This window comes from Ostrea edulis, chromosome 4 (genome assembly GCF_947568905.1).
Source record: "Ostrea edulis chromosome 4, xbOstEdul1.1, whole genome shotgun sequence".
In the NCBI taxonomy this organism is placed as follows: domain Eukaryota; kingdom Metazoa; phylum Mollusca; class Bivalvia; order Ostreida; family Ostreidae; genus Ostrea; species Ostrea edulis.
The window spans coordinates 66980838-67052926 of NC_079167.1; the positions used below are offsets into that span (position 1 = coordinate 66980838).

Here is a 72089-nt window from a genome sequence, read left to right on the forward strand (position 1 = left end):
GTTTATGGAACAACCTAAAAGAAGAAAGAAAGCTGCGCTCAATTTCGTTGTAGACGATGGCATTCTTCTCATCTATTAATATCATCTCTCTGGTATATATATTAAGATTTTAGATCTGTACTGTAAGAAATCTCAAGTCCTGTTTAGTGATTCGTGTGTTTTGATATGCATGTATTTACTTAAACTGATTTAAAAGTAATTGATATTGACTCCAAGCATTGTAATCTCTTTCATGGGGTATTATGACAAATTATTTTATTCTCTATGAAGTGTTTATCTTTCATTTATATATATATATATGTACGATAAATTGTATATACATGTATAACATTTTAATTAAATGTGCATTTGAAATGTTCTGGTGTATTACTTTTAGGTTGACTAAGTTTAGTTTTATTGCAATTGGTCAGCGTCCGTTATCGTCCGTCTTACGTTAACAACTGAACATTTTTAACTTGATAGCTATCATTCCAATTATTTTCAAATTTGGCATGAAGCATCTTTGGAAGAAGGGACATGAATTGTTCCAGGACTTCTGCACTCCTGTGGCCTTGGGGGCGGTGCGAAAACTGCCAAAAATTTACCAATTTGAAAAAAAACTTTCAACCCCATATCTGAAAGAAAAACTAAATGCATATAGATGTAGAGCAAGGTCTCTACCAAAATTATGAATTCCATGATCCCTAAGGTAGTCTTAGGTGGAGGTTCTGATTCCAGGGCAGGGCCAAACTTGGTGTGTGTGTGTAAACAACAATGAAGTCGATAACTTTATACTCATAAAATTGCAAAGTAAATACGAATGACTGAAGAACATTTGCCTTCAAATCAATCGTCTGCAATCTGAGATCGTTACAGATGAAAACGAACACAAGTTAACCTCTTCCAAAAGTCCAATGTGTAGTTTTCTTGGACTGTTAATTCAAAGCAGTTGATATAATACGTCAACATCAAACTAAATACTTGAAATAGTTTTCAAAATAGATCTGGCATACCCTACCATTTCACCTTTTTCGTGAGCAAAAATATGTAGTTCTGAAACTGCCATTGACGTCACGATGACATAAATCGTAGCTGTATAGGTAAGTATTCGGTTGTATATATTTGTAAATAAGCCTTAGTAGAATAGAAAAAAAAAGTTCGTGGATGATGTAGGATAACTTCCTGTTTCGGAAAAGTCGATGTTTTTACATTAACATTTCGAAACCAAGGAGGTTATCCTGCAACATACCGGTGCACGAAAACGCGATCTTTATTCCTTTAAAGATATATATTTTATAAGTAGTTGGTGGCCCATTACCAAAATTGTAGATTTCGTGATCCCGGGGAGTAAGGGTTGATTCTTGGGTGGGGGCAAAATTATTCCAGTGATTAAAGGACATGTCCCACGTTCGTAAATTATTTTGAAACTGAAATAGGTTTTTATCACAATACCTGTAAAAATAATCTCTCAGTTTTTAAAGTAAAATTAGTCTCGTCCGTTGAATGGTGAGATAGACCTTTAGTCAGCAGTTAAATGGTTCTTTAAGGTCGCTCACTATACTAAAGCTTATACTCTGTATGACAACACGTCACAAGATGGCGATTTAAATGTTTTGTGAAATTATTTGTATCGATCGACTTGTTAAAACATTGGGCTGGGGAACCGCAGATCTCAAGTTCAAATCCCTCAGTCTTCTGTTCATATGTGTTGAAATGATTTTATTTTTTTTTTTGAAAATCATGTTTTTATCCAAATATGTACATGTATATTTTTTGGCATATATGCTTAAAAATTGTATATAATGATATCTTTTATAATTAAATCAATTCGTACTGATTTGAGAAACTATTTCTGGGTGTAGTGAGCCACCTTAAAGCATGTTTTATGGAGTCAAAAGAGTGATACAAGACCTCAATTATTTGATTTACAAGTGTGTGCGTGTTTTTCCAGAATAATTTTAAAAAGTTGTTTTGTAAGAGATTTGAAAACCATACTTCGTGCTGTGGTTTGATGCATGATATAAATATCTAATGCAACCTGCCAGGACTACATGCAAACGTATCTGCAAGAAACGTTATTTTGAAAAGAGATATATCAGTCAAAAGTTTAAATAGAATGACTAATTTTTTTTCAGAATTCAGAAATGCTACTGGGTTTTTTGTTTTTGGTTTTTTGTTTTTTTTTTGTTTGTTTGTTTGTTTGGTTTGGTTTTTTTTAATTGTAGATTTTATCACCTTCCCTATTACTCGAAAAAAGCACAAAAATATAAGAAAAGACCGAGTTTGTATCACTCTTTCGATGACAGATGCATTGTAAATATGGAATAAAAAAAACAATTTGTATTACTGATGGTACATGAGGGTATGAACTGCACACTGAAGCGCTAGTTACGCAAATCATGAATAGAAGTAAGCTGGCGTGAAGCGGTACAGTTCATGCCGTCATGTATTTTCAAAACGAATTTTTTTTTTATCTTTTTAAAGATACACATTCTTCATTGCAATGCGTAATCAATACCCCACATCCAGGAGACGTGAACATACGAACTAAATAGTCCAGAACTTCCATTGAGCATTTCTCTTCCTTAGAAATTAGATAAAAATGCACACATTAAAAAAGGTTTTAAAAATGAAAAAAAAAGTTTATTGCGCCTGTTTACTGAATTGTGACGGCAGTTCATTGCGTCTTTTTACTGAATTGTGAAGGTAGTTCATTGCGCCTGTTTGCTGCATTGTGAAGGTAGTTCATTCCGCCCATTCACTGAATTGTGAAGGCTTTTCATTGCGCCTATTTACTGAATTCTGAAGGTAGTTTATTGCGCCTATTTACTGCATTGTGAAGACAGTTGACTGAATTTTGAAGGCAGTTCATTGAGCCTGTTTCCTGATTGTGAAGACAGTTATTGCGCCTGTTTACTGAATTGTGAAGGCAGTTCATTGCGCCTGTTTACTGAATTGTGAAGGCAGTTCATTCACCCAAAGTCAATAAAAGCGTGCAATTGAGGGTTTCAAAATCATAGTTTATCGACCATTCAAAATATATATGGTAACATGCGTTTATTAATGGTAAATATCTGTTGAACACTCACCTCAAATTGTTTCAAGTTAAGTATGACATATTTTTTTTTACAGAAGGTCAAAGTATGGTATATTTTTCGAGATTTTTCTCACATGTAACCTTCGTTACTGAGTCCTTGACATGATAATATTTAAGATAAACATTAATTTTCCATGTATTATTCCATAATTTGTATTGGAATTGACTGAGCATATATTTTTCTAATTTGCGAAAGACAATAAATACAGGTTTTCAAAGAAAATATTTAATCAACACAACAAGAAATTATATGCTGTAAAAGTCAGCAATAAGATTTTAAGAGCGCAAAATAAACGACTAGATATCACTTTCAATATCTTTGAAATGGCAAAAAATAAAATTGATTAACAAATATTCTCGAACAGTTCAATATGTATGAAACATGAAAACAAAAGACTAGCAATAGATATAGAACGATAGCTTTTTTGTATGTAAATGAAGTAGCGCTATAATTATGTAACGTATGTTTCAACACTTACACAACAGTACATCCATGAAAATATTGTGCCAAAACGATGCCACCATCAGTTATTCTTTACGATTGATGTTGCAAAATCATAACGACATCACTTAATTCAATGGAAATACCAATTTTAATAGAAATATAACGTAGACAAGCAAAATTTTTTACCAAATGTGTCTTTTCTTCTGAATTTGTTAATTTGCAATAAATGTGCGATTAAAACAAAAGTGATAGATTGATGTTTCGCTATTTAAATGCTCATGATTCTTATAGAAATAACAGACACATGTTTTGAAACCTGGATTGCTCTTTGTTATAATAAACAATGAAAGTAACGTATGTTTCTTATTTTTCCTTTCATTACTATAAACACATCATTTCTATTCAAAAAATGGAAAGAATCATATGTACCCATTTCTAACAATCTGTTTACAATAATAATATAAAGAAAATGTTTAATTTCCCAACATTTTAATTAAATGTATACCGAATCTTATGTTTTTGTTGCTTATTTTGGAATACCTTTCCATAGAAACTGTCAGTATAATCCACCACGCGGTGTTATGAATGAATATTTAACGATGTCCCCTATTAATTTTGAGGTCAAAAGGACAACGGTTAAACTACTCTGGACATACGCTATTGTCCGTTGAGAAATCTTTCCTTGATAGACATCAAACTTGAAACACTGGTGCCCCTTATGAATAGATGACCCCCATTGGATTCCAAGTCACAAGGTCAAAGGTCATACAAAATTACTCAAATGACCAGTTGCTTATAAGTATTTTGAGAGACAAAACTTACATGTATCATTATGGTAGCCTTTGGCCGGTAGTTAAACCTTTATTTTCACTGTCTATACAGACATTCTACCTTTTCAGTATTGCCACAAGGGGAGCATATAATATTATTTCTAAAACATTTTTTCATGGTTGTTCTTATGTTTTAATACATTTTTTTTCATGGTAGTTATTCTGTACTTCTACTCTCACAAGCGCCATTTCTGACAAAAATAAATAAAAAATTAAAAACAAGTAGAATAATATTACGTAACGGAATTTGTGGTAACATATGTTACACTCAGATAAAATATTTTTTAATGATTTCTCTATAAGATTGCATAGAACAATAATCAGAGATTAGTCCCTTCATTTCTAAGATATATTATGAAAAGATGCTGAATTCTAGCAAATTGATAAATGTAGAGTTGCATAGTTACATGTATCATAAATAGGACAGGAGCAGAGGAAAACATGGCCTGTATTTCTTGCAGAGGATATCTGTATATATGCTAGTGAATACGGGAACAATAACACATTTGTTTCTTCATAACATAGTTGATATTCAACAAACATATCATTAATGATGATATTTTGTCAATATGTAGTTCAATATTTGATGTCGAATCAAGCATTTCATTAAGTAGCATACGTTACTTTGAGTAACGTATGTTACCAGCATTCTACTCAATGTAATTCTTACACCAGAAGAATTTCGAGATATTTGGAATACGATATACATTCTTTGATATCAGAAGAACAAATTCAGACCAAAACATTTCATCTGCTTAATCAATATTGTATATCAAACATTGCAGTTGTAACAGTACTTACCGTAAGAGAAAATTAATCCTAATCCTCAAAGTTTAACACGTATTGACTTTCAAACTCAAATGTTCATAGTAGACGTTCATGTCGTATACCACATCATGCAGAGAGAGAGCAAAAATACGCTGGAAATTGTTCTTTCATTCCCTTTAATTAATTTCTCGGTAACGAATGTTACATCACGAATGTTACATCTTGACACGTTTGTCAAATTTCAGACCAACCAATGACTTCTGCAAAAGAAATGTTTATATTTTCATTCTCTGTACACTACGAGATTTTCATAAAAGGGGTAACATTTGCTCTGCAAATACGTTTTCATAAAAAAAATTAGTGTATCGTATGTTACATTTCTAAAATCAGAATTCAAAATTTTGAGAATATGATGACTTCTTCTCAATGTCACATCCAAATATCGCTTGATGAATATTTTCACACAGTTTTTGAATATTTTAGCGCCAAAATAGATCAAAAACATAAAGATAATACGAAATCTTTGTCCATACATTGGGTGTTTAATTGACCCTATGATCACATAATATAATCTGGCGACATGGAGTAATATATACACCACTACTTAAAATCATACGCAAAAGTTGTTAAACTTTTATTGAATGAAAATTTAGGAAATACAAATGATATTAACGCAAAGAAAATTTAAAAACACGCTCTCAGATTTTTATATTTGCTTGTTCAATTTTAAAAATTGAGTCGGCGACAGTCACGTACGTTACAAAATTAGGGTATCTACGCTTCCTACCAAGTTTATAAGTAAAGGGGAAATAAAAAGTATACCATGCCTAGGGAGGCTATGGGTCCATGAATGTATAGCACACAAAATATATGATTTGGTATAGCTTATTTTCTAATAAAGTGCCGGCGACATCGATTGCACGCTTTTATTGACTTTGAGTGATTGCGCCTGTTTACTGAATTGTGAAGACAGTTATTTCGCCTGTTTACCGAATTGTGAAGGGAGTTCATTGCGCCTGTTTCCTGAATTGTGAAGACTTTTCTTTGTGTGTGTTTACTGAATTGTGAAGACAGTTCATTGAGCCTGTTTCCTGATTGTGAAGACAGTTATTGTGCCTGTTTACTCAATTGTGAAGGCAGTTTATTGCGCCTGTTTCCTGAATTGTGAAGGCTTTTCATTGCGCCTGTTTACTGAATTATGAAGGCAGTTCATTGCGCCTATTTATGGAATACAGGTCTAGGGTATGGGATTATAATGAATGCGAGTAATGTAAACGTACTTGTTGCAGGCACGTGGAATCAAGGCTAGGGGTAGGGGTGGATTCCACAACCACATTATCTGTTAGATCCCCACTCACGGGACTATTTCTTAATAGTAATTGTGAATGAGAAGAATGTCAGCATGAAAATTATCAATTGAACCCAGTGACGAAGAATGACCCCCCCCCCCCTTTCCCCCAACGTTTAGGATTTTAAGATTTTAAAAAATTCAGGCAATTGTCAAGAATTTTAGACAAGTCAAATTCCAAATTTTCCTCCAGCTGCTACCCCACCCCCTCCGTTTAAAAAAAAAAACGATGCTACGTAACTGTGTTGTATATATACATGTACATTCATGTGTATCACAGGCACTTGTTTTTGTAAATAAGTTTTGACGTCTGTATACTAATGATAACGTTATCATTACTACACAGACGTCAACACTTATGTACAGAAATAAGTGTCTGTAACGTCTACTTTTAATTCGTAATTACAATGCCCATGCATATCTTTTCCAACACGGCGATATGTGGGTACCATACCTTGCTGTTCAAAGAGATTTTTCAATTGTTGCATTCGAACTTCGGTTGATAGCTAAAGTCCATTTTGTTAGTGCAATTATGGTCGTCAGCCTGTTGTCATTGATAATATTGGAAACATTATATATGTGATTATGAAATGTGAATGGGGCGTTCGCTTCGCATCCAGGGGCCGACTCGACCCAAGGCGTATTAAAATACGGTAGGTTATAGTTGTTACTTCGCAGACGATGGAAACGGTTTGAACTGAAAATTTTCAAATTTTATTTATTTTTAATGTTTACAATGCTTAACCATGGTGTTTCTAATTGTCAGCAAATATTTCAATCTGACTAAAGCCAACGAAGTGAATTAGTAGGGGCTGACTTAAATAGTCAGACTGCAAAAAAAAAAATTAATGTCAGTCTAGTTACAAATGAGATACAGCACTTGCAATTCTTTGTTATGTAAAGTGAAAGGCTTTCGTGATGTTTAAATTGTTTGCATGTAGATTGCTTAATAGAAAATTTCATGTTCGAAGCAAAATCAAATGTGACAAACACGAGAAACTGTGTTCAGAAGTAACTTTCAATTTAAAAAAAAATATCTGCTTTAATCGAAACTTAACTAACTTATGTAAACAAAAACAAGGCACTAGCCCTGTATCTCTCTTGTAACTCGACAACTAGCACTCATTTGTTTGCTGCATGACTATTAGAAATACCGAAATTCAGCCTCATAAACATTGAAAATAGAAAAATAAAATTTAAAATGTTTCTATACCCTGAGTGTCATACATACATGTAGGTCAAAATTCTGTGGCAAATCACTCACAACAAGTAACATATCCCTGCACTGTACAAAAGAGGCCTGTAAACCATAAGGTTTCAGATCATTGGGTATACACGTGTCACCACGTTAGTCACCAACTTAGTGAAACCGAAAAGGCATGCGTGATGGACGGAGCAAAAAGTGAGCACAGGAATGACGGTGAGGGAATGCAAAATGAGCTCTATAGATATTTCATGGAGTCTACACGCTGTCACAAGAAAGATCTCTTCGTGGAGTCTACACGCTGTCACAAGAAATATCTCTTCCTGTCTTTGGGTGGCATTTTTTCTTTAAAAACAAATGTGAATCCGTGTGATTTTTGGTTCCGTCTGTAGATCGGTAAAGTTGGCTACTAGTAACCAGCTACTAGTAACTGGCTACTTAAAAAGAGAAAAGTTGGCTACTAGTAGCCAGCTACTTTTAACCAGGAAAAGTTAGCTACTAGTAGCCAGCTACTAAAAGTAAGAAAAGTTAGCTACTGGTAGCCAGCTACTACAAAATATAAAAGTTATAATTACTGATAGCTCGCTACTGATAAAGGTTAATGAGTTTGAAAATTATTATCTATCAGATTTATTTCTAAAGAGGACGAGGAGTCGTATGATATTTCATGCTCAATTATCCCCAGTTTACATAACGTTGCAATGAAAAATACGAATAAACTTTTTCAGCTGAGTGTTTACTTTAAAAGTGATACGGATTGAATTCAGATCTTCAATCATTTGATATACCATCCATTTCGAGATATCTGCTACTTTTACAATTTGATTCGAGTTACTCTGAAATTTCAACATAAGTGTGAATACCGTAAGAAACTTTATGTTTGACTTTATGTTTGTATTAGATATCTGACGAATTTACGACTATACATATGGCAAGAAGTGATAGATGGTGTTTTGGTACGCCACGAATATTCAGATATCGCTCTTTAGGAAATCAGTTACTTATACATTTTGATTATCGGTACAATGAAATTTCAAGATCTGTATGAATACCACAAGGAACTCCGTGTTTATATCATATATTTAACTAACTTACAACGATACGTATGGCGAGTAGTGATATTGGGTATCGTGATATGTCATCAATTTTCAGATATCACGCTTAAGGAAGTCAGCTACATATACCTTTAGATGGCAGGTAAACTCAAATTTCAAGTTTTTCGCAAATATTTTAAGGAACTCTGAGTTTGTATTGGATATCTGACTAATTTACAATTATCAAAGTGAAGAAGAGTGATATTAGGTATCTTGACATGCCATAAATTTCCAGATATCACGCTTAAGGAAGTCAGCTACTTATACCTTTTGATTCCAGGTAACCTGAAATTTCAAGTTTTCTATCAATATTTTAAGGAACTGCTTGTTTGTATCAGATATCTGACTAATTTACAATTATCAAAGTGAAGAAGGGTGATATTAAGTATCTTGATATGCCATTTTAAGGAACTCTGAGTTTGTATTAGATATCTGACTAATTTACAACTATCAAAGTGAAGAAGTATGATATTAGGTATCTTGATATGCTAACAATTTTCGGATATCATAGTTAACGAAGTCAGCTACTTATACCTTTTGATTCCAGGTAATCTGAAATTTCAAGTTTTTCATCAATATCTTAAAGAACTCCTTGTTTGTATTAGATATCTGACTAATATTAAGTTTTCCGTACACATTTTAAGGAACTCTGCGTTTGTATTACATATATCATTAATTTACCATCTCACATATGAGAAGGAGTGATTATACGTATCTTATTATGCCATCAATTTTCAGATATCACGTTTAAGGAAGTCAGCTACTTATACCATTTGATTCCAGGTAACCTGAAATTTCAAGTTTTTCGTTAATATCTTAAGGATATACCATCGATTTCGGATATCACCCCTAAGGAAGTCACCTACTTATACCTTTTGATTCCAGGTAACCTGAAATTTCTAATTTTTCATAAATATCTTAAAGAACTCCTTGTTTGTCTTAGATATCTGACTAATTTACAACTATCCATGTGAAGTGGAGTGGTATTAGGTATCTTGATATACCATCAATTTTCAGATAGATATGTTAGATATCTGACTAATTTATATTTCCCGATATTACAGGGCTTTATATGAAGTGTCTTGATATGCAATCAATTTTCAGATATCACGTTCCACGAAGTCAGCTACTTATACATTTTGATTCCAGACATCCTGAAATTTAAAGTGTTTTGTATATAGCTTAAGGAACTCTGTGTTTCTGTTAGATATCTGACTAGTAAACTACTATCCACGTGAAGAGATATGATAATAGGTATCAAGATACCTAATATCACTCCTCTTCACGTGGATGGTTGTAAGTTAGTCATATATCAAATACAAATGCAGAGTTCCTCAAGATATTTACGGAAAACTTCAGGTTACTTAGAATCAAAAAGTATAAGTAGCTGACTTCCTTAAGGGTGATATCTGAAAATTAATTGTATATCAAGATACCTAATATCACCCCTCTTCATGTGGATAGTTGTAAGTTAGTCAGATATATAATACAAAAGCAGAATTACTTAAGATATTTATGAAAACGTTGAAATTTCAGGTGTCGAGGAATTAAAAGATATAAGTAGCTGACTTCCTAAAGGGTGATATCTGAAAATTGATGGCATATTAAGATCCTTAATATCACCCCTCTTCACGTGGATAGTTTGAACTTAGTCAGATATCGAATACAAACGCAGAGTTCCTTAAGATATTAACGAAAAACTTGAAATTTCAGATTACCTGGAATCAAAAGGTATAAGTAGCTGACTTCGTTAACTATGATATCCGAAAATTGTTAGCATATCAAGATACCTAATATCATACTTCTTCACTTTGATAGTTGTAAATTAGTCAGATATCTAATACAAACTCAGAGTTCCTTAAAATATTTGATAAAACTTGAAATTTCAGTTTACCGGCAATCAAAAGGTATAAGTAGCTGACTTCCTTAAGGGTGATATCCGAAAATCGATGGCATATCAAGATACCTAATACCACTCCACTTCACATGGATAGTTGTAAACTAGTCAGATATATAATACAAACTAGGAGTTCTTTAAGATATTTATGAAAAACTTGAAATTTCAGTTTACCGGCAATCAAAAGGTATAAGTAGCATCCGAAAATTGATGGTATATCAAGACACCTAATATCAGTCTTCTTCACGTGGATAATTGTAAATTAGTCAGATATTTAGTACAAACACAGAGTTCCTTGAGATATTTATGAAAAACTTGAAATTTCAGCTTACCAAGAATCAAAGGGTATAAGTAGCGGACTTCCTTAAGCGTGAATCTGGAAACTTATGGCATATCAAGATACCTAATATCACCCTTCTTCACTTTGATAATTATAAATTAGTCAGATATCTAATACAAACAAGCAGTTCCTTAAAATATTAGTAGAAAACTTGAAATTTCAGGTTACCTGGAATCAAAAGGTATAAGTAGCTGACTTCCTTAAGCGTGATATCTGGAAATTTATGGCATGTCAAGATACCTAATATCACTCTTCTTCACTTTGATAATTGTAAATTAGTCAGATATCCAATACAAACTCAGAGTTCCTTAAAATATTTGCGAAAAACTTGAAATTTGAGTTTACCTGCCATCTAAAGGTATATGTAGCTGACTTCCTTAAGCGTGATATCTGAAAATTGATGACATATCACGATACCCAATATCACTACTCGCCATACGTATCGTAGTAAGTTAGTTAAATATATGATATAAACACGGAGTTCCTTATGGTATTCACACGGATCTTGAAATTTCATTGTACCGATAATCAAAATGTATAAGTAACTGATTTCCTAAAGAGCGATATCTGAATATTCGTGGCGTACCAAAACACCATCTATCACTTCTTGCCATATGTATAATCGTAAATTCGTCAGATATCTAATACAAACAAAGTTTCTTACGGTATTCACACTTACGTTGAAATTTCAGGGTAACTCGAATCAAATTGTAAAAGTAGCAGACATCTCGAAATGGATGGTATATCAAATGATTGAAGGTCTGAATTCAATCCGTATCACTTTTAAAGTAAACACTCAGTTGAAAAAGTTTATTCGTATTTTGCATTGCAACGTTATGTAACTGGGGATAATTGAGCATGAAATATCATACGACTCCTCGTCCTCTTTAGAAATAAATCTGATAGATAATAATTTTCAAACTCATTAACCTTTATCTGGTAGCGAGCTATCAGTAATTATAACTTTTATATTTTGTAGTAGCTGGCTACGAGTAGCTAACTCTTCTTACTTTTAGTAGCTGGCTACTAGTAACTGGCTACTAGTAGCTAACTTTTCCTGGTTCAAGTAGCTGGCTACTAGTAGCCAACTTTTCTCTTTTTAAGTAGCCAGTTACTAGTAGCTGGTTACTAGTAGCCAACTTTACCGATCTTCCGTCTGTACCTTTTTCATGAATTCACAATATGTTTTTAGAATTTAGAAACCATGCAAAGCATAGGTATTGACGCTTGATTGTAGGTGTCATAAAACACACGGTAATAAGTGGAAGAAATGATATATACATTGTATACCCGTTTATATTAAAAGACAAGTGCTACTTCCTACGTGCACCTGTCTCTCCTTTATATAGTCATCAACGACCAGGGTTGGGGTCAATTACATTGAAATGTAAAGAAACATTAAGAGAGAGAGAGAGAGAGAGAGAGAGAGAGAGAGAGAGTTCTTTGCAAACCACAATGTAAAGACAAACTGCCGAGAGAGAGAGAGAGAGAGAGAGAGAGAGAGAGAGTATACACATAATAAAAATATTTACTCAAGTATCAAATAGACTTAAGAAGTATTGCAATAATATCATGCTAAAACAAATCTCATGGTCCTGGATTGTAATTGAAAGTAATTGTGATTGAAAGTAATTAAAAAAGTAATTGAATTACAGGGTGTTTTCCTCGGGTAATTAATTAAATTACAATTATTTGTAACTAAAAAATCTTCAATTACAAATTACATCCAATTGCTTAAAAAAAATGTAATTAATTGCAATTAATTACAATTACTTTTTCAATTACCCCAACCCGTCAACGACATCCTGTTATGTGAAAATATTCTGTAATGGACAAGGCCGTATGGAATTCAAAACTTAAGTGTATATAGGCCCACAAAACTTACGTGTATATAGGCCCACAAAACTTACGTGCATATAGGCCTACAAAACTTACGTGTATATAGGCCCACAAAACTTACGTGTATATAGGCCTACAAAACTTACGTGGATATAGGCCCACAAAACTTACGTGTATATAGGCCCACAAAACTTACGTGCATATAGGCCTACAAAACTTACGTGGATATAGGCCCACAAAACTTACGTGTATATAGGCCCACAAAACTTAAGGCCATTGGAATTGGAATTCATAAAACTTGCATGTATCTGATATTTAGAAAGTTTAAGTTGAACTTAGAACAAACGCAATTCATCATATTCAGTTCTACAAAGTTTAATCATCAATCAACAGGAACAAAGTAAACATCAATAACAATGTTAGTACACATACACGAATGTGTTAATTTCTTTAACTTAAAAGAAAAAACCAAACAGCAATGCTATTGAACAGATACAGAACAACACCGAACGAACAAAATTCAACAAACCGCCCTTCGCCACACCCCTTCCCAGAACCCGTATAGAAATATGAAAAGAAAATATATTATTAGACATATCACTGAAACAGATAATACGATTGTTATATGATTGTACAAGTAACAACACAACCAATCATTTCGCATCGAGGTAATTCAAAGAATATAATTACTTGATTTTGATTTACTAATCATCTCAAGCTTTAAAAGAAAAGAAAAGTGAAAACTATAGTGTTCAACCTTAAATTCCATTGTGTTCTATCCTAAAATTCATACCCATGGCACAAAATAGTTCGTTTGTTTGTCGTAATCAATTAGGACAATATAAGTAAAACAAAAAAACTACACAATGGTTTTTTTTTTTAAATGCGATATGCATATCACAGCGACGTTGTTTTACATTCTGTTGAACTTTCCGATGGTGTGTCGACAGTTAGGACAGCTGTGGACGACGTCCTTGCACCCATCCACACAGAACGGGATCAAACAACATCCCAGCCACAGCCTGCAGGTAGAAAGAGATCTTACTATCAATCCGCACTCATAACGGAGACAATTTCATTCATTTAAAGATTGGATTATCTTCCCAAGTCCAAGATTTGTGGTCCGCCACATTTTTAATTTAAGTGAAGAAATGCAGTGGATCACAAACCCTATCCTGTGGAGCGCCAAATAACATAAACTCAAAGAATTGAAGACATCTTTGATATATGAAGATAGCACCAATTTAATTATTGCGCGCAGGTAAATGAATTCATGCGGGTATCAAATCAATCCTAGCTCCCAACAATTAAATTGATGTGCGCATCAATGTTGTGGAAATGTTGCTCAAGAAAATTAATTTTGATAAAATTAGGTACAAATGTATAAAAGATTTGATGGTCTCTTTAATTTAATTGAAGATATCTTTAATTATATATTTACAACGAAAGTGTATAAGGAATTCAAGTTCAATACAATATTATATTGCGGTGTACATTTACTGGAGAACACACACACACACACACACATATATATATATATATATATATATATATATATATATATATATATATATATATATACGTACGTAATTACAAATATCAAAAACATGGGTTACAACTTTCTCTTAGAATTAAACTATTATATATATTTTTTTTCCAAGGTTATAAAGATATCTCTGAAATTTTCCATGTTAAGCAGTTGTATTAATTTAAACATCGAAGGTTTTTTATTGTAATATTTCTTAATATAAAAATAATAGAATCAAAATTTGTGCGCATCAATTCTTTTAAGGAAAGCAACAATCCAAGTAACGAGGTCATTAATTCAATTTTGAATATGTTGATTGAATTCATTTCAAGAGAGAAATTATTCGATTATCGCGTACACCACGGCGCGCATTGATTGAATTCTTACTGTTTTCAATATAACTGTAGCGCGCATAAATTCACTTGTTGATATTATTAATTCATTTTATGAGAACCAAAATTTTCAGTCATTGCGCGCATCAATTCAACAGAATAACCAATGCTATCAATAACTCATTTAATGCACGCAATAATTCACAAATGAACAATTCAACTAACTATTTGAAGAGATCTTTAAATGAATTGTTGCACGCATCAAATGCATTTATGATATCTTCAAATAATTAAAGATATCTTCAATCATTTGAGTTTAAGTTAATTTGGCGCCCCGTACTTGACTTCAGATGATTTTATGAGATATAACCGGAGAATTAATTATGCACTACGATGAGCGTTTTCAAAAAGGTCCCACGATGATTTTTTTTATTTAACTTTTTAATTGCTTACCCAAACAGGCACAATACAAGGGCAATCACCCAAGCAAAAGTTCCAGTTTCGAAGCTGGTAGAAGTGAGGACTTCAGCATGACAGGCTGGACATTTGGTGCGGACCGGAACTTCTCGGTATTGCTGAGAGACCATGATCCCTGGCTGAGTAAGGACAGTCACGCTCGATTGCCCGGCAACCATTGGTTGCTGTTGGTAGGCAGGCTGGTATCCCGCTTCAATAAATGATTTAATATAATCCTTATGAACTACATGAACTAGCAAATCTTCAGTTTCTCTCACTTGATTGCTTTGTAAAATAAAATGGAATCTAATATATACAACCATATTATACGTATTTAATGTAATCTACTTAATACTGTCGTATGATTGATGATGGATCTAAGAAATATGATTTGCCAAGTACAGTACATGTAATAGAAAGTACCACAAAACCAGTGTATTATGATATCTGAATAAAGCATACTTTTTAAATTATATATAAATTTGCATTTTCTTTGATTTTTTCCTAGTGGTACTAAATATATAGTGTACACAAAGCCCCTGATCAGGGACAATAGTATTTACCTTTACAGAAAAGGTTGCCTAAGTTACTCTCTCTCTCTCTCTCTCTCTCTCTATATATATATATATATATATATATATATATATATATATATATAACCGGATACTGAGGCAATTTTTTCATATTTGGATATATATACATAATGTATATATATACATGTATACTCTCTCTCTCTCTCTCTCTCTCTCTCTCTCTCTCTCTCTCTCTATATATATATATATATATATATATATATATATATATATATAATCGACTTGTTTAAATATTTACGACAATGAGGTTAACAGTCTACAGTTGTAGATAAAATGAATAATTGAAAGCGTCAATTCACGTAATCACTACACATATTACAGAAATGAATAAATGTAATTTATCAAGAAAAGTAAAAGAATACAATATACTGTGTGTAACAGACAAAAAAATAAAGTGCTTCAAAATATCCTACTAATTACTATAAAGTACACAAATGACAGAGGACAAGTGATGCTATGACAGGCAAGGACTGCGTACTGTACAATAACATTCTAATATAGGTATGGGGAAAAAAATCAACATGAGAACTAGGTTGTGTTTGTATATTTATGGGGGAAAACTCTCTTTCATGTTGCAAATTTTGTATTGCTAGCGCTGTCAACCATTTACAGCATGACGGTAGGTTAAGGCGCAGTGCGCATGCGATACAAGCTTGGGTTTCATCACGAAAGCATGAGAACACACGGAGAGACTAAGGGTCAAGTGTGTTGTGCTAAACACAAAAAGTGCTAGTATTGTTTTAATGAAGACAAATTAAAAATGGTCTTAAATATATTTAGAATTTAAATATCGCCGTCATTTTTTATGTAAATCAATATCGAGTATAAACTTAGACGTTTGCAAATGTCAACTTAGTATTACCACACAAGAGGAATAAAAATCGATTGCCCTTTCCACAATATCGCTGGATAATTTATTGTGGAGATAACGATTTTTTCCAGTGACGTATTGCATATTCTTCTAGTCTTACCGTCTATAAATAAAACAAAAAACAACAGTTTGACATCTAACGCCATGGTGTATTGAATCTGAAATATTCATGAGAGGAAATGCAGTGTATAGGTTTATTAATAAAGGCAATTCTATCATGCAAAACGTGTAAACTAAAGAAGTGCTATTATAGTATTATACATATGTTCTTTCAAGTGCTGTAAGTGTTTCATAAATAAACAAGTGGTCCACAGATACTCAAAGTTTGCGTGAAATAGCACGTGCACAGGGTCGTATACACAAACTACATTATATTCACACTGTGTACGTTATCTGAGATGTTTACCGAGAAATAAGCAAAATAATACAATAACTTTCGCTTCCCATTTCGTTCATTGACATGCAAGATGTACTTCAAGTTCTCAAGAAACTTTATCATGTTTAATTTTACAAGATTGTATCTTCTTTAACGTCTCTCTCGAATTTTTCATTCATATGGAGACGTCACCAAGGCAGGGCTTCAAATTTAGGCCTATGCTCGGCGCTTACGGCCATTGAACAATGAGAGTTCTTTAGCATGCTACACCTACTGTGACACGGGATATTCGTTTTTAAGGTCATCTCTGAGGACCCGTGATATTCACATATGATGCCGAGCGTATGGCGATTGAACTGCCACTTCCTGTTTTAACGACTTAAGTCTGTCGCGGCCGGGATTCAAACCGCGGCCTTCCGCATGGTTAATTTTTCAAGACAAATATCTATCCCTCTAAACAGTTGTGTAGCATCAATACAGAACTAGGCGTTCGTTAGTAAGTTCGTTGGTCAACTTGGTCGTAAGTAAGTTAGATGTGTTCGTTTATAAGTGTATTTGTTTGTTAGCAAGTTTCATTGGTTCGTAAGTAAGTTCGTTAGCAAATGATTTGTTCGTAAACAAGTTCGTTTTGTTCGTTATCAAGTTCGTTTTGTCCGTTAGAAAGTTTGAGATGTCTGTAACTGTTCGTTAGCAAGTTCGATGGTAAGTTCCTTTTGTTCTAACAGGTAAGTTCGTTTGTTCATTGGCAGGTTGGGTGGTAAGTTCCTTTTGTTCTAACTAGTAAGTTCGTTTGTTCATAAACAGGTTGAATGGTAAGTTCCTTTTGTTCTAACAGGTAAGTTCGTTTGTTCATTAGCAGGTTGGGTGGTAAGTTCCTTTTGTTCTAACTAGTAAGTTCGTTTGTTCTAACTAGTAAGTTCGTTTGTTCATAAGCAGGTTGGATGGTAAATCCGTTTATTCTAACTAGTAAGTTCGTTTGTTTGTTAGCAGTTGGGTGGTAAATCCGTTTATTCTAACTAGTAAGTTCGTTTGTTCATAAACAGGTTGGGTGGTAAATCCTTTTGTTCTAACTAGTAAGTTCGTTTGTTCATTAGCAGGTTGGGTGGTAAATCCGTTTGTTCTAACTAGTAAGTTCGTTTGTTCATTAGCAGTTGGGTGGTAAATCCGTTTATTCTAACTAGTAAGTTCGTTTGTTCATAAACAGTTTGGGTGGTAAATCCTTTTGTTCTAACTAGTAAGTTCGTTTGTTCATTAGCAGGTTGGGTGGTAAATCCGTTTGTTCTAACTAGTAAGTTCGTCAAGATTTGTTGGTTGGTATATTCAGTCTGTAGAGTCGTAATGCACAAGAAGGTGGAATTTTGAAAACACCTAGTTTTCTTTAATAAACTAAAAAGGAGATATCGAACATCTTGTACCAAAATGGAAGTGCAACATAAGGTGAAAACCTTCTCTACCCATCTATATTTAAATCTACTCTAGTTTTTATGATATAAGACCATAAGAGAATCCATTCTAACTTAGTTGCATGCATTGAGAGTCATAATAACAAATACTAAACTCCACACATATACTCTGTACCTGTGGGCTGTCCATACATAGGTTGATATCCTGTAAAACATTAGAGACTGACTCTACAGAAGGGTAATGTGCATAAAAATGCGACATGCTAAATATTAATAGTAATTAAATACAAAGCTCTATTTTCAAGTTTTTGTATATGTAAGAATGAATTGCGTTTTTAAGAAAAAGCTTCAAATATATTCAGCATGACAGAAGCTGGCTAGAATATTAGTTGTAAATGCAAACTGCAAATGAAAAAATATGGTAATTGCAACAAAGGAGTTCTTACCTGCGGGTGGTGGTACACCATACCCCGGGGGAGGTGGGGCGATTCCTAAAATAAATAAAATGTATCACACAACCTCCACAACATGACGGGCACGTAAATTTCATAGGCGAATTCAGACCCCCTTTTACGTAAGCTTATACCAAAATTTTACAGTAGTATCAAATTTCATTGTAAATGTAAATATTGTGTATTTCATTACTTTTCCATGTTCTTTTAATTTCTTTATTTTTAGCTTTTTGTCAATAAACGTAAGACTCCCGTTCCCCTTACATGTACGTAAAATTATGCATTCGCCACTGAATTTTACCGACACATCTTTGAACCACGACAAGAACAAGAAAGGGTATTGATGTAAGATATATTTGTCAGCGTGATGCATTGCAGTTCATACCCTCATGTACTAGTATTTTCAAAATTGAAGTTTATACCTTATATTTACATTCTACTTTCATTTCAGCTGTTAAACTAGACGTACTATATTTATCTGTATTCATTCTCAGATTGTTTACAACTGCAACGCATTCATGTGGGAATGGCTATCATTGCAATGTATAGAGATATCAAAAACATCGGAAATGTAAACATGTTATTACAAACACATATCTTGCATATTTATAAAAGTTAACCTCTTTTTCGGCTTACCACTCTCAGAATCCTACGTAACTTGGTTACGTGTATCTCGTAAATTCAACAATGGCAAACTTCATCATTTTTTAGGAAGGTTTGTGCCATTTTAATGTGTTATATGGGACAACATACACTGTACATAGCAGAATGAAAAAAAAAAAGTATATTGTTCCTTTTCATTCGGCAAAATTCATTTGAACAATTGATAAAAAATATATAGGGAGAACCAAGTGACCCCCCCCCCCCCCCCCCCCCAAGCTTGTCAAACAAAGGGAAACAACTTTTTCGAATGTTCTATTCCATTCGGTCTAAAAAGTATCATTCACAGAGAGCATGTGTCAATGCATCGATCAGGGCGTCTTTCGAAATAAACGCTTAGCCCTCTAATTTGCTCTCTATCTCTCTAAATTAGTGGGTGTGTTATGTGTTTGTAACACTGTGGGACCTCTAAACGTCACTGGTGACATTTGCTCCGTCTCAATGCGTAAAAACCCCCCAAAGATTTTGATTCATAGGTCAATGAAAAGAATGGTATAGTTTCCCTCCATATTTTTTACACAAATATAGACCTGGTTGTGATACAGATCTATACAAACTATGTTTGTATTGATTTTCTCTCTCTCTTCATGGCTGGCATTAAAATAGCGATACCAAAGCAAAATTTTCAAAACTAAGAAAAAAAAAATCTCTTGTGGCAAATTGAACATAGAGGTGAATCGTATGGAAGAAACTGTTAGCTGTAATTTGATCTCTCTCTCTAAACGCTCTGTTTGTTTGATATGAAAATCATTTTAATAGATATGTTTACATTGACAACCGAAGAAAAATCAAATTAAAGGAAACGCCCACTTGCCTGCTTGTTTGTCCGATCCGGGATACGGTGGAGGGGCTGCCATCGTTTTGATTTGGTTTCTTCGCAGACAATATGGAGATACAAGAATTTTCTAACCTTATTTCAACAGTGTACCCGGATGTCAGATCAATACATTTACGAGTACGTCTGGTTATCAGGATCACCGTTCTATATTTACCTGTGATCCTCTCAATAGAGTCTTCATCTGATCGATATCACATAGGTAGAATGTTTAAATTTCAAATATTCAATATACATGTCAATTGAACGAAGAGTGAAATCTTTCAGGTCGAATACCTTCTTTCCACAGCTTGTCGGAAATTCTGATATACCACAATTTAATTATATTGTTGTAAATGTAATTTCTGCTTTTTGCACACATGTGAAAGCACAAATTCTTCAAAGGCTAAAATTTATATACATGTAGATCGAGGTTATTATTGAAGTAGAAAATGAAATGACAACAATTTCAAAATTTCAAGGTACATTTAACCTTACTCCATTTATTTTGGAAGTTCATGTTAGAATTTCAGGGAATTTTCTCATTGCCTCGATTCAATACACTCTAAAGACAATGTTTAGGTTTGGAACACTTTTTAAACGTGTTTAGGTCTAAACGTGTTTAGGATTGTGCTTATATCCTAAACACCAAGTGTAATAAACATGTTCTACCCTAAACATGTTCAGACTGAGAACATGTTTAGCTATGCAAAAATACAGTATCTAAACACAAAATAACATGCTAAACACAATCCTAAACGTCTAAACACAATCCTAAACGTCTATGCGTTTAGGTTTTGAACATGATAAGCTTAGTAACATTGTTGACATTAGTTTTACAGTCTTCATGTAGAATATTCCTGTCTTCTGTAAATGAAATTCGAATTGCAGAAAAAAATTGCATGTCAGAATTGCCATACTTCAAACTGCTATAGTGTACCAGGCCCCGATAGTGACCATAGTGTACATCATACGCCGTATTGCAAGTATGCACTGTCGAGGTCGATATCCAAAATTGATGGAACCATTAGAAGAGCCGTCTATGGGCTTCAACCCTTTCCTGTTGGAAATGAGCAGAGTTTAGGAGTATCCGGAAAATTTTGATCTGGAATTCCATTTCAACTTGAACAGGTCTGGACACATACATATTGAATAAAAAAAAATAGTGTAATTCATTGTCTTTGGTATTAGACGTGCCTTTAGTGTTAATTTAAACCAATGCATCACTCTTACTTTGCATTGGAACAAAATTCATTTAAATCTTGTGAAAGAGAACATCATTTGCAATTGATGCCCCCCCCCCTTTTTTTTAAATTCAACATGTGACAGTGCCTGTTATGCGAAAACTAGCATATCAAAGACAAAAAATTGTTGAAATTGTACTTGCCGGGTGATATTTAACCATGTATAGTTTACTTCTTATATGTGCATAAGTGATTTTTAATGGTTTTGTCTTTAACATGTATCGCGGAAATGTCAACCGTGTTGTTTCGGCAATTAAGAATATAGAAATAGAGTTATCGGACTTGCAATATAATTTGAGAAGAACCGCGCAAACCCGCATTGTTCGATTTGAAACATCATGGATCCCATAGACACAGTTTGTAATACAAGGGATATTCTTGCTAGATTTTGCAATGTTATTCTCCTATAATAGAAGAGAAAGCCACTATTTAAGACTCTTTAATGCTGTGGATTGAGTTTTAAATAGAAGGTTAGCAAATCATTTTGTAATTGAGACAAAGTCAAAACCTAAATACAAGGAGAACTAAACATGTTCAAAACCTAAACACAAAAGAGGTAAACGTGTTCAAAACCTAAACACAATAAGGGTAAACATGTTCTACACCTAAACATAAAAAGAATTAAACATGTTCAAAACCTAAACACAATTAGTTAGACATGTTCCAAACCTAAATCACAAAGAGATTTAAACATGTTCAAAACCTAAACACATTGGGTTGAACATGTTCAAAACCTAAACGTAAAAAGTGTTAAACATGTTTAAAACCTAAACACAAAAAGTGTTAAACATGTTTAGATTTAGAACGCGTTCAAAACTGTACACAAGAAATGTGTCTAACTTTGTGTTTAGGATCTAAACACCATTTTTAGAGTGTAGTATAAATGTACATGCGCAACTTGTATCTACGGATGCCGAAAGGTGCCAGGGTATAGAATTTTAATATTCACTTAACTGGAAGCCTCCACTTGATTTATGTGGCGGCCGCCACTTAATCTATACATGGCGGCTGCCAATTTAAAAAACAATTTAATTCATATGCTGGGTGATTATTTTGGAAAGATTTTGAATAGTACACAAACACGTAGGGTGGTTTTTCAAAGTGCAGGGACACTCGGAGGAGAAATTGTCTTCTACAATTGTTGACAAGCAGAAAAGGAACCTAAGATTTTCTCTTTTGCCCAAACTTCATACTCATAAATTGGAGGGAGGGGTCTCCGTTCATCCTTCAATTCATCAGTTCATTCATTATTACATTTTTACCATTCATTACTAGTGTACTACCACCAAAAGAATAGGATGGGGGCCAATCCGTCAATTAATCTTATTTCACATGTGAAAATAACTTAGTATGAAAATTAAAAAGACTAATGTTGTGAAAAAAGTGAAGTGTCAACACCCTGGTTCTACATGCCTGATACGTTCGTATATTAAATTCAGTTCAGTTCAGTTTATTAGCACAAAACCATACGGTTTACACACAGGGGCTAAGCCCGTTTTGGGCCCGAACTCTGTGATACCATAAATATAGAAGGGGTCTAACTCTGACACAGTTAAAAAACTTACCACTCGCTTCAAATGCCTAAAAAATCTTAAACTAGGTAAGCTTAACTGTGTCAGAGTTAGACCCCTTTCTATATTTATGGTATCACAGAGTTCGGGCCCAAAACGGGCTTAGCCCCTGTGGGTTTACAGGCATGTACAACGTGTGCGAATCTGTCGATATTTGATATCGTGAACATTTATATAACGTTGTAAATCAACAGCACAATCGAAAGACAATAATGCTCTTAATTGTATTTCACATACATATTACTAAGTATTTGAGAGGGAGATTCCTTTGATTTTGAGAGAGAGAGAGAGAGAGAGAGAGAGAGAGAGAGAGAGAGAGAGAGGTGATTGAATAACTGGCGGCTTCCATATAAATGAAGTTAATTTATGTGGCGGCCGACACATAATTTGAATGGCGGCCGCCAGATAATAAGTGGCAGTGTAATGACGAAGTGACCCCCATAGAATATTGACCGGGGGTCATTTTTTTTACCTAGAAATTTGACCCCTGGTCAATATTCTACGTAGAAAATTTACCCACTTTTTTGTAGAAATTATGGCCTTGGGTCATTTTTCTCGGTGTGGATTGTAGAAAAATGACCCCGTAGAATAATGACCCTGTGTAATTTTTTCATACAAAAAATGGTTTTTGTAGGAATATTCTTGTTAGGCAAATATATAGGGGTAAAATCACGCAGCCTTATGATATGAAATTGTTTGTTTCGTTTTGTTTGGTTGTTTTTTTTTTTTTAGTTTTTTTTTTTATTTTGGGGGGAGGGTTGTTAGTTTAATTATGACTACAAGTTACATTAATTGCATCCCCCCCCCCCCCCGATTATTATTCATTAGCATAGCTATGATTTTTCGCATATATTTTTCGCATATATTTCCAACACACTATAATAATAGTACCGCACTTTTTGTTTATATCCTTTCGTTATCTGGACCGGCTTACTGCACAAGTTTATCAAATGTACATGTGGGCAACGTAAACAGGTAAAGGCAAAGGAAGGTAGAGAGAGAAACGCGAATAATTATTGTCATTTCCATTTACCATGCATTATTTTTTTTCAAGTTTTAGTAAGCGCATTCTTAAAAAAAATAATCTTTCAAGCGTTTTCAGTAAGAATTCGATGAATTAATAATGCATATGTGTTTGTGGATTGATCAACAGCTGTTTTAATTTTCCGACCATGACATTTACGATACACTTTTGGCTCCGCCTACTACGTTCTGATTGGACCATAGTCAGTCCAAACAATTTGCTGAAACTTTTGTTTCGATAATACACGCTCCACACTTCAGGGTATTTCACTGTAAAGTTTGTGGCCGAATGACTGTAGGACAGAAAGACAGACGAGACTAAAACTGTATGTCCCCGGTCTTCGATCTCGGGGGGCATAAAAATACCAATAGTGCCCTACGATTGTGATAGAAATACTAGCAATAAACCTCCCTTCCTTGATCATTATGGATACATGTACAGTCTTTTGCCCAGTTCCGGATCATTGCATGCCAGTTCCGAATCACTTTGTAATTATCATTAAAAAATACTTAATTAATGAAATGATGTTTACTTAGAAAGGTAAATCACGTTTGAAAATGATTACTGGGGGATACAATACTATTGCAATTTTTATCCAACCCAGGTTTATTACTTGTCACACTTCTTTAATACATTAGGACTTCGACATCTTTGGGGGAAAATCGCGCTGGAGGGAAGAGTTGTCAGTAGCTAAAAAATAACGAAGTTTTCTGCACACAAAAAATAAATTCATTTAATTGATATATCTTTCAGCAAATGCATCAATAAATATTTCTTCAGTGAATGCATTATTGTAGTTGAGATGCCTTACCAAAGAGACACCATCTGTTTGTCCAATTCCGGATCAGTCGTGTTAACTACTGTCATACGCGACTTGTTGAACTTAGTTTTAAACTTTGAGCAATATCTCAGTTTATATTAAATGCACTGTTCGATTTACAGAAGTAGTGTCAGATATGATACGCACACATTTTTTTTATAAACACAATTAAACTATTTTTTAACTGATTACCAAAATGGATACCCCCCCCCCCCGAAAATACATTCTAAAATGAGAAAATCGGGACAGTAAATATACTATGTATTGCATCTAGATTTACATCTTGAAATTGCTATTTAAAAAGTATAGGCCTACTGTAGTCTAGATCATAACCACACTCGGAGAAAGATTATTATTAATGTTGATTAAGATAATTTTGAATGCCGCAGTTTTGGCTATGTCAATGCCTAAATGTGAAGCTTTGAATATTGTTCAATATATATAACGTCAATAATGTAAATATTGATTTAAAGTACTGTTTGATTTTATTTCGGACCGATTGAAAGTCAGATCGGGTCAGTGAAAGTTCGAATCGGCCTGCAGTCGTTTCAAACATCCCCGTGATTCGGAACTGGCAGTGTGATTCGGAACTGACCTATGAACACGGTTATGGAAAATGCAAAGGCCGGTGATATTTACCACGATTTTCAAATAATTTTTGTTATTTTTCATTTTAGTAACTTCTGATCTTCTCACAAGACGATTAAAACTTACAGTATCTTCGTGGATTATACCGCTAGCAATCGTTAATGAAAATGTGATCCGGAACTAGGCAAACGACTGTATAATCTGCATATATACATTATGTAAATAAACTCCTTATAAGGAGGATTTTCGATGACAGGAAAAAAAGAAAGAATATTTTTCACTTTTACATTGTAACACCCTTTTATATTTTTAAACCTCGTATCACACAGCCACAACGCTTAATTTGTGTATACGAAAGACGTACATGGCCAGAAGTGAAGATAGGACAAGAGCCATTCCTGGCCCCCTCTTCAAAAATGCATGTACTAATATTATACATATCATAGTTATCGGGTATACCTAATCCTAACAGGAAATAATTTTTTTTTTTTGTTATTCCCGTAATTTGGTTGCCTAGCAACACATCAAACATAACAACCATAACTTGAATTTCAAGTCTATTTCAACAACATTTATTCATTAAAATATTTTTTTTAAATCATATCTTTAGCCACCACACAATAAAAATTAATTGACTGAAAACTTCAAAAGGGTTCAAAAACGTTAACCTTTCTTATAACTTCTGAAGAAAAAAAAGTTCAAGACTTTATTTTGATTTTTTGCACATTATTTACCCAGAGTTAAATCAAGGAGGATTACAATTATGGAAACTGTACATTCTTTATTTATATAAGCTTCTCTTTCTGACACCAGCTAAGAAAATGATCTTGATTTTTTAAATAATGACAACTGTGGAAACTTATTTTATTAAATGTGATAAAACAAATCTAATGCGCGTACATGTATTCTTGCTCTAATAGTCATAGAACATCATTATAGCCTTTTTATTTGTTTTCCTTTCATGGGGATAACACATCTTGTATTATTGATGAAAGGTATAGTATAACCTTTTAATTTTGTTATTTAAACTTTAAAGCTTTTAGAAATGAACATTTCATATCATAAGGTTGCGTGATTCTACCCCTATGTATTTGCCTAACAAGAATATTCCTACCAAAACCAGTTTTTAGCTCACCTGAGCTTGAAAGCTCAAGTGAGCTTTTCTGATCGCCTGTTGTCCGTTGTCTGTCCGTAAACTTTTTACATTTTCGACTTCTTCTCCAGAACCACTGGACCAATTTCAACCAAACTAGGCATAAAGCATCCTTGGGTGAAGTGCTTTCAAATTTGCTCAAATGAAGGGCCATGCCTTATTCAAAGGAGAGAAAACCAAATGCAAAAATAGGGTGGGGTCATTTAAAAATCTTCTCAAGAACCACTGAACCAGAAGAGCTGAGATGTACATGAAAGTTTTTTTTAGAATATTAACCAGGGGGTCAAATTTCTACGTAGAAAAATGATCCCCGGTCAATATTCTACGGGGGTCATTTTTCGTCGTTACAGCGGCCGCCAGTTACATTAAGTGGCAGTCACCGCCATTTAAAATGGATATTAATTCTATCGGTTTCCGTATGTTTCTGCTAGCTTAATTAGGAAATATCAAATATAGAAGAAATTGCATCGTTGTATCAAGGCGCATGACAGCAAGGAGTACGAATCCAACTGTGAGATTTGAATCTGCTCTTTGACCTCGATTTTACATTGGGGAATTGACCGGTGGACAGGGGATGTTTACTCCTCCTAGTCACCTGATCCCACCTCTGGTATGTCCAGGTGTCCGTGTTAGCCCAACTATCTATTTTGTATTGCTTATAGGTGTTATGAGATTGATCACTGTTCGATATCTTCACCTTTATTTTTGCACATAAGATGTGTATATAGTTTATGATTATTGATTGATTGAATATTGTTTAACGTCCTTCTCGAGAATATTTCACTCATATGGAGACGTCACTATTGCCGGTGAAGGGCTGCAAAATTTAGGCCTATGCTCGGCGCTTTTATCGTGCCACACCTGCTATGACACGGGACCTCGGTTTCAGAGGTCTTATCCGAAGAACCGCCCCATTTAGTCGCCTCTTACGACAAGCAAGGTGTACTGAGGACCTGTTCTAACCCGGATCCACACGGAAGTTTAGGATTATAGTTAATCCCGAATTTATCGTAATGTTACACATATATGGAAAGTCAAGGTCGTAACGATGCCTACTGAGGAGATAAATATACGTATGAAAATGAAATACACAAAAACACGCATTTTTCATGTAATACACCATTCGGAACATCACTTGGTCTTTTCCGGGGACCCAGCGATGCTCCGAATGGCAATACACCTAGTAGGTACCAAACAGTAATTTGAATTATCCCCCTTTGTGAGATAAACCAACGGTCAATGTTTTATGTCTTTATCCTAGATTGTAGCTAATTGTTAAGTTTTCATACACGTTTATGGGTTACCCCACCCTAGGGCATTATTGTAGATGACTAATTAATGAAAAATTAACGAATTTTAAAGCTAAATATCATAAAATTACAAATAGCAAACATAGCTAATTGGTTTGAAATTTAATGATGGTTTTTATACATATACTCTTGCTTGTAGTATTTTATTTCTTCCTCGTAGTCTTATGCTTTCGTATCTGTATATTCTTGTATGAAAGTTTTCTTTTATTTTGTATTCTTTTGTTAATTTGTGATATGTCTGTGTATATGTGTACATGCATGCTATGTGTCTTTGTCCTTGATATACTTGAATGTGATAGTCGGTTAAAAAGCTCTACAGAGCTTGTGTTTGACATGTTGAATGTATATAGTGCCGACTTTAAATAAAATTTACTTTACTTTACTTTAAAGAATTGGGGAATAATATATTTTTACCGCAAGATGGTGGACAAGGGGTACAACTTGCGGCAAGGTTTGATACGAGCTTGGTGTATTTTAAGACTATAACACGTTATTCAAAGAGTTCATAAACAATATGAGTCGCGTATTATACATTATCATACTTTAAAAAATCTCTCTTGCTGAAAAACTACTCAAGAGTTGTCGTTCCTGTCACAACCGTCGCGATCATTGCAACACTGAAGTATATGGGTTTTCATCCTTCAGTTAAAGACTACATGTATTTCATCGTACACCATCATCAAATGTCTTATATGTGTGTGTTATAATAAATAAAAATGCATTTTCCAAGTTCGTGATACGCTCAATACCTATGTGTAAGGTATCCATAGGTACAAACAAAAACAAATAATACAGTACTTCCTTGTTGCACACGGCCCGGTCAATTATGCATTTCTTGATAAATTCCTAACTAGACCTATATTTCAGACTTGTAGAAATTAGTAAGTCAATAAACATTTTCAGATGGAACTACTATTTGCAAAAAAGGAATAAAGGTGTTTGTTTTTTTATCTTTCGAAATAAACTTGTTTGTATTTCGCAATATCGTGTAACATTACGGCAGTCTTTTCCAGTCATAAGTCTCTCAAACGCTATTTATGGAATTCTATTCAATTCTTATGGGATATGCATAGAGACACATAATATCAAACGTTAATTAAGATAACTAAAATTCTGTTTTGATTTCCGACTTTGATAGATTTTCCTAGATCTATATTTGTCAGAGACATGTGTGCTAATAACGATGAACATAATTATGATGTCCCCCTTTCTTTTTTTGTGTGCAAATGATGGCTTTGTATAGTACGTTTAGCGTGAAACAATCATTTAAATATATATAATTCCAATGTTATTTATTACAATTGTTTTGATTGGACAAAAATAAAACTGAACAAGAGTTTACACATCAATAAATCCGAAAACGCGATGTATTCACACACGCCTGAAAACAAACAACATAGTGCGGGGAAACTATTCAAATTTTTGCAATTGTTAATAAAGTGAATGAATTCGCATTTTTATTCAGTTTGTGAGTAAAATATCCGGAGTTTACACATCGATAAATTCTTCAAAAATAATGTTTAATCCTATAATAAACAAGCATAGCATCTGTCTTGAATATATACTTTTAAAGTAATTTATACTATAAGTTAAAGTTGAAGACGGAGAAAGAGATGTAAAAAGATGAATATAAATGGTTATTTTATTTACCAGCTTCTGTTTTACTATAAGTATATTTATTTCAATCAGTCTCTGATCGATGTGATCATTGAAGTTAATAAGATTAAATGTAATTCAGTGATTTTATGCAACGAAATAAACCCCTGGATGAGGGTAATGAGTCGGGTTGTCTATACCGTACTCCTGCTAGTAAGAGCCTCGGTTAGCATCCCTATGCTCCTTATATACATTCTACCTCGGACTCTTTCCGACTGAATTTTAGTCGGAAGGATTTCTAAGCTGAATACATCAAGCTATTGGTACTGAAAGCTTAATTTCATTATCGTCAAATAGCTGTTGTCTAATCAGCTAAATCCTAATATTCATTGGAAATGTTGATTCTGCATGTATTTTTAACATCCCATTAGAATCAGTGCACAAGAGACGTGAATTTAAAATATCGGAACGATTTTTCAAAAAACGCTTTATAGCATTTCAAAAGCATAATTTTTAGATTAGATATTATTTTTCGAATCTGTCATGCATACGCTGTATAAGATTTGTACACATTTATGCTATAGCCACTTTCCTTAGGTTCCCTTGCCTTTCTTGTGCTCTATTTTCGTTTTGAAACTTTTTGTACATTCTGTTCTGTATTATTATCTAAACTTCCTTTACCTTCGTTTCATTTTCGAAACATATTGATGACTGGGGACCAATGAACTATGTGACATACGGATTAAGTTGGAAAGGACGCAACTTAAATTAGTGAACTTCACATGAAAAGTGGAATACGTTGAAAGTTCCATTAAGCAGGCGATCTCCAGGGGAGTGGTTCCAGTGGTGAGAATATTTGCAATAGATGCTACAGGTTGTACGGCAATAAATATAAATGAATAAAATAAAAAAAGATTTTAAAAATGGAATTATTTTTTTAATGCTTGTACATGAGATATGATGATAACGGAATAAAAGTGTCGCCGCTTGATCTCTAGGTGGCTGGAGTAGAGAAATGAGTTCTTTTCTTGAATAGAAACCAGTAGCCACGGCTTCCATTGACCCGACTCTGCAAATTGTATTTATGTTCAAATCAGTCAAAATTGTAGTATCGAACAAAATAAGACTCGCTTTGTTATATATTACTGAAACAAATTGTTCCATTCAAAGTGCTCGAGCAGTACGGTATTGGTGGGAATACCAATTTACATTTCCAATGTTTTTTTCATTTGAAATTGCAAATGATAGTCATTTGTTCATGAATGCGCTGCAGTTGTGAACAGCGTGCATAATTAGGAACATTGAGGAATAGTGCCTGGTATGTCTATTTTTAACGGCTGGAAATTCCGATAGATGGAAGTAGAATATAAATATAAAAAAATAAATTTCATTTTTGAATATACTTGAGAGTATGAACTGCAGCGCTTCACGCCTGTATACTTTTTAGTTCATATCCTCAAGTATTTACAAATCAGAAAGCTCTTTCTAAAAATGACGCAAATAAGATTTTAGGGTTAGTCTGTCCTTGGTCTAACATACACCAAATACTATTAAACACACGCTGCTCTGGAAAATAGATTACATCAAAATACAATAATGGTACAATTTAATATATAACTGCAGTGGCGGATCCGGGGGGGGGGGGGTCCGAGGGTTAGAACCCTCCCCCTTTCGTAAGAAAATTTAGATAAAGATAACTCATTTTGAGAGTGGAACCCCCTCCTCCTTTGAAACCAAAATTAATGGTAAAAACTCCTTTTCAAAAATCCCTGGATCCGCCCCTGCTCTGGGTATTACAAACACATTTTGTTTCTGTTTTTGTTTTACTTTGACATGGTGGTCGCGTATAAAACCATTGCAAAATATTAGTCTATCATCTTGACACATTACACATACAGCATAATTATTTCCGATACGGTTTGTTAGGAGCGGCGAGGATAGTACACAATGATAACCCGCACGCACTTCCATACTTAAGACAAAGGTAAATATTGTTCAGAGACCTATCGGAGGCTATCCACAATCATGAGCGACTTTAAGGGACAACCTCTTGGTAATCCACAACCCCCACCCCCGGGGTACAGTCAGCCACCTCCTGGCTATGGTAAGTACTGCAGTGATATATTCGGTTTAGATCTAAGTACCACTAATCTATTTTATAGTCCGTGTCAACACCCGAACATAGCATAGGCAATGGCCGCGATAATCTGTGTCGTCGGGTAAGATCCATTTTTGAATCTGTTGGATTTTAATCAAATACATGTATGAAGAAAAGATTAGATTGCCATAAGTTCGTTTAACATTATTTATTTTAATCCTTGAAGTTATTATATTATCATAATTTTGTATTATTTGCCCTGTTTAAGGATCGGTCGATATTCAGGGCAGGTCCGTGTTAACTTCACCGTGACGTTAACAACTGCGCCTATGCTATTCGTTTCGGTTTGATAAATTCAAAACAGGTAATCTGTTTAAAGAATGTTGGAGTTTGTGCGGATCCAGAATTCTCTTCCTTATTAAGTTGTTACATTGTTAGATGGCCGGGATGTGTTTGGGGGGGGGGGGGGGGGGGGGGGGGGAGGGTCTTTGGAAGATAATTTAGTTACGTTGCATGTACACCAAAAATAGGTGGAATCAGGCCCAATCATACTCGTATATTCTGTACAATCGGTATGCTTTGTATCTTTTAAAATTGTTTTTATTTATTATTTGTGCAACTGTATAGTTGGAAACAAGAGGCATAAAAATATTTCATTTACACTTTGTATTTAATCAAACACAGAATTTGCCCATTGAAATCATACCACCACTCAACCCCTATACACGTTTCCTACCTCAGAATTCATACCCCCTTTGGAGACCATGATCCTCTTATTAATGTTCCATTAGCTGAATCTGCTTCATATATGAATAACTTTATTCCTTCAACTATAAAACTATGGAATGACTTATCTCTTGAAATTAGAAGTCTTCCAACATTATCAACATTTAGAACAGCAATAAAAAAAACTTTTTCCCTTTAATAAAACCTAAGACAGATATTTTATGATTATGAAAAACGAAAAGCAAATAAAAATACTTTACTGTCAATTGCAAAATAATGATAGTACTTTACTTGTTGATCAAAATCAGATATGTGTGGCAATATTTCTGAAACTGTTTCACTTCTTCATGAATTGTCCTAAATACAATTTACAAAGAGAGAAACTAATCCAAAGTTTTAGTAATTTGCAATTGCCGTTACCCTTGTGTAACCAATTCCATTTTATTGTCATAGAACCGATACACCGTATTTTCTTTCTTTCCATGTTTCTTTTTCCTATTTTGTGTCTTCTATTTATGATATTTGTACCTACAGCTATTGATTAACAAATGCACATTACAGTGTAAAGTATTCAATGATATCATGCAATGTTTTATATCTATAGTAGAATTAAAGCTGCCTTCTCATGAATTGCCTATATATGTTATTACAATGTCCACATTATTATATCCTTTGTTTTTATAATTTTATATATATATGTTTGTATGACCTTGTACCTTCTAGGAGAGGACTTATATAGAGAGTGCCTGGTGTTCGATTCTGTCGTGATTTATCATAATAAAACACTGTTTAGATTAGATACAAATAGTCATTAATGAAGACCAGACTGCTTCTCATTCACGTGCTATGTCATCCTCGTAAATATTTGTCAAGTTTGGTTATGTAAGGGTAGGCCAACGTCAAGATAGGGAAACCTTTAAATTATATTGTTCATTTAAAACATATAATTTAAGCATGTTCCGTACATCCTTTTCATACTTACAGGACAGCAGACGACCGTTGTCATGGGGGCTCAGCCAGTAATGATGGCGCAGGTCTTTCGCGAGACCCCGGTCGCCATGCAGTGTCCATACTGTCATGCCAGCATCACGACCAGCACAGCGTATGAAACGGGGACCCTGACCTGGATCATCTGCGGCGTACTCATCCTCTTTGGGTAATACATCTCTGAAAAATTCTTCACAACCTTTAATATTATTTTCCCTTAATGTAATAATTGAATAAATATAATAGAAATTAGCTGTATGATGACGTAAGATGCAGTGTGTTGTTTACTGGAGTGAAGAACATTGGTGTATATAAGCTTTTGTTGGAGAATATTTCCACTAATTTGACCTCGTTGCACTTCATTGTAGATGAATTGTAGCATATAGTTAACACACACGTACACATAATTCAAATGCATTATGCAGATACTCTTAAGTACAGAGTCACTCTGATCTTTTATCGATGACATCAAGACCAAATCAACGCCAAGACCCTTGCTATGACCTCTTAATATTATGTGAATACCACTTTTTTATTGTATTATAAGAACTTAAGGTGACCTTTCTCGTTAGTTATTGGCTGTTTCTAGTGTAAAGGAAGAAATTAATTTGAAGTATAGTTTCTAAACAACAAAATTAATGGGAGAATATCATAGAATTTATCAGATATGGATCCAATTTTTGCGTGTTTCATATCGTCATTCATGTAGCGAAGAACTTTAATGAACCGTATTTGCTGAGGGGTACTTCTATGGAGACTACATTGTACTGCACACTCAGCTTTATTTCCGCAAGTAACCAAATAACTGAAGACTATCCTGTGCATCACGTGACAATTTTATGGGTTCCTTTTTTGTCATCATTCCAAATGTTTAAGAATCCAAGTTCAGATTGATAACCTATCATGCGAGAAATGTTTTTTAAATGACTAACATCTGCAAGGGTATGTAAATCAATACTGTACAGGGTACATGTAGGTATATTTTATCACAGAAGGAATTTTAAAATTCATATTCCAAAATTTTTAGACTTATAGAAGTGTGAACGTGATGCTTTACACATGTGGCCAGGCACATTTTATGAAGCTTGCAAGTGGCGCTTTATGAAATCGGTAAAACAAAAAAAAAATTGCTCGTGTTCTTTTTTTAAAAAAAAAATTAAAAAGATAACAATTTCGTGAATTCTTATTATTTTATATTGATGGTGTAAATGTTAGTATATGTAATACGATGAATAAAGACTGAACACCAACATGGGGAACATGCAATTAAATATCTACTTAGGAAGTAATTATCGAATGAAAATTATTTCCAGATCATTTATGGATGTGAACTTTGAAAGATAGCGCAATAAAGTATGCCCCAGGTATCGGTACAACATTTGAGACCCGTAAATAAATGAGTGGGTACGGGGGGGAGCGGTTTTACGCTATTTAACTATTGTCATTATTCAAATAAAACTCTGCAGTTCTGAAAACTTCCCAGAATGTAGTTTTCAACTGGATGAATTCAATTTATTGGATCTCATCACCATTATGCAATGGTATACAAAGATATAAAGACAAAAACCTGTTATATATACATTTAGTAAATAATACATGCGTGTAATAAAGTATTTATCAAGTTAGAGGAAAAAAACGTGTTATTATTAATGTGAAGTATGGGCATTCTAGGTAGGGGAGCACATTTTATTTACTTTCTTAATGAAAGTACAGGGTTTTCTCAAAAAACAGTATTTATTGTTAGACATGATTTGTTTAAAAGTAAAGATATTTTTAATTTTCATTTGTTTAGGTGATAAAAATTTCATTCTTTGTTCTTGTATTGCATCACAGTTGAGTGCATAATGAAATTCATCTCCAATTTCTTGTAAATTACAGTATGTACATATTCTGTCCTCCCTTGGTATGTTAATCCAACGCCCACTTTCAATCGGTAGATGGTGATTGCATGTTCGAAATCTACAAAATGTAATCAGCTGTAAAACTCTTTAAGTACCATTATCATTATATCATTACTCTTGTTTTCAGGTTGTGGCTTGGGTGTTGCCTGATCCCGTTTTGCATTGATGGCTGCAAGGACGTCATCCACAGCTGCCCCAGCTGTAACCAGACCGTCGGCAAATTCAACCGGGTCTAGTGGTGGCCATTCTTGGCGTTGCCACGTGACAATGAATCCAGGACCCGTGACTGCTGATGATTTGTAGAACTTTACCTGGGACTAATCTTGCTTTTATGGAGTTGTTTATAAAGGGAAAACTTTCCTTGTAATCCAGTTTTCATTGATATTCCATGTATATACACATACAGATCCTAATATGGTTGCAGGTTGTTTGTATTAATTTTTGTATTTTTTTTTATTTCATCCTATATCAATTGATCTACATTTTTTATATTGCAGCAAAAGCTATGGATATCTATTGAATATACGCAAACACATCAGTCTTTTTATAACTCAATCTAGCTCTATTCATACTGTATACTTATGTTTGAACAAAAACAAAAAAAACCCAACTTTATTTTTCTCCACATGATTTGTTTTTAAAAAATTGAAATGTTTCATGTTTGAATGTTATAAATGCTTTTATTAAAGATTTTTAATCATTTCATGCATTTATGTCTTCAGTCAAGGAATAAATGTCTTGTTTGTTTGTAAATATATAATGTGAATTTATGGATACCAGATGCATGGATAAATTTTACGAGATATAATGTTCCATATAACTTTCCATACAAAGCAGGAGCACCTTTGTGGCCTATCAAAGCTTGAATAACCAGCAAAGGACAACATATTTTGAAAGGAAGCCATGTTGCACTTTCCCATGTAAAGGGAAGTAAACGAAGACAAGCTACCTCGATGATTTAAATGAAATTGCATTCTTCATTTTGATTGAAATGAAATGTCTCCTTCCTGCTAAAAGAGAAATTGGATCGCGACCTTTTATAATAGAATTCGTTCAAGTTGAATTTTTGTTGAGTATAAAGGAATTGTATGTGACTGTCGCCAGAATTGAGAATCTACATGAACATACGTTTTCAGTACGCCAACAGTAGCATGTGTACACGTGATAAAATAACTTGACGTACGTCCAGGGAGTATGCGAAGTAGGATTCTGTACACGTTCACGGAACGACACCATGAGCATGGCAGAGGACTCCCAACATCATTAGATCGACATTAATCATTCACTTTTAAGGGCAGTTTGCCTTTGTTGTGTAGATCTTGACAAATAATGAAACACTTTACTAACTTGTAACACATTTGAAATCATTAGTATTGAATAGTCTATACATTTTAAAAAATAATTTTGTTTATAACATATGGTTTGATAAATCGTTTACGCACATTTACATAAGCAAGATATATTAAAACAAAACGCATTTCATTTTACACTTCGTTTTTGGTATATAATGTACAAATTCACTCCTCACATTCACTTTTTGTATCTTCCATTATCAATATTCAGAAGGCGGAAACAATTGATACTCGCAACAACAAAAAAACAACCCATCTTTTCCTTCATTGGAAGTACAGAAATGGGAAATTCTTTTCTTGTACATGTATATGGTAAATATAGGGGAAAAACTAGTTTCACATTGTACATGTTGTGTTTAGCTCTAAACCAACACAGAAAGGTTGATTTCTTAATTACTAGGCCAATTCTTCTCAAAACCACATACACATTTTACTGTGGCATGTTTTCAGAATATTGCCATCTATTGTCAAAGTTTAAAATACAAATTTTCGTATACACATACCTTGGCTAACGACCAGATTCAAAATAAACCTATTTACTTATACGTCATAATATTTGATTTGAACCGTATATCCGCCAACCCGGAATCATTACATCATTGAATATCTATGGAGATTTCAACTACAGGTTTTTGTCATAGGGTACAACCTTCTTTTACCTATATGAAATCAGCAGAATATTCTTTAAACGAGTGTAATATTTCTTTATTTCAAATACCTTTATAAATACGTATGAATGCATTCTAGAACACTGTACTTACCAAGAGTAGATCACTCTGAATTAAGCACAAACAGTAATGCAACATAATAATAATAATTATATATATATATATATATATATATATATATATATATATATCTCCTCGTCTCCCTCGTAAATGTTTCAGTAAAGCACACGCGCAGGATATATATTGGTCATGGCTGTATACAGAGGTTGATTTCTCTTGGGGGTTATCTAGAGTTCTCACATTCACGTGTAAATGTGTATCTTCCGCAGGTCTTCATTAATCTTGTACTGGTTTCACGTAGCGGTGTTTCTTTGAAGTCTTGACAACTCTGCTTCATCGTTCGTTCTCCGTGTGTTCCGTAGTTCTGAGAACACAGTTGTACTTCTACTATTATACAATGGTTCTGGACTTCCGAGTAAAGCATGAAAAAAGAACTTCATTAAATCTACACTACTTTTTAATCATTAGTTATGTTTTTAATCAAACTTTAGCTGTAACGGATTGTTTTTCCGATTGATTTTTCCCTGACATCTATATTGTGCAACCACACAGAGCGGGTATTTATATGAACAGCACAGAGCGGGTATTTATATGAACAACACAGAGCGGGTATTTATATGAACAGCACAGAGCGGGTATTTATATGAACAGCACAGAGCGGGTATTTATATGAGCAACACAGAGCGGGTATTTATATGGACAACACAGAGCGGGTATTTATATGAACAACACAGATCGGGTATTTATATGAACAGCACAGAGCGGGTATTTATATGAACAGCACAGAGCGGGTATTTATATGAACAGCACAGAGCGGGTATTTATATGAACAACACAGAGCGGGTATTTATATGAACAGCACACTGTGCGTTATGAACTTCCTCTGCACGCACGATCCATGTTAGAAACACAATCATTTAATTTTACATGTTATGTGCAGTTTGATTAGTTTATTTGATTTTATTAACATTCTTTTAATATCTTAGAAACTGAGTTGACTTTAATTTACTCCATATGAGATTGACGTTACAATATGTTACCTCCCCCCCCCCCCCCCTCCCCACCCCCCGTTTTCATTTACTCCACGTCATATAAAAGTTATTATTTTAAAATAATTAATCCTCAAATAATATATTTTAGAGAAAATATTTGCGGCTGAATCTATATTTAACCCACTGTATAATATACATTCATATTTTTTCTTTATTTTCAGAAATCATTATACATGCCTGGTTCTCCCGTTACATGTGCATGATGGGACCCCCTCCATTGTTGAGACAGTGACGCTTAGGCATTAATTTGTCTATCGTCCGTCCGTCCGTCCATCTGTCACTCTCCGGAACTTTGTAACTGTAAGAGATCGGACTTGATATAAAGAAATATAACTTTGATAAAAGGCGCCACCACAGCCGACATCACACATACCATTTCGTGGCGTTTTGTACATACTGGTGCAGATTAACATTTCTACAGGTGCAGATTAACATTTCTACAGGTGCAGATTAACATTTCTACAGGTGCATACTGCCTCCTCTATTGCTCTCTCTTATCATTTTTTCCTATCACAGTTTTAATAAAATTCTTGTCTCTCTCTTTGATAAAAAGGTCTCTTCACCTGTCTGATTTTCACATCTGTTGCCATGGTCTTCTGCTGATGTTAGTACATGCACCATTGCTGCCCTTCTGCCGATGTTAGTACATGCACCATTGCTGCCCTTCGTCTTACAAAGTTGACTTTGTATTTCACAATTTTAAAATGTCTCCCGTCACTTAATTCTATTCTTTCCTATTGGCATCAAAGACACGATTATCTGATGCAACACATTCTCTTCTTTCGGTTTTCTCCCATGTAAAATCCACGATGAAATAGTAAATCCCTGCTATGCTTGTATTGTTACATGTGGGGGTCAATAAAGAAACCTTCCTTCGTCCTATTACCTACAGTATCATCGTCCATTTAACTGCCCATCCCTATAGCAACAATCAATCAATATGTGTTGTTACCAAAGAAGGATTGGATATGGTTGGTTCGACCGAGGTAGATTTCGAAAGCTCAATGCATTAATTTCCAGTGGTTCATTTCTGACCAGAGGATTTAAATAAGAAGTCTGCGGTGTTGTGTTCTGTTGAACTTGGATATTTAAGTGTAAACTTTCTAGGGTTTCTTTTAAAAAAGTAAGAGATTCGATCAAGCAAGGAATGGAGACACAGTCCGAGGAAGCATACCAACATTCTTTACCAGGACAGCCGGAAGATAATGATTCACCACCACAGAATATCTCCCAGCAGTCACCCCCAGCAGGTGTCTCCCAACAGCCATCATCGGCAAGTGACTCCCAGCAGCCACCACCAGTAAGTGGCTCCCAGCAGCCACCACCAGCAAGTGACTCCCAGCATCTACCATCAGCAAGTGGCTCCCAGCATCCACCACCAGCAAGTGACCTCCAGCATCCTCCACCACAAAACGACTACCAAAAGTCCCCCCTACCACATGATGGCTACCAGCAGCCGCCGCCAGCAGGTGTTTATCACCATCAATTAGGTGTCTACAATTCACCACCATATATTGAACATGAAGCTCCACCTCCCGCTCACCCCCAGCAGGGTTGGAATCCACCCCCTCCCCAACACCAAGGATACGGAGGGGCCCCGCCAGCTTATTGTGAGTAAAATGGTGTTCTGGTTTATTGAAGTTTCAGAAAATGATATAAATGAAAAATGTAAATTTTCATATTTAAACGCAGATGGCAAATTCATGACCTCTTACAAAGTATGCCATCTTTTGAAAGCATTTTTGTGTTAATCATTTATGCAAATAATTGTTTTTTACAACTAAGTTTAGATAAGTTGTCAACAGAGTAACTTACAGCTCCGTCTATTGTAACGAGATTAAAACTTTTGTTTAAATTTGTGCTTAATTAAAGGAAAGTAGATCAAATTTTACCATTAGTGAAAACATTTAAATCAATTCAGCCACAATTTCGTAAGTGTCTGACCCATTCCAGAAATTGCATAAGCAGTCTATTGTAAATATTTCACACTAAAATCAACCTAATTCTATGCTTCTATACACAGGGATGTCAGATCTGCAAGTAAACAAACGGTTATAAGAAAAAAGGATACAGCGTGTTAGACAAAGAAATCGTCATCATGATTCATCAATCATCATAATTAAGCATAAAGCAAATTACAATCATTGACTAAAAGTCAGGAAACAGACGTGTAAAAAACTGGAAATCACATTATGTTGTCTCTTTATAAAATTGCATATTTTTGCAATCAAAACTTTTACAAAACTCATGGAAAAGAAAGTGCAGAAGTCTACTCTACATACATACACTGGGGGAAAAATTAATCTACGAAAGTCTGGGGTCCTAGTTATACAATCACAGGAGTTACAATACCACACATATTGGGTCCTAGTTATACAATCACTGGAGTTACAATACCACACATATTGGGTCCTAGTTATACAATCACAGGAGTTACAATACCACACATATTGGGTCCTAGTTATACAATCACAGGAGTTACAATGAACCACGTTTCCTGATGCTTTGTAAATTTTAATTTCATCTATGAATTTCATGACTTCTTATAAAGTACAATATCAACTGAAAGTGTTTTCGCGTTGATTTATTAAATGAAATTATACTCATCTATATCTATTAAATTAATTTCATCTATGAAAAGAAATGTCTTGTTACTGTCAATTTTGAGTGTCTCGTTTCGACATTTCAGCTCACACTAACACGACAGTGGTGGTTCAACCCGTGACCACAGTACAACAGTACAGTCACCACATATTCCGGGAAATAGGGGTACAAATCGTCTGTCCCCATTGCTCACAAACCATAACTACCGCCACAAGGACTGACGTAGGTATGGTCACGTGGCTCGCTTGTATCTTCATCTGTATCATTGGGTAAGTTTGATTCCGTATAAGTTATGATTTATCGCATATGATATGACATGATGATATGGCTACATAAGTTAAGGCTACGCAGATCACCTGTTCCATACCTGGGGTGACAAAATAACCCCAACAGCCACAGAAAAAAATGAATCCTTATTGCTTGTACTAGTACACCCGGGTTATCTCCCTCATGAATGCATCAATGATTCATTGACTTTATTATTGCTTACTTAATTCACCAAATATATTTATCTATATAGTGTCTTCTGAATTTGAAAAATTCTAACAATACTCATCTTGCATGATCTATCCCGTGGAGATCCGGGTTAGAATAGGTCCTCAGTACCTCTTGCCTGTCGTAATAGGCGACTAAATGTGGCTGTCCTTCGGATGAGACCGCAAAAACCGAGGTCCCGTGTCACAGTAGGTGTGTCACGATAAAGAACCCTCCTTGCTCAAAGGCCATAAGCGCCGAGCATAGGCCTTAATTTTGCGGCCTTTCACCGTCAATGGTGACCATAAGCGTGAAAAAGTCTGAAGAGGGACGTTAAACAATATTCAATCAATCAATCAATCTTGCTTTCATCTGTATTTGTATTTTCTCGAAAAGTAATTTTCAGCAATAATTTTAGATGTCGAGCACATATTGCTCTGTCAATCTTAGGTCATTGACAAGGCAAGACATTCTGGAGAAATTTAGACCGTAGTGTTGCTGTGTCATTTTTGGTTGACTGCCATTAACAATAGGCTGTTAATTTTCATGAATGAATATTCCCTTGCTAAGTTGATTAGGAATTTGTAAAATCGTTTAATTATTAACAGGTGGCGATATTACTCTCATTCCTCAAATCAAGAACAACTTTAATCGATGTGATTGTATTCTTTGCATATATATTGCAACGGTCCAATAACAAAAGACAGCAAGTACGACCAGAAATGGGCAAACACACATAATATACAAGTAAAATGATTGTTTCATTTTGTAGAGGCTTTGCTGGTTGCTTCCTGATTCCGTTCTGTCTGGATGGTACCAAGGACATCATTCATTCGTGTCCTTTATGTCGGAAAGCAGTGGGAAGATTTGCTCGCATGTAGGATCAAAAAGGAAATAAGCACACTCACTTTTGGAAAAGTTGGTTGGAGAAAATATGGAAACATTTTCCTTGAATTTGCTGAGGGAAAAACTTTTTCATGTTGAATTTGTATTCATTTTACAATGACTGTCTACGATGTGTAAACGTTCTACATGTACGTATTGCATACGTTTAGAATACGTATTACAAACATTCTGTATACTATTACAAACATTCTGTATACGTATTACAAACATTCTGTATACGTATTACACACATTCTGTATACGTATTACAAACATTCTGTATACGTATTACAAACATTATATACGTATTACAAACATTCTGTATACGTATTACACACATTCTGTATACGTATAACAATATTCTGTATACGTATTACAAACATTCTGGATACGTATTACAAAGATTCTGTATACATGTACGTATTACACACATTCTGTATACGTATTACATACATGCTGTATACATATTACAAACATTCTGTATACGTATAACAACATTCTGTATACGTATTGCAAACATTCTGTATACGTATTACACACATTCTGGATACGTATTGCAAACATTCTGTATACGTATAATAACATTCTGTATACGTATTATAAACATTCTGTATACGTATAATAACATTCTGTATACGTATTGCAAACATTCTGTATACGTATTACACACATTCTGGATACGTATTGCAAACATTCTGTATACGTATTATAAACATTCTGTATACGTATTACACACATTCTGTATACGTATTACAAATATTCTGTATATGTATTACATGTACATACGTTCTGTATACTTATTGCATCACTTTTTTTCCCAATAACAAGTGCAATGTGGTTTTGTTATTTGTTTTCATAGTTGAATAAAAATCGTACGAGAAGAAATCAATTATTGTTTTATTTAACTCAAATGCACCCACAAAGAAAAAAAAATAATGCATGGTTTCGATTTATACGATTTTTAAAGAAAAGAAACAATAAAAGTATCTTGAATATTTGGATCAATCATAAACTCATTAACTATAAACTCATAAATTATTCCAAATATGAAAATACACATATTTAAAGTAATGTTTGTAGACAATCTTTACAAGTTACCCACTTTCAAATTAGATACATAAAACATGCAGAAACGGTTGGTAATTAATGAAAAACGCCTACTTTATTGATATTTGCACATTTGAAACAAATAGAAATATGAATAGGACTGACAAACGATAGATTCGATTTTCCAAATCACATTTGCATGTACATTTAATCATTATTTACAGAAGGCAATGCTAAGTTTACTTTTTAATACGCTATCAAATATACACATGATTTGAGAAACATCATCCTGAATAAAATCTTCAATTTTAGATTTAAACTTCAAATCTGAATTTAGTTAATCATGAACACAGAATTTATACAGACATACGTACATTTGTACTCGCACTAGACTGCAACAGTCAACCCTCTGTTTATCTAGGGTCCGACTACAACAAGATCCAACCTTCAGTTATCTATAGATCTAAATTTGAGGTACTTCGTCTACAGCTGTTGAAGTCTCAATATGAGTGGAAAAAATGTCAAACAGACGTTGACTGATGAAATCCTTCGTAACAAATCAAAACAAACAATCCCTCGGATACAATACAAATGATAATTTTAAAAATTCAAATAAAAAATATAAAACTGTGGAAAATTATACAATACAAAGAAAATTTATACAATATGAATGAAAACATATACAGGAGATGCTTACTCCTCCTAGACACCTGATCCCACCTCTGGTGTGTCCAGGGGTCCGTGTTTGCCCAACAATCTATTTTGTATTGCTTATAGAAGCTATGAGATTGATCACTGTTCGTTATCTTCACCTTGCATACAATACAAATGAAAAATATAATATACAAATGGAAACTATACAATACAAATGAAACATTTAGAATACAATTGGAAAAATAATTATACATATGGAAAAGATCAAAGACTGCAACGTTAGTATGCCATTTATAAGAACGAGACAAATATCAATAATGTACATCGTTAACAAAAATGATGTAAATACGGCTTTATCACTAGTATATATACATGTATATATATATATACATACACACACACACACACACACACACATATATATATATATATATACATATATATATACACACATATATATATATATATATATATATATATATATATATATATATATATATATATATATATAAGCATTGTCTCTACCCATCATGACCATGATATTTATGTTCAATGTTTTCGTCAGTTACTTAATATATAATTGGTTGTTTATTCACCTGCTGTATCGAAAAATGATGCTTTATCAGCTCCAAAAAAATTTGCCACTGTGCAGGTTGTAACTAATGTACATATGAAATATATGATGTTGAAAATAGTTGTAAAAGAAGTCTAAGAGTTTGATTTAGGTTAACCTTAAGCTCCTTTACTCACTCAATTGAAATTCTATTAGCCGATTATGGATAAGACATTTTGAAATTACCCGTCGAGTAGCTAGTATGGAGACCCACCAGGAATCCTACGCAATGCAAATTGATATCTATACGTCGTGAGATCACAGTCTAGAAAGTAGATACATGGATATCAATTCTTTATTCATCATATTCTACATTGAATTTGATATCGTGATACCATTTACAAATAACGAAAGAATACTTGTTCATATTTCTTTTTTATTATTGCTTAAAAGGAGCTCCGTAGAATTGAACAATCATAAAACTGACCGACGTTTTCAATCTATACTGCGTTCTCACTGATATAACGAAGACGATGAACCAGCCACCCCCTCCTCCTCCTCCCATGAATTATACGAGCCCTGGCTCCGTTCCGGGTCAACCCCCACCACCACGTAAGTACAATTACAATAGTGTAATATACATATGTAAATTATGTAAATTCACATCAAACTAAACAAGATATATATATATATATATATATATATATATATATATATATATATACTCTCAATATTTTTGGTTATGGGATTTATGAGATCGGTTACTGTTCGTGGTATAATGTTAAAGAAAATGTTTCATGGACTTTTTTTGTTGAACATTCTTGATGTACAATTTCCCCTATCTCAATTACATTATTAAATAAAAACTAAAATAAGTTAGATTTTGTATATTCAAATCAAATAAACTCTAAAATGAAGTAGATATTCTCTTTGATTATTTTTTTTTATTAATTTCAAAATTATATGAATTGTACTTAAGTTTCTATCGACCGAATTCCAAAAACTACTTCAGGTACAATCTTAGGTAAATGTAGGATTCCAAGATTAGTCTACTGTTGCAAAATTATTTCATACCAACGTTTGTTCCACTTTTTAAACCGATCAACTTCTACATGCATTATGTACATGTATTTTAAATCTTTTGTGAGGTTGTGACCATAAGGTAAACAAATGTAAGTGAATATTTCCAATGTTGACCTCTCCTTAGCATAATCAATACAAGTGGTCACGATACTGAAAAACCTTAGACCTTTACCTTCTTTTCAAACAGTAAAAAACTGTGGCTATTTTTTGACAGGAATTCTAGATACAACACTGCAATGAATTTGCAAAACAATCGACATTTCAGTTTGATATCAATCCTATATCTTCAAAGGATATGAAGTATGATAGAAGAAAATAATCCTAATTTGTAATAACTTATAAGGGCATATATAACCAAATCTACCCTGGTTCGCCGCTGTTCAAATGTCAGCCTGAACCTACAGCTAGTTCACACAAACTTATAAATACCTTACCGGAGTGTACAGCTGCCTGAACCTACATCTAGTTCACACAAACTTATAAATACCTTGCCGGAGTGTACAGCTGCCTGAACCTACATCTAGTTCACACAAACTTATAAATACCTTACCGGAGTGTACAGAAGCCTAAACCTACATCTAGTTCACACAAACTTATAAATACCTTACCGGAGTGTACAGCTGCCTGAACCTACATCTAGTTCACACAAACTTATAAATACCTTACCGGAGTGTACAGAAGCCTAAACCTACATCTAGTTCACACAAACTTATAAATACCTTACCGGAGTGTACAGAAGCCTAAACCTACATCTAGTTCACACAAACTTATAAATACCTTACCGGAGTGTACAGCTGTCTGAACCTACATTTATTTCACACAAACTTATAAATACCTTACCGGAGTGTACAGCTTCCTGAACCTACATCTAGTTCACACAAACTTATAAATACCTTACCGGAGTGTACAGCTGTCTGAACCTACATCTAGTTCACACAAACTTATAAATACCTTACCGGAGTGTACAGCTGTCTGAACCTACATTTATTTCACACAAACATTTTTACATGTGGGCCAGTAGAAAGTACTAAACATTTTTTGTTACAATATAGATGGTAACACTAAGCGCACGGTACTGGTGTCACTTTACGTTACACTTATAACGTCATAAATTGTGGCAAAATATAATCACGAAAGCAACGTCACATTTTAAACAAATTCATTATCTCCAAGCTGTAATATCATAACTAAAGCACATGCATGATTTAAAAAATATCTTTTTACGTGTATAGTGTACATTCATAAAAATTATGAATTCTTAGAAATACTCCAAAGTATACGTACTGTATTTATTTCACCGTGCCTACAACAGTAGGCATGTCGTATGAAATAAGGGTACCCGTTTCGGTAGGTTTCGTTTTGCTTCGGTAGATTTCGTTTCCTTTCGATTTCGTTTCGCATTTTACAGGTAACCATCCCATGAAATAAGGCTTGCAATTCTTATGAATATGACCTCTGAGAAATTTGAACACAGTAAAAAAAATCAGATTTGGTTTTTTCTAGGATATATATAGACTTGCTCAAGTCTCTATGTTTAATAATCATTGCTCTCTTTAATACTTTTTATTAATACCAAACACGGAAGGGGGAGGGGGGGGGTAAAAACTCCAGTACGTTTCTGTCATCGATCTACATCGATCACGCTCTGAAGATAGTGGGGGAAAAAAAACAACAACCAGCGCATAGAAAGTATATGTAGTTTTGCGCTTTATAAATGAATAATAATAACCACGGTGAGTTGAAGTGAGAGTTAAAAACTTCCAAATAATATTACATTTTAACGTTTTAATGTTCACTTTCATTTGTGAATAAACAGTAGAAAAGGTATACAGAGTGTTATTTATACTCGTATGTTTTACTTGCGAATCGGTTAGTTTCAATATATATCATATTTAGTTTTGAAGGGGTGGTCTCGTGAAAACCGTGTGACTTTAGATTTTTTTGTCAGATGTTGAACTTTTGATCTAATGATATTGCTATTCATATGCGGAAATCTTGATTTGTATTCGATAATCTTGATATCTATATGGGGACGGAAATTTTGATTTATATGTGAGAAATCTTGATATTCATATGCGAATTTTTTTTTTATTTTACTCTACGAGAGAGAGAGAGAGAGAGAGAGAGAGAGAGGGGCTTCCTCTACTCTTCTGGAGTACCAACGCATGTGGGCGAAATATTCCAGGGGCAATCGCTCACACCCGCCAGAGATCACCTGGGTCCTAAATACAACAGTGAGGTTGTTCAACACGTCACTGATACTCTAACAAGATTTTGACATTCAATTCATTTAATATGTGACTTATGTATATATCTTTCATTCATTGGAAGGGGGGGGGGGTACATAAGATCTAACACGCTATATTTATCCACCGTTCTGGTGCCTGTGCTCACATCCACCTCCTATAATACTGGTATACATTGTGCTCTACGATACATGTACATTATAAATGTAACAAGGATAGTCAACTTCCCCCTGTATTAGGCGTGCTACTGGTCATGATGATTTGCATTTGCAGTCTATCTACAAACACGGGACACCACTGACAGGCACTGTCTTTGCCATTTTTAAGGTCGCTATATCAATTCTATGAACTAAATGTTTAAAGTAATTGGTTTTTGGTTTTTAGATAAGGACGTCACAATCATACACCAATTCTTACGTTATTTGGGACAAAATCAATCATTTTATTAATCTGTGGATAAAGTGTATGCGTATTTCATGTAACGCGGGACAACGAAAAATGACGACATCTGCGTGTATTTATTGCTAATAAAATGCGTGTAAATTATATTTTATATAAGCTATTATCATTATTTATATATTTTCCTTGCCATTCATGTATAAGACTTTAATAATCCACAAAATATACAACTGTGTAAACATAGCGGAAACATTTTCTAATGCACGTATGAAAGTAACACCAGTACCGTGCGCGACGTCTATACTAATATGAGAAATATAATGACATCTACATTAAATTATGTACTCTCTCAAGATTTATTACAGTACGATTCAAGAGACTTGCCAGAAACCGAAAATGTATCTTATCATTCCAAATTCTATATTGGATAGTAAACACTTTTTCAACGAATACCATGAATGTAATGCCACGGTAAAAATTGTCTGTACGTGATATTTTTGTCTTTAATCTACTGCCTTACATGTAGGAGTGGGTAGTGTAAATGTGTAACCAGGAAGTGAAAATATTCATTGTCCATTTATGTAAACCTTTTGGCTTGTTCCCTAATTCCAAATTGTCTCTTTCTTTGTGTGATGATGCCTGTACAGAGATACATGTACATGTATATGAAAAGTGAAGATAACGAACAGTAATCAATCCCATATAACTCCTATAAGAAATACAAAATAGTGAGTTGGCCAAACACGGACCCCGGGATATACCAGAGGTGGGATCAGGTGCCTAGGAGGAGTATTCATCTCCTGTCGATCGGTCACACCCGCCGTGAACCCTATATCTTGATAAGGTAAACGGAGTAATCCGTAGTCAAAATCAGTGTGCCAAGAACGGCCTAACAATTGGTATGAAACAAATCAGACAGCTAAGTACTCTTGGCAAACTAGATCATTATAACATCAAATAATTTGCGAAATGCCGACTTTAAACGAGACTGTTGAGACCCTTGTACCATCAACTTATTTATCATTAGCCTGCTGACTATCCGCAGAACAAGCTCTTGCGTATCGAATCACTTGAGAAATATAAACAATATATGCAAGTGATAATGGAATATTGCTACATAAATATGGGAAGTTGAAGATGGAGAAACTAGAACCATCCCATTTGTCATAAAGTTGAGTTGTTAGTTTGCCGTCAACATCCACCCTCAATATATATGACCACAAATCAAATCAGGAATATCAGATCTATCTAAAATAAATGTTCAAAGATTTAGAATTTTTATCACAATTCGATACACAATACATGTTCATTCTTATGCGAATAAATTATTCCATCACGGTGACAAATTAAATTGTAATATGACGCAATCTGACTAAAGTACAGACCTATATTATTATATATATAATAATATAGGTCTGTACTTTAGTCAGATTGAATATGACGTTTACCATCACATTAACATCTGTAATCTGGTGTCAACCACTAAACTAGAATGCTTCCAATATAATCATATTGCAAATGCAATAGACAATTCAATCTAGCTCTTGTAAATTTCTTCCAAAATCCAGATGAGGAAAATAGAGAGAGGCATAGATACAACATTGAATTCACGTGATAGTTTGTAAATTTGTAATTGGTTATTTATATTTCATTAGCGGGAGGAACCACAATGATAATGACCCACCAGCCAACATTCTACAACCCCATCTTATTCCGCGAATGCCCCGTCGCAATGAATTGTCCGTATTGCTCGGCATCCATTACTACTTCGACCAGATACGAGACGGGAACGTTAGCATGGGTAGCCTGTGTGATCATTGCCTTTATTGGGTAAGAATGTCCGCTACCATCTCTAAAGCACCTTTGAGCGTACATAGTGTATTAAAAGGGTGCTATATAAATATGGTATTATTATTATTATCAGATATATAACGATATTTACATCTCTAATCTCTTTGCCTTTGAATTGTAAAATTTCCTCATGAATGTGTTCCTGTGAGTATGAATATAGCACGTCTATTCTAACTGCTGGGGATTCCGGCAGAAATGAGGGTAGAATGTTAATGTAAGAAATCAACTTCATATTTGAAAACACATGATGGTATGAACTGCAATGCTTCACTGCGACATACCAACTGTGGAGTTTTACCACCATTCAGGGCCGTAAATTAACCTTCAATTTGGAGGAGGCAAGAAATTAGGCGGGGGTCTGGGGGCCGCCCAGGCCCCCAGACGCTGAGCACATTTTGTGCACACTGAACACGTTTCGTGCAAAATCCTTGATTCTAGGGCCTTCTAAGATGTTACTTGACTAACTCATTCTAAAAGAAAGATTTGGAATGCTTTTTAAGGGAGGTATCATGTTCTTAGTTATTGGAAACAACATAAATTCTAATGAACTTTAAATTTTAATTTTTTTTGGCTCAAAAGTTGGAGGAGGCAGCTGCCTCCTCCGCCTCCATGTAATTTACGGCCCTGCCATTTTATTATGAAAATAGCATTTTGTTAACATGTTCTGTGCAGCGTTTAAATGTTTTCAACATTATCACTTTTTGTGGCGAAGAATCCGCCACTGTATTGCATTCAACAAATCAGCACTGCACTTGTAAGCACATCAAGTCGCACAATCTCCGACAGCTCTGCATAGCTCTACCCGAGTTGTCGATCGTACTTCACCTCTACCAACCTCTCAGGATTCCACTGCATTGTTGATGGGACAGCGTTTACACTCTAAAGCATTCGGCTCCAGTGATTTTTTAACACCAGTTAATGTTTGTTTTAATCCTGTGATGCATTACTAGAAATCCTTTAAAGAATCATATCCCATTCTAGGCACGTTTCAACATTAACTCATCAAGTAATGCTCAAAACCCCACATTATATTTCCTAACTAATCATTGGGTATAACATGTTAAAGTAGGTTTGCCACAAGTATTGGTAAACCTGAGATGCTGACATGTGTGTATATGTGTACTAGGAACTCTGGGGAAATGTTGTCAGCTCTGGACCCAGCTGCACTTAACTGACAGTTATATAATATTATTGGGTTAGCTAGCCGTTGATCCTTTCATTTATATTGGGTTAACTAGCCGTTAAATGTCAGTCCTTTGTGCAAGGTGTTGGTTGGTTTGTTGGTTGTATATTGTTTAACATCCAGCTCGATAATTTTTCACTTATGTATGGATTTGTCACGGGCTGCAAAAGGCCTATACTCGGCGCTTACTACCTTTGAGCAGGGAGGAATCTGTATCGTGCCACACCTGCTGTGACACGGGGCCTCGGATTTTGCGGTTTCATCCGAAGGAACGCCCTATTTTGTCACCTCTTACGACAAGCAAGGGGTACGTACGGATGACATCACCAATGGTTTTGGTGTTTGAAGATAATCACTGAAAAAATGGTGTTAGCGACAAAATACATACCGGTTTAACAAAGTGTCCAATCTCAACCTTTAGTGCATCCCTCAAGTTTTCTTCCGTGTTGGTAGTACTGCTGTGCAACTCTGCACTATATTTCTAAGCAGCCTGATCATATTATGAGACGGTCATTCTTTTTCTTATAGATGTTGGATGGGGTGCTGCTTGATTCCGTTCTGTATGGACCGCTGTAAGGATGTTGTACACAGTTGTCCAAATTGTCGCCAAACAGTCGGGAAGTTTAACAGGATGTAGAAAACATGGAGCAATGATAGGACTTCAATATACATGATGTGACTTTTCTGATTGTTTGATAAATAAGCAATTAGTATATGAACTACTTATTATCTGCCTATCAGATGGAGACGAGCATTATTTCTTCATTTCTTTATTAAATTAATTGTTATGATAGATTAACAATATACATATTAAATAATCATGAAAACGTTGTTGTTTTGTCGTGTATCGACTCCAAACAAAATTACAATAAACAATTCAAGAAAATACCAAGAATAAGATACTTGTTGATACATGTACACGGTGGCGAATCATGTGACTTTGGTATGATCTATTATCCGGGAGGGGGGGGGGAGACGACGAAAGTCAACACATGGGAAAATTCAAACGAATAAGTAACACCTTTATCAATAACGAATTGTCACATGTCTTTGATCAACATTTGAAGGATTTTCTCAGGAACAAATCTATGCTAAAATGGTAGTTCTACGTGCGATAGAAGCAGAGAACATTGACACAGTGTATTGTTTTCAGTCAAAAACATTCCGACCGCCAAAAAACTGGGAATCGTAATTTCTGTCGCTCGATTATTTTTGCACTTAAGAGTGCATTCTTGAAACTGACTTAATATTCGTCTTAAGGAAATCTTAACCTAAAATCTTTGATCAACACGGATAAGACTGAGGTTATTGTGTTTGCATCTGATCGTAATGCAAACCTCATTAGAAACATTTCAGTGACAGTAGGTGACTCACAAATTAATCCTTCAACCTGCGTTCGAAATCTTGGTGTCATGTTTGACTCCAAGATGGATATGGAGAAACAAGTGAACTCTGTCAGCAGATCTTGTTATGCACAGTTGCGGCAAATAGGCCACATCAGAAAATATTTAGCAACTAAATCTCTTGTGAACTCCCGAGTTACACCAAGGTTAGATTACTGTAACGCTCTCCTGGTTGGTGTTCCAAAGAAAGTCCTGAGCAAGCTCCAACATATTCAGAACACTGCCGCACGTCTCATATCCAGGACCTCTCGTTACAACCATATCACTCCAATACTAAGAGAACTACACTAGTTACCTGTGCAGTATAGGACACAATATAAGATACTTACTTATACTTACAAAGCCTTACATGATGAGTGCCCAACTTATATCAAACAATTACTAGAAGTATATAAGCCTACCCGAAATCTTAGGTCTATAAAACAATCAGTCACTTTAGTTATTCCAAAAAGTCGAATCGTAACATACAGAGATCGGTGTTTCAGAACAATAGCTCCAAAACTGTGGAATGCCCTTCCAGAACATGTAAGGGACTGTAGAACACTGTGTGCATTCAAGAAGTCACTGAAAACACATTTTTTCCATCAAGTTTTCCAGGACTAGTTTCTATCATTTCAGTCATTCGTGTAGGTTAGATTCTGTGAAAAACTGTGAAAACTAAAGACTGCGTGTCTTAGCTTTCGAGTACCATTTTGTGATGTTTAAAAAAAAAGAAGAAAAAAAAGGAATTGTATGTTTTAATGTATTATACCTGAGACATTATATGCTGTGTGTGCGTGTGTGTATTTCATTATTATTATTATTTTAATACGCCCTGAAACTGATGTTTATTCTTATCTAGCATATTTATGGTATCTTGTGTTTTCATGTTTTATATGTACATTGAGGATAGGTACAGCTTTTAATGTTTTATTTATTTTCTATGTATTATGTGTATAACATTCTGTTGTAAGGTATATATGCATTGTAAAGCACCTTTGAGCGTACATAGTGTATGAAAAGGGTGCTATATAAATATGGTATTATTATTATTATTATCAATCGTAAGATTTTTTGTGAAAAGTGCCACTGGTCCTGGATTCTTGAGACGTGTGTTAGGGTTTCGTTATTGTGAACTTTTTGGGGACCTTGTACAATTCTGTTCTTGAGCATAAATGATTTAGCAGACAGGGAATCCTCTACTGTTGTAAGCATGACATTCGTACATCTTTTACCAACATTAAGCAGAAAAAAGTCCCGCATGTTTTATTGATCCCGTGAACGTTATTTAAAAGTATCACTACATGTAGCCCCATGGGCTGCGGAATCTTTAATAAATTTCCTGTTCTGCATATTTAAGCTAAATTCTAATATTCAGCAGCAGTATAAAACAAGATTTGTTCTTCTAAAAACAAATGCTCCTAATAGTGCCCATACTTATGAAAGACTTTACAGAGTATGGTATGATATATACACAATATCACGATTTTGAAGAGGCCGTAAAATCAGTCTGAATCAGTACCCTGGGGTGGCGAAATTTTTAATTTTAGTATATTTCTTTCTGCTTTTCCCAAATAAGCCTTTAGTTTTTACATAGTATCAGCAGATTTAAAGAAGTCTCTCAAATGATAAAGACATTTAATGGTCATGACCATTTAGGCACTACCCTTTTACCAAAACCCCTACCCTGGGATCATGATATTTACGATTTTGGTGAAGGGCTATCGCGTCCTTATCAATATCCATTTGGTTTCAAAATCATTAATGAAGATGTTATTTAAATGTTTTAAACATAATCATTATACACCAAGTCTGGAGTCAGAACCTCTACCCCGGGAGTCATGAAATTCAATTCTGGTAGACGCTGTCCTGCTCAATGTAACTATACATTTAATTTTTCTTTTAGATGTACGCTTGTAGAGATGAAGAGTTTTGACGATTGATCATATTTTGGCAGTTTTTGCCTCGCTTTTAAGGTTCCAGGGCTTCAAAAATCCTGCAATTTACAATTCATTTTCCCCTTGTCCCAAAGACTTTGAAAAGAATTGGATTGGGAGTTATCAAGAAGAAGTTAAATGTTCTTCACCTACAGCTGGTGACGTCTCAATGTGTGAAATATTCTTGACAAATATAGTAAAACAAACCAACAACCAACCCTCTATTGAATATATAGCATTATGTATATATCATTGTTTTAAACGTGAATACAATACTGTAATTTTGCCCCATTCAGAGCTCTAAATGAATTTTCTAACACAAATATCAAAGAAAAAAAAATTAATACCATATTTTCCTCATCATTGAAATAAAAAAAATCACACTTTTGCACCAAACATTTTCAACACTAAAAATCTAAAATGGCAGCTAATATAGCTTTAAGATTGCATTTTGAGACTTGTTTGTTCGTGTTGCTGTGAGCTATGAGCAATAACTGAGGTACTCACGTAACACTGAGCGTCATTCACGGTCGTCATTACTACCAGGTGTTAGTGAACTAAGTCCAGAACATAATAAAATCCACCTATGACGTCATTCTTTTGTTCGAACACTCCATTATTTTTCAGTGTTCGGAAAGTAGGTCAACCTTTATACAAGTAGATATAAATGCATGCAACAAAAGAATGAAAAACGTAAGACATGATTAAAATGCACAAAGTTTAGTTTTTATTAATCCAGCAAAGGTGGATTTTAAGTGGGTCAATGTACTCGTATCACTCCATTCCTTAAAAGCAATGGAGCGATACTCGTACATTAACCCTTACTTAATAAAATAAATAGATACAATGAGACCACTTGTTCCGGTTTTGTTACTTCATTATCAAGTGTCCCATGGTCAGCAGCTTCACATACAGGTAAGAGATCAAATGCTCAGTCTTCCATGACTTATTGTGAACTCAGCGAGTAGTGAAAAGAGCATGACCAAAGTAGTACCAATTTTGGTGAAGCAATAAAACAAACATGCGATACATACATTACAAGATCCTATCCACCAACACGCAGAACAGACATACAGAACCAGCACGTATAATCAAATAATATAAACAAAACAATCTAGAGATTAATTGAGCAGCATGGCAAGAGAAATTCTTTGATCTTCCATAACTGTCCTGCACCGGAAGCGAAGAAAATTACAGATGATATTGTTATTTACATCTGCAAGAAACATTCAGCCTAGATCTTCAGATGGGATGTGCGATTTTACAGGTATATCGTGAAAATTCGTCATATTATGTACGAATTAAGTAACAAAAACTAACAAGATGGTGCCCTAACATGTTAAAAACGCAGAGGAATTTGATCTTAATTAACATGTTCGTTATGTTTTAGTTTTTCTAGTCACAGGTTGCGAGTTATTTGATTATTATTTGACCTGATTTTTTTCTGTTATTTGGTTTATTGCATTTACATGTACAAAATAAATGTTTGAAAATAAACTGAATTTGGCTTTTTTGCGCTTTAAGAGGCCGTCCACGGAGATATCAGGCAATAGCTATAATACGGCTGGCACATGCAATTCCCCAAAATTTTATTCATACCCAATAAAAGTTAAGGTCATACGCCAATTTTATCATATGTAAAGTGAATTTCACAAAAAACATTGTTAGATGCCAAAACTTGGCCTATTTCATAAATTGGAGGACACTATATAATCTATAGAAAATGATCATTTTGTAAAGTTAAATAATACCCAATACAATAAAATTTGTCCAGAAAGTATAAACAATATTTGAAGGAAATTCCTTAATAATTAAGATGAAACAATAAAATTGCTGGGAAACAATGCTGTTGTTGAGCATTTGCTGACAGAAGTAGCCAAAAAGCCAGTAATTTGAGTTACCTCCCTTGGCGTAAAAAATGTAAAATTATCCGAAACTTGCCTAAATTGTAATTTTCGAAGAAAACAGTATTTATTTAGAACATTTTTCACTTATCTCGATTTTTTTTATCAAGTGTAAACGTGGAATTATTTTTTTTCTTAATTTGATGGTGAAAAATAAATATTCAGCCCGGACCTTATCAAAGTTTCGTGGGTAAACAGATATGGCTGACAAGCAGGGCCGTAACTGCCGATGAGGCAGACGAGGCAACTGCCTCGTCTGATTTTTTGGCAAAAAAGAAAATAAAATTATATAAATGTTATATTATAGGATATATGTTTAAAATGAAGACAAGCACCTTTGTCTTTGACACCATATTACGATTCTTTACATAGTACAAATGAAACACAAACATGATAAATTGGGATTTAAAAAGTGTCATTTTCAGTCGTAAAGTCAATCGGCGGCCCCCAATCCCCTGCCTCCCCTGATTTAGAACCCTACTTACGGCCCTGACAAGTGATAGAAACGTGAAGTTTTTCTTGGAGTGGTCCTTATTTTAGGGACTTGTCAACCCTTAATAATTGTTCAAAAGACATAAGTGGATATTCAAGATATTTTAAAGTTGGAACTGCGTGTAATATTCAACCGAGATTGACCCCCTGCTGTACAGATCGGGGTACTTCGAATTCGACGTAAAAGTTTAACTGTTTAAACTATCGTGCACGGTGCAGATGCTTACTAGTATGCCGAGGTCATTGCGATTCTTTGGGGATTTACTGGAGGCAACCACCACTAAATGTAGTTATCTACTACACAAAGGAAAGTGTAAAGCAGACAGAGCAGTAAACTTCAATGTTTCAAGGGAAATATTTATTCTCGTTGGAAGTGGTAAGTATAGATGTCGAATTTTCTCTGTTATTTTTCTTTGAACACTGTCTTTGATTGCTAGACAATTTTGATGCAAGTTCTCATGATGTGTCAATGCAAACAATTCATTTGATGAAATGATTCTTTTTAAAATAATGATTAAAATAAATCCCCACAGTAAAAAAAAAACATTAAATCAATCGGGGGGTGGGGGGGGGGGGGGGTTAATGTAGGGATTTTTAAAATCTGTACTACAACACAATGTTTATCCACAAATCATTGAATTAAGAAACAATAGAAGCACACAAAAACAAGATGAAAGTGGTGAAAAGTTCAATAAGTGTTTATAAAAATGTTTATTGTCCTTCAAGCTATGTACATATCAGCATGCATGCATAAAAAATAATATATATTAAAATTATATCAGATTATTTACTAGCTACTTTTCACATGTGTTTGTTTTTTGGATTCCTAGATTTAATAACTATTAAAGGATGAATGAATCAGTGTGAGAGGGTAGTATATGTACATGTATGTATGTGACAAAAACCGAATAATAAATATTAAAAAAATAATGATATATATTTATTCATGTAATTATGCAACTATAAGAACCATTATGGGGGTGGGGGTGGTGGTGTTAAAGGTTGATGTATATCATTAATTTCTCTTTAATTTCTCTAAATTTAAGCTGAATGGATTATAAAATTCAGATGGTTTAACATGACACAAAATCTGATGATTTATTTGCATGCACACAGGTACTAAAGTGTATTAGTGTGACATATATGTATATACCAATTACCAAAGCTTGATAATGAATACAACGCCCATTTCATTACAGATTTGGAAAATAATTATAGTCAAATCACCCCTACTGCAAGCCAATTATCAGACTGTATCAGTGAGTATATTTATTTATTTCAATGAAAAGATTTTAAATTCAGAACATGGTACATCTGACCTTGTCATAATTCATAAATTATGTAAGTTTAGAACTATTACAGATAAGAGCTTTTAAGTTAAAATTAGAATTCCACATTTGACATGTATATTTCTTGAGACAAATCCTGACCAAAGTCATCCAATGTTATGATGTCCCAATCCTTTTGTTTTAACTCACTTGGCAGACATACATGTAGAATATAAAAACTTTAACTTTGACAATAACATAAGAATGGTTAGAGATGGGGATTGGATATTTCAGAAATGTGTGTTCCTTATGTCATATGATAGAAACATTTTTACCATACGACCTTGACCCTTCATATTGCAGTTTTATGTGATGTCACCATGCCACACACAACACATACATGCATTTTTAATTCATGACTGTTATCAAAGATTTTAACCCACTCGACAAGTTTTAAACTTTCTTCAGACAATTCTTGTTTAGATAATTTCAAATACTAGCTCGTATATATATATATATATATATATATATATATATATATATATATATATATATCAGAAGTGATGTTTTGAAATCAGAATGTGGTTTAATTTTTGAATCAATGAATATATAGTTTTATTATTTTTTTTAGCTCACCTGAGCTGAAGACTCAAGAGAGCTTTTCTCATAAAAATTTGTCTGGATTCTGTTGTCATCATAGTGGTAATAATTTTTCCCATTTTCATCTTCTCCAGAACCAATGGCCCAATTGAATGAGATTCATTTTCGTTTAAATGAAAGGTCATGCCCCCTTTGAAGGGAGATAATCAAGAAAAGGCAAAAATAGGATGGGGTCATTTAATATAATGAAAATATGCAAGCAATCCCAGGTTGTGTAGATTGGAGTTAGTTCAATTCATGACCTGGGTGTAGGATGAGGCTATAATAGGGGGTCACAGTTTTATAAGGGATAATATAAGGAAACATCTTTAACAATCCTCTTCTCAAGAAGGGTATGTCAATGATTAGTCATATTCATATGCAAGGATCTTCAGGTAGTGTAAATTTTATTTTGTTCAATTCAGAGGCTAAAGAATTAGGGTATGGAGGAGATCAAAGTATGATGTGGGAATATACAGGAAATTAAAACAAATTCTTTTCAAGGTTAACAGGACCACACTAAATCCTTTCAAACTGCAAATGTTCCTAATTTGTGTTGATTCATTTTTCCTTTCTATGCGCCCATGACTAAAGTCGGGGGGGGGGGGGGGGGGGGGGGGGGGGGGGGGGGGGGGGGGGGGGGGGTCTGGAACTTGCTCATGTTAGTAATAAGGCTCTCATATTTCATATCTTTATTCCTTATAATAAGACATTTCTTTTGATATCAATTTTTTTTTTACTTTTGTGTTTGGCCTACTTTTAACAAAATATAACCTACAGTAGGCAATTCTCCTGAACTATATATAAGATAGTCTAGCCTTTTATGTTTAGTATTTAGATATCTTAAGGCAAGAACTTTCATTTGATACCATGCTGTTTGATATTGTGACCTTGGTTTTGAAGTTTAACCCAGATTTTATTATATCGATATTTTACATAAAGATATACAAAATGTGTATATTCTTTATTATCAGACTTTTAATTTAGTACCTGACCTTAGTCTTTAAAATAGCAAGATTTTCAAAAACTTTAAATTGGTATATAGTTTCTCAGCCACTTTGGATTGGTCTTTGATATAGATTTCACATATTATAGATTACTAATGAAAAGAGCTTTACTTTTGAACTTCTGACTTTGACCATGTTGACCTACTTTTGAAAAACATTATTACCAGATCTGTTATATCTTGAGGGATAAGGTATTGGGTTAGTTTGTTTCACATGAAATGCCTAATGACCAGAATTTATTTCATATCATGACCTTTGACCTTGTGACTATATCAAACATATGATCTTGACTTTCTTAATGCATTGCTTACAGTGCTATTTAAACATGTTCATCATTTTATTTCCATTAATTTACACAACTCTTGTTATTTAGATCTCAGCTGAGTCCAAGATAGGAAGAGGCTTTGGAGAGAACACAGAATTACTACAGACAAAAGACTTGTGAAGTTATAAGGGGAATTGCAGAACTCATAGCTCCACTTCAATCTAGATATGTTGACAGTTATTCACAGAAACACTTTGCAGCTGACAAAGATAATCAAATGATGACCACTACTTTAACTCAATGGTTGCAGCATATTTCAATTTTTGAAGTGACAAATTTTATTCCTGTTTGTGAATCAATATTCAAAAGAAACACTGCTATGGCATTAGACATAACTTAGAAGAGAGTGGTGGGGTGGCAAAATAAGATTCCATACTGTGAAATGTATCAATTGTTAATATACATATATCAATATAAATTCAGTGCCAATTTTCATAATTTCTAGGGGAAAAGTTTGTTTGTAACAAATGTCAGAAATATGCACTAGCTCTTTCTTTGCAAACCATGCTACTAAGTACCAGGCATTAAGACATGATTTGTTTATTGTCATTTGTTAAACATAGACAGATCCAGTGATTTGAAGGGGGGGGGGGGTCCAGAAAAATGATCTCAAATCTGCATTAGGTCATATCCGATGAATTGATAAAGTAAATATGTTTATTATTGATTGCTAGTTACATGTAACCTTTTATGCATCAGTTGAAGATACTTTATGAACATTTTCCGTCACTGGGTAAAATTCAACAAACATTTTGTGTATCTGGAAGTGGTCAATATATATTTCAACATCAGAGTAAACATGCATTAAAGCAAGTCTGCCAATCTGATGTAGGCAGAAAATGGAATATGGCATGTTATTTCATGAATGCAAAGGGAAATGCTTTACAAGAGAGTCAAAAAATGTCTGGTTAATGCTAAATAACTATCTAGATGTCCCAGAGAAAAGGAGAGGGTGTGTTCTACCCCCCCCCCCCCCCCACCCCCACCCCCACCCCACCCCCCCCACCCCCCCCCCCCCCCCCCTCGGGATCTGCCAATGTCAAGTTTGGAATGTGAGTGAATGAATTAAGATTCTTCATGATAGGCAATTGATTAAAATTTGATTTACTGATAATTTTAACTTCATATATGTGTGTTAATTAATTGACTTTTATCTCAAATCCTGTGTCAGAAATGACCTCTAAAAATCAACATTGTAAAATTTTATATAATGAATTACATAGGCATTTTTTTTGCCTTTATTATATAGAATGTATACAAAGACATGAAATTTATTTCTGAATGTTCATATGTTCTAGTAATTTTTCATGAATTTTAATCATTTAATCATTGATTGGTTATATCTACTTCATATTTATTTCTATTTATGTAGTTCAACAATCTTCATTTAAGTAGTTGACCTTTTTGCACTTATTGAAAATTTTGAGATTTCAGTTCAACTTTTCACCATCAAACCTTGCTTTTCCCACTGAATTTATTTTTGTAACTTGAAATACACCTCTTCAAGTTTCTGGTTATATATAATTTATTTCTTTTGAGACATTGTATTGGGTTTTATGAGATCTTATAATTTGATCATTATTTTGTAAATTATATTGGTGTGAAATATGTGCAATTTTAACAATTAATAAATTCATTCATTGGATGAATATACACACAAAAACCCTCTTAGTTATTGCATATAGTGTATATCTAACATATAAAATATTGCTTTTCTCTATTTCTTTGTTATATGACATTTTAGAGCTGTTCAAACATAGCACTTTTTTCCAATATTTCGTGACCTTTTTGCACCGAAAATTATCTCAAAGTTGTTTTTCCATGTCGAACCCATACTAAACATGATAGAAACTTTTTATTTGGCAAATTTCATATTGGGGTCAGTAGGAACCTGTGCACAAAGTTTCATGAAAATCTGAGAGATAGCATGTGCCGACCTCTGCCTGATATCATAATGGACACCCTCTTAACACCAAAGCAATAATCAAAATAACAGAGAATGAAGGAAAAAACATAATTATGTCCTACAATATCGCGATTGTAATGATATCATGAAAACAAATTTGTGATATATGGTTGTTATAACGATCTAGTTTGCCAGTACATTCTATCATTGGGTCAAATGCGGTCTGACGTGTTTCATACCGATTGTTAGACCGTTCTTGGCACACTGATTTTGACTACGGATAACTCCGTTTACCTGATCAAGATATAGGGCTCATTGCGGGTGTGACCGGTCGACAGGGGATACTTACTCCTCCTGGGCACCTGATCCCACCTCTGGTGTGTCCAGGGGTCGGTGTTTGCCCAACTATATAGTTTGTATTGTTTATAGGAGTTATGAGATTGGTCACTGTTCGTTATCTTCACCTTTTATAAAGCTATACAACATTTTTGGCGATATCCATCCCTAATCTTCAGAAGGATGGCATAATCTCACCCTAAAGGACAGACCGAGGTGAACAGCAACAAACAAACCACAAGCCGCTTTATAACTGGAAAATTAAGAGCACATCATAATCCAAGAAAAGACAGATAAAAGTTGCTGGTGGAGATGAAGTTGGGTTGTCAATTTGTCGTTGACATATGTGTCCAATACAATATCCAATTATGAAGCTTTCCGTGGGGTTAGAATAGGTCCTCAGTACCCCTTGCTTGTCGTAAGAGGCGAATACATGGGGTGGTCTTTCGGATGAAACCACAAAAAACGAGACCCGTGTCAGATTCCTCCCTGCTGAAAGGCCATTAGCCCCGATCATACATAAAGGCCTAAATTTTGTAGCCTCTAACCGGTAATGGCGACGCCTCCATATGAGTGAAAATTTCTCGAGAGGGATATTAAACAATATACAACCAACCAATCTGTCACACATATACCCACATCCCACAGACATGCATGTTTTAATTTGCTAGATGAAAAAGAAGTGCTTTTACTTGACTTTTTCATACTTTTCCATGCTTTCTTGTACAACCCATTACAAAGGTGGTCAATTTGACCTACGTGTAGAAATGGAAAACGGAAGTGGAGCTGGATTGGCCACACTTTTCGAAAGTCCTCGTCAAACGTCACCAGACGAGCTCTTGAATGGAACCCGCAAGGAAAAAGAAAAGTAGGAAGACCCAGACAGACCTGGCGCAGATGCGTAAATGAAGAAGTGAAGGCTGCTGGGATGACATGGGCTAAGCTAAAGAGGATCTCCCAGAACCGTATACGTTGGAAGAGTGTGGTAGCGGCCCTATGTTCCCCAGGGAACCAAGAGAATTAAGTCGAGTAAGTAGAAATACTTACATTTTCAAAGTTTGTGCCTTTGATATCATTACAGATTGTAATGATAACCATATCTTCATGTACATGTCACACTTATAAACAATGAACGTATGAATAGTACATGTACATGTCACACTTATAAACAATGAACATATGGATAGTACATGTACATGTCACACTTATAAACAATGAACGTATGGATAGTACATGTACATATCACACTTATAAACAATGAATAGTACATGTACATGTCACACTTATAAACAATGAACGTATGGATAACACATGTACATGTCACACTTATAAACAATGAACGTATGGATAGTACATGTACATGTCACACTTATAAACAGTGAACGTATGAATAGTACATGTACATATCACACTTATAAACAATGAACGTATGGATAGTACATGTACATGTCACACTTATAAACAATGAACGTATGGATAGTACATGTACATGTCACACTTATAAACAGTGAACGTATGAATAGTACATGTACATGTCACTCTTATAAACAATGAACGTACGGATAGTACATGTACATGTCACACTTATAAACAATGAACCTATGAATAGTACATGTCACACTTATAAACAATGAACGTATGGATAGTAAATGTACATGTCACACTTATAAACAATGAACGTATGGATAGTACATGTACATGTCACACTTATAAACAATGAACGTATGGATAGTACATGTCACACTTATAAACAATGAACGTATGGATAGTACATGTACATGTCACACTTATAAACAATGAATGTATGGATAATACATGTACATGTCACACTTATAAACAATGAACGTATGGATAGTACATGTCACACTTATAAACAATGAACATATGGATAGTACATGTCACACTTATAAACAGTGAACGTATGAATAGTACATGTACATGTCACACTTATAAACAATGAATAGTACATGTACATGTCACACTTATAAACAATGAACATATGGATAGTACATGTCACACTTATAAACAATGAACGTATGGATAGTACATGTACATGTCACACTTATAAACAATGAACGTATGGATAGTACATGTACATGTCACACTTATAAACAATGAACGTATGGATAGTACATGTCACACTTATAAACAATGAACATATGAATAGTACATGTACATGTCACACTTATAAACAATGAACGTATGGATAGTACATGTACATGTCACACTTATAAACAATGAACGTATGGATAGTACATGTACATGTCACACTTATAAACAGTGAACGTATGAATAGTACATGTACATGTCACACTTATAAACAATGAACATATGAATAGTACATGTACATGTCACACTTATAAACAGTGAACGTATGGATAGTACATGTCACACTTATAAACAATGAACGTATGAATAGTACATGTACATGTCACACTTATAAACAATGAACGTATGGATAGTACATGTCACACTTATAAACAATGAACATATGGATAGTACATGTCACACTTATAAACAGTGAACGTATGAATAGTACATGTACATGTCACACTTATAAACAATGAATAGTACATGTACATGTCACACTTATAAACAATGAACATATGGATAGTACATGTCACACTTATAAACAATGAACGTATGGATAGTACATGTACATGTCACACTTATAAACAATGAACGTATGGATAGTACATGTACATGTCACACTTATAAACAATGAACGTATGGATAGTACATGTCACACTTATAAACAATGAACATATGAATAGTACATGTACATGTCACACTTATAAACAATGAACGTATGGATAGTACATGTACATGTCACACTTATAAACAATGAACGTATGGATAGTACATGTACATGTCACACTTATAAACAGTGAACGTATGAATAGTACATGTACATGTCACACTTATAAACAATGAACATATGAATAGTACATGTACATGTCACACTTATAAACAATGAACGTATGGATAGTACATGTACATGTCACACTTATAAACAATGAACGTATGAATAGTACATGTACATGTCACACTTATAAACAATGAACGTATGGATAGTACATGTACATGTCACACTTATAAACAATGAACGTATGAATAGTACATGTACATGTCACACTTATAAACAATGAACGTATGGATAGTACATGTACATGTCACACTTATAAACAATGAACGTATGGATAGTACATGTACATGTCACACTTATAAACAATGAACGTACGGATAGTACATGTACATGTCACACTTATAAACAATGAATAGTACATGTACATGTCACACTTATAAACAATGAACGTATGGATAGTACATGTACATGTCACACTTATAAACAATGAACGTATGAATAGTACATGTACATGTCACATTTATAAACAATGAATAGTACATGTACATGTCACACTTATAAACAATGAATAGTACATGTACATGTCACACTTATAAACAGTGAACGTATGAATAGTACATGTACATGTCACATTTATAAACAATGAACGTATGAATAGTACATGTACATGTCACACTTATAAACAATGAATAGTACATGTACATGTCACACTTATAAACAGTGAACGTATGAATAGTACATGTACATGTCACACTTATAAACAGTGAACGTATGGATAGTACATGTACATGTCACACTTATAAACAATGAATAGTACATGTACATGTCACACTTATAAACAGTGAACGTATGGATAGTACATGTACATGTCACACTTATAAACAATGAACGTATGAATAGTACATGTACATGTCACACTTATAAACAATGAACGTATCAATAGTACATGTACATGTCACACTTATAAACAATGAATAGTACATGTACATGTCACACTTATAAACAGTGAACGTATGAATAGTACATGTACATGTCACATTTATAAACAATGAATAGTACATGTACATGTCACACTTATAAACAATGAATAGTACATGTACATGTCACACTTATAAACAATGAACGTATGGATAGTACATGTACATGTCACACTTATAAACAATGAACGTATGAATAGTACATGTACATGTCACACTTATAAACAATGAATAGTACATGTACATGTCACACTTATAAACAATGAACGTATGAATAGTACATGTACATGTCACATTTATAAACAATGAATAGTACATGTACATGTCACACTTATAAACAATGAATAGTACATGTACATGTCACACTTATAAACAATGAACGTATGGATAGTACATGTACATGTCACACTTATAAACAATGAACGTATGAATAGTACATGTACATGTCACACTTATAAACAATGAATAGTACATGTACATGTCACACTTATAAACAATGAACGTATGGATAGTACATGTACATGTCACACTTATAAACAATGAACGTATGAATAGTACATGTACATGTCACACTTATAAACAATGAATAGTACATGTACATGTCACACTTATAAACAATGAACGTATGGATAGTACATGTACATGTCACACTTATAAACAGTGAACGTATGGATAGTACATGTACATGTCACACTTATAAACAGTGAACGTATGAATAGTACATGTACATGTCACACTTATAAACAATGAACGTATGAATAGTACATGTACATGTCACACTTATAAACAGTGAACGTATGAATAGTACATGTACATGTCACTCTTATAAACAATGAACGTATGGATAGTACATGTACATGTACGTTTATTTTAGGGGCTAGGAATTCAGACAGATAGGAAAGTAGAATGTGAAGAAGTCACCAAACAAATACAGTACAAGAGCCATAAAAACACTAGGTGCACAATTGTGGAATAAACTGGCACTGGAACTTCGAGAGCTTGAAGCACATGAAACATTCCGCAAGAACCTAACACACTCCTATTCTAGCGTGGATGTGCCCTGTGAATGTAAAATTCAGTGTAATATCAAGGATTCCATGTGCAAGCTCTTGCAAACTGAATTTTGATCCAGCATACGAATACCTGTATGCCAATTATATCTTGTCAACTCAAAGTCAACCACTTCGTCATTTTACTACCATGTTTTATTTTAATTCTTTCTATCGTTTTATCATTTTCTTTATAACTCTTGCAGGTCTTTTATTGGTACATGTATATTGTCAATGATTATTAGCACAAACATTGTACAGCGCATAGAAACTATGAGTAATTTTGCGCTTTATAAATGAATATAATAATAATAATAAATAAAAGAAATGATTTCAAATAAATTTCATCTTTTGAGAATACGTGAGAGTGTGAACGGCGAAGCATCAAACTGGCATACTTTTTACGAAGCACGTTATGAAAAGATTGTCGGCGTGAAGCAATGCAATTCATATCCTCATGTTTTTCTCAATTCATTTTTCTTAATAAATATTTAATTTTTCCTAACATGCGTATATCAAAATTGTATCTTATAGTCATCATACATATAAAGAAATGTATGCATTATGTTATTACCATATTATATGGAGAGAGGGCAGTCTAAGTTGATAGAACTAGTGCCTATACGTTTATAAATATATCACAATAAAATGTGTGCAAAGCAAACCAACATTCCTATAATTCCCAGCATGTAGTCCTTCATTTTGTAGATTCTTGTATTCATTGTGAAATAAATGTAGTATTGTGAAATTCAAAATAGCTTAACAATTGAAATATCTAGTAAAGGCCGTAAAAGGCATCCCTCTGAGATTAATGTTTAATTTAAAAGACACATATTCAGAGCCACTTTTAGGGATATCTGAGATTAAATCCACGGAACCCGTCATGGGCCTCCTAATGCTGAGTATTAGCAAAATAGGTATTATTTAAAAGAACTGGTAAACACTGCACCGTTGTTAGTGTTAATAATGTCGACGAATCCACCAAGTGCTTTTTAGCTCACCTGAACCGAAGGTTCAAGTGAGCTTTTCTGATCGCTTTTTGTCCGTCGTCTGTCTTTCTGTCTGTCTGTCTGTCCGTCCGTCTGTCTGTTAAACTTTTCACATTTTCGACTTCTTCTCCAGAACCACTGGGCCAATTTCAACCAAACATGGCCAAAAGCATCCTTGGGTGAAGGGCTTTCAAGTTTGTTCAAATGAAGGGCCATGTCCCTTTCAAAGGGGAGATAATCACAAAAATGCAAAAATAGGGTGGGGTCATTTAAAAATCATCTTCTCAAGAACCACTGGGCCAGAAGAGCTGAAATTTACCTGAAAGCTTCCTGACATATTGCAGATTCAAATTTGTTCAAATCATGGCCCCCGGTGGTAGGATGGGGCCCCAAGGGGGGATCAAAGTTTTACATACAAATATATAGGAAAAATCTTTTTCTCAAGAACCACTGAACCAGAAAAGCTGATTTTTACATGAAAACTTTCTGACATAGTGCAGATTCAAGTTTGTTCAAATCATGGCCCCCGGGGGGTAGGATGGGGCCACAAGTGGGGGGGTCAAAGTTTTACATACAAATACAGGAAAAAGCTTTAAAAATCTTCTTCTCAAGAACCATTGGGCCAAAGAAGTTGACATTTACATGAAATCTTTCTGACATAGTGTAGATTCAAGTTTGCAAAGGGTAGTTTGGGCCATAATAGGGACTAAGGTTTTACATGCAAATATATATGGAAAGTCTTCAGATATGGGCCAAGGTGACTCAGGTGAGCGATGTGGCCCATTGGCCTCTTGTTTGTATTCACACCCAGGTGCGTACCCTCCATCGGGTTACGGCATCGGCACGCCCTCCCCCGCCGCCTTCAGGCTATCGTAAGTATATTTTTTATCCATTTTTGATAGGTCTCATAACTTTTATGATATGTTTGAATAACTGTCCATGGAAACAATATAGAATGTACATGTGACACATCCAATGTGCTGAGAATGTTCCCACTAAATCCAGGACTGACTTACATTCTGTTCATATATTGTTGAAAAAAATAATAATATAGGTTTTTGACTTCCAATGATACACTGGATGTTATTTTCAATATACATGAAATATGTCATAAAGAGCAGCTAAATCTAATTAATGCACAACTGCTTATAGAGAGGACTTCCTTCCTGTGTTGTAGACTGGGGGGGAAAACCATCTGTGTTTGCAATATTTTAATCCCATATAAACGTGTGTGGGAGAAAATTGACGGGAAATGTTACGTCATGTGCCTGTTGTATCAAGGACTCTATATTATTTTATTATAGCGGGGAATACTGTGGCGGGGAACACTGTCGTTGTTACACGACAACCATCAATGCTATGATGTTTCAGAATCACCCCATTCAGATGGAATGTCCATACTGTCACAACCACACCACTACATCCATAAGATATGAGAGCGGAACCTACACCTATGTTGCCTGTCTAGTATTGATACTGCTTGGGTAGGAATTGTATCATGAACTTCAACACAGTTCTTCTCCCTTTAGACGGCACCCACGATGAACTATCTTTTTAGATCTTTTATCATTATCAAATCTTTTAGTTGGATTGATCGTTTCTTTGTATTACGTCCCGTCGAGAATTTTTCAGTTGTAGGTGAAGTACCACAAATTTAAACTAACGGTCATAGCAGTGAGGCTTCTTTAGCGTGCCTCCGTTTTAAAACGTCATATCTGAAAGACCCGTGATTTTCACCTTTGAATGCCGAGCGTTTGACAAAGGAACAATCACTACCTATGTTAACGTGTCTTAGGTTTAACACGGGGCTCGAACTCACAACCTCCCGGTTACGACGCGAACGCTCTAACACTGAGCTACAGCGACCAGCCTTTTTTGGGCCAGAAACTTTAAGTCTAGTACAGTGCAAGGTGAAGATAACGAACAGTGATCAATCTCATAACTCCTACAAGCAATACAAAATAGATAGTTAGGCAAACACGGACCCCTGGACACACCAGAGGTGGGATCAGGTGCCTAGTAATTTATTGGAAAACCCGTTTCATTTTACTACAAGTCACTGCATGGAACAAGCTACAAATCGTTGTATTGGTATATCACTTGTATATCACCTGTCCATCTAATGTAATAGTGTAGGCAGATCATGTGTATGGCGTGTAAAACGTTGCTGTATTCGATAATCTTGTGATGTATGTATCACAAGATTATCGAACATACATCACAGGATATTGAACATACATCTCAAGATTAACGAATAATTGAAAATACATCACAAGATATTGAACATACATTACAAGATTATCGAACATACATCACAAGATATTGAACATACATCACAAGATATAGAACATACATAAGATTATCGAATATAGCAACGTTTTACACGCCATACATGTGTTTGAGAACCTGTGTCCAATCCCATGAAATTGTAAATTACATGTATATTATATTGCAATACCCATATATCCATGCATGTAGCACCAGTTCCTACGGTAGTCCTCCTCGTAGTATCAGTGGCGGATTTGAAGGGGGCGCGGCCGCCCCCGCCCACTAAAATTTTCAAAGGACTCAGTGCGTTTGGGGCCAAATTTGGCCCCGTGTTCAAATTAAAAGATATCCCTCAAAGTTCTTTAAAAAGGTATACGTTTTTATAAAATGATTATCATATGTCCGTAAGAAGTTTTATTTTCATATAATACATAAGAAATTTAAGGTAAATCGCGGTCTCTTGTTTAGATAAATGTAAACGATAAAAGAAGCAATACTTTCTTCCACTCACGGAGAAATAAATGACAAATTCTTTTGATTTATTGAATTATTTTTATTGGGAGAAGTTACATTTTTTCCATAAACCCTTAAAATTTGCGTCATTTTATTAATTTCACCTTATAAAAAATGACAGAAATTAAATAGTAAAAATGACTACATAGGAAACATGCATATTTTAATCCCTATAAAATCCGTTAAAGCCAGGAGCTTCCGGGAGCTTCGGGTCCCATCAGGGCTTCACCCTGGACCAGCTGGGGGCCTCAAGGCGGCCCCAGATCCTGCCCCATAGGGTAAAATAGTGGAATTATTTTCATTTCAGATGTAGTTTTGAGTGTTGCCTGCTCCCGTTCGGTATGAATGACTGTAAGGACGGAGTGCACCATTGTCCTCACTGCAAATAAATACTCGGGAGACACAAAAGGATGTGACGTCAGAGGGAAGCCATTTCCTTTCCATGCAGAGTGCGCACATGTTGACAGCATCAACATATTTGCAGTCTTTTCAATTCACATTGAAGTGTGATCTAACTACATCTTAGTCTCGGTAACATGTCGACATCATAGAACTGAAGAAAATTCAAGTACATGTCTACTGTGCGTCTCTTCGCTGGGGTTTTATTTTGAACATGCTATTTTCCTTTTTTGGTTGAAATTATGAATTGAAACTCCTCGTTTAGGCAATGGAAACTACAATTGTTAATTCCAGGATCACCCCACCTCTGTTACCTTAAGAATTGGGTCCAAACTATGCAACATTCATATTCTAGATTCTAATAAAAATATGCAATCT

The 72089-nt window shown here is 34.4% G+C and overlaps 4 protein-coding genes and 1 long non-coding RNA gene across 16 annotated transcripts in view; 4 read left to right on the forward strand and 1 right to left on the reverse strand.

Moving 5' to 3' along the window:
• Positions 1-354, forward strand: part of LOC125670876 (cell death-inducing p53-target protein 1-like) — a 37820-nt gene extending 37466 nt beyond the window's left edge. For all 11 annotated transcript variants that reach the window (XM_048906314.2, XM_056163523.1, XM_056163516.1 and 8 more), the window contains one exon: positions 1-354. This exon is cut by the window's left edge and continues 1413 nt beyond it. The gene's annotated coding sequence lies outside the window, so the exon portion shown is untranslated.
• A 12846-nt stretch (positions 355-13200) lies between these two features.
• LOC125670879 (LITAF domain-containing protein-like) lies at positions 13201-20537 on the reverse strand. 2 transcript variants are annotated; one of them, XM_048906322.2, is made up of 5 exons: positions 20327-20504; positions 18847-18891; positions 18576-18605; positions 15155-15368; positions 13201-13863 (listed from the first exon to the last, which is right to left on the reverse strand). In XM_048906322.2, exons 1-5 carry the CDS (start codon positions 20367-20369, stop codon positions 13755-13757), a joined length of 441 nt encoding a protein of 146 aa, XP_048762279.1. In that variant the 5' UTR covers positions 20370-20504; the 3' UTR covers positions 13201-13754. The 2 variants fall into 2 exon arrangements, with proteins under 2 accessions (XP_048762279.1, XP_048762280.1); XM_048906323.2 differs by lacking the exon at positions 18576-18605 and having other exon boundaries at positions 20327-20537.
• Positions 20538-31445: 10908 nt separating this feature from the next.
• LOC125670882 (LITAF domain-containing protein-like) lies at positions 31446-36045 on the forward strand. The gene is made up of 3 exons (XM_048906327.2): positions 31446-31736; positions 33441-33612; positions 35472-36045. Exons 1-3 carry the CDS (start codon positions 31658-31660, stop codon positions 35578-35580), a joined length of 360 nt encoding a protein of 119 aa, XP_048762284.2. The 5' UTR covers positions 31446-31657; the 3' UTR covers positions 35581-36045.
• Positions 36046-39623: 3578 nt separating this feature from the next.
• LOC125669114 (basic salivary proline-rich protein 1-like) lies at positions 39624-40094 on the forward strand. Its single transcript, XM_048903561.2, has one exon. The coding sequence runs from the start codon at positions 39624-39626 to the stop codon at positions 40092-40094; it is 471 nt and encodes a 156-aa protein (XP_048759518.2).
• A 17083-nt stretch (positions 40095-57177) lies between these two features.
• LOC130054280 (uncharacterized) lies at positions 57178-59691 on the forward strand. The gene is made up of 3 exons (XR_008802584.1): positions 57178-57545; positions 58369-58428; positions 59069-59691. It is a non-coding gene; the product is annotated as an uncharacterized LOC130054280 (long non-coding RNA).
• The last annotated feature ends 12398 nt before the right edge of the window (positions 59692-72089 follow it).

Excerpts from the sequence above, each read along its gene's own strand:
- LOC125670879 (XM_048906322.2), bottom strand. The coding sequence starts at position 20,369 with ATGGCAGCCCCTCCACCGTATCCCGGATCGGACAAACAAGCAG. Across the intron at positions 18,892-20,326 it reads CGGATCGGACAAACAAGCAG|GAATCGCCCCACCTCCCCCG; the intron begins GCAAGTGGGCGT and ends TATTTATTTTAG. Across the intron at positions 15,369-18,575 it reads TATGTATGGACAGCCCACAG|CGGGATACCAGCCTGCCTAC; the intron begins GTACAGAGTATA and ends CATTTATTGAAG.
- LOC125670882 (XM_048906327.2), top strand. The coding sequence starts at position 31,658 with ATGAGCGACTTTAAGGGACAACCTCTTGGTAATCCACAACCCCCACCC. Across the intron at positions 31,737-33,440 it reads TCAGCCACCTCCTGGCTATG|GACAGCAGACGACCGTTGTC; the intron begins GTAAGTACTGCA and ends TCATACTTACAG. Across the intron at positions 33,613-35,471 it reads GGCGTACTCATCCTCTTTGG|GTTGTGGCTTGGGTGTTGCC; the intron begins GTAATACATCTC and ends TCTTGTTTTCAG.
- LOC125669114 (XM_048903561.2), top strand. The coding sequence starts at position 39,624 with ATGGAGACACAGTCCGAGGAAGCATACCAACATTCTTTACCAGGACAG.